Source organism: Callorhinchus milii, unplaced genomic scaffold (assembly GCF_018977255.1).
Source record: "Callorhinchus milii isolate IMCB2004 unplaced genomic scaffold, IMCB_Cmil_1.0 Scaffold20, whole genome shotgun sequence".
NCBI lineage: Eukaryota > Metazoa > Chordata > Chondrichthyes > Chimaeriformes > Callorhinchidae > Callorhinchus > Callorhinchus milii.
In genome coordinates this window covers 4,521,389-4,593,477 of record NW_024704761.1, presented here as the reverse complement: position 1 = coordinate 4,593,477, position 72,089 = coordinate 4,521,389, and positions in this window count along the sequence as shown.

The window sequence follows — 72,089 nt, the reverse complement described above, 5'->3', positions numbered from 1 at the left end:
TGTCCCGCTTCAATATCCCAGTGGATGCGGAGGATTTACAGGATTTCTTTTGCAACCGTTTCCATAAAACAAACCATACATCACCAAACTTGCCAGCGAAATGAAGGGAAGCAAAACCTTAGAAAATTGCGTAAATCTCGATCCAGGGAGTTTTTAATATGTCCCGCAGCATCCCAGGAACTCCCGCCCGCCAACTCCGAAAACATCTAAGATTTGTGTCTGACCGAAGGGGAGTTTCCAAATTTGCTCCCAATTTTCCCCGATCGTTCCCAAAGGTATTCCTGGAATATCAGCAGCCTTCAGAAACATAAAGGGCTGCTTCCAGCATCGCCCGCTGTTTAATGGTTTAAGCAATAGGACCGAGACACTCTGTAAACAGCTGGAAGTCAATGGTGAAATTTGCAGAAAAGTTATGGCCTCCCTGGTATTTATATTAGTTTTGATGGAGCGTGTTCTTGAAGCCAGGCCTTTGTCTGAGGCGGAACACTTTATTTGTTTTTGCTCATGGTCCTGGGTTGCGAGACAATATCAGACAGCGATTTGAGATGGTTTTGAAGAGGCCTTGGTTCGTCAGGTTGAAGGAACAAGGGACTTAAGCAAAAAAAATGCTTTGAATGTCGGATTAAGTCGAGGGGCAGAGTTATTTACTGTCTCGATGCGGTTCATTGCCTGTGTCCCAAGGCTCTCTTTTTTTTATATAGGTTTATGGTCTCTTGGTGAAAGCAGGCCTGGATGTATAGTGACTGTTGCTTTTAGGATTTCTTCTTTTGTTGTGTGTTTTTCTGCACGGGATTTATAGCAAAGAAGTAACACGTGGGAAGGGCATAAATGATAAAGTCATCCGCAACACAACTTCCGAAGTTTCCAGAGGGAAAGCAACGATTGTTAATAAATACCGCAATAAATTAAGGTCATCTCTACCCCTAGAATTCCGGTTATAATTATTATTATTGATGGCGATCACTGGGATATCTCCTTTATCACGATTTCACAAAGGTGTCCAGGAGGAATTCTTGGTTTCTGGTACGCGGGGAGGGAGGGGTGGTGGGGTGGTGTGGGGGGTGGGAGTAATGGGCGGAATCAGGATCACAATGAGCATTTGCCGGGTGGGGGGAAGTGGGTGACTGGAAAATAATTCTCGGACTTCCAAAAGCTGACGAGTGACCTGGCCCCAGCAGAACGGGAGCAGGTCCAGTCAACCCGACACACTGCGGCTATTGGCAACATGAGCCTGACTCTGGCTGGTTCGCTGTCTGTAGTTTTAGCAAATAAAATAATTCTTGCACACAGCAACGTCCAGAGTCTCTCTGCGCTCCACAACATCTCTCTCGAGAGAGAGAGAGAGAGAGAGAGAGAGAGACTGCGTATTTTGCAGGTGAAGGCAGCAGCCGGTTTGCACGTTGCAATGTCCAACAAACAGCCGTCAGGTGAAGGGCGGATATGATCTGAGGGATTGACTCCCCTCTTTAGCTCACGCATTCCCCTCTTGCTTATCATCCCAGCCGTCTGCAAACCTCAGGTCAGGGGAAAGTGTGCTTTAGCTTATAGATGATCATAAGGCCAAAAAGGTTACTGGAGTACAATCCCGTGGATTGGATCTGAAGGGTGTGAGATGATGGATGTGTGTGTGTGTGCGAGAGAAGGCGAGAGGTAGAGGGAGACAGAAAGATAGAGAGAGTGCATTCGACAACGGACGGAAAGCTCCGCTGTGCTCACACCATTCCCGACGGTCTTACCCTGTACTTTCAGGCCGTGAGTGTGAAATTTAAGCGGCGCTGTTGTGGACCGCAGCAAGCAAGTCCGAATTTAACAATGATTTAAACGCACAAGGACTAAAGGAATCATTTTACCTTTACGGAGTTAGGAGACATTCGTTATTTTGCGGGGTGGGGGGGGAGAGGGAATTTACAAATTGGCCAGCATTATGGAAGGGTGGGCGAGTGGAGGTGGGGGGGGGGGAGAATATCCAATTTGTCCATCGCCGTCTCCATCTGTATTTGCGTGGCTGCCGTGTTCGTCTGAAACGCGATCTAACAGGGGCTTTGGGATTCAATAAATCTGTTACCACCTTTCCCAAAATAATATATTTTCCAGCACTATTAGTGCCGAGGCACTGAGGAGGAAGTGGTGGTCGTAAATGGCAAAATAAATATTTGCACCCAGTGATTTTTATTACACGTGTATATAGTGTGTATTTGTGTGTGCGTGTGTGTATATGATGTACAGTATTTATATGTATATGTATGTGTATGTGCGCGTACAGTGAAAATACAGTCAACTTGCTCTGAATATGTGTTGCGCTGCTTTCTAATCAACTCAATCAGGCAAGTCTCTCTTTGCCTCGTTGTTGGTATAATTAATCCTCTTTATTCACCCCCTTTCCCCTCCTCCCCTCTCTCTTTCCCCCACACCCCCACCCCTTCGGAAAATAGTTTGGTGCACCGCCAATTGAAACGCAAATGGGGGAACCCTTTCTGGCAACCAGGAAGTGTGAACCAGTCAAACGATCGGAAATGTGATCTCAGTGATGTTCCCATGTGTTTTTTTTTCGGCGGTGGGGCGGTGTGTGTGTGGGGAAGACGAAAGTGACCTGCCTCTCATTGCCAAGGGCTGAACAAGGGCCACATAGGGAAGGGGTGAAACAGGGAGCGGAGAAGTGCACTCAGTGAAAGAGGGGGGGGAAAGGGAAACAATGCACTAAATTAACACTAAAATATAACAGAAAAAAAAGTTGCTTCAAACCAGGACCCTTTGACGTTCATAGCGTCATAGGGAAACAAAATGAACCGGTGTCAACAGTCAGGCGATCGATTGATCCACTGCTCTGGTGATGGACGGGGAGCAAAGCGAATGAGTTAAAGAGGGGGGTCTTTACCGTGAAGCTTCAGCCCCCAAATTTATCCTAAATCAAAAGATGTGGAAGCGGCACAGAGACAATCCCTTCCGCAAGATCCCGCTGGCACACAAAAAGAAATAATCTCTCAAACTAGAAGCTCTTTCCTCTTCGTGTGTTTTTCCTTCCCTCCTCCCCGACGCATAAATCCAGACAGGGATGGGTGAGCACCAGAAATGTCGGAGCCAAAACTCCCCGGAGTTGAAGATCTGTCACTTTGACCGGATTGATGGTGCGTGTTAATGGGTCGTGCCATCGCCCACCTCCCAGGGCCAGGAATTCAGCCACACGGGTCCCATTCCCCTGCCCGCCCGCCCGCCCGCCCACCCGCCCGCACCTTCTGAGCAAGGACGTTGCCAGGGTCTAGTGCCACTCACCTGTTTCCACTGACAGGCTGCTTCCCTTTCAGTGTTGAAGTCTGCTCATCAGGCTCATCACTCCTACAATAATAATAATAATAATAAGCCTTGCATTTGATACAGCCCCTTGTCACATCTTTGAGACGTCTCAAAGCGCTTCACAGAATATACTGTAAAGTGGACAGACTGTATTTTTGTGGGCGAAACGCGGGAGCCAATTGCGCACAGCAGTGTCCCGCTAACAGTCGTGAATCGAGCGACCCATCTGCTTAAGATGGAGGAGATAGAGCAATGAGCTAACTTGCTTGTTGTGGAAATGGGAAACTGGCCGATCGCTGAAAATTGTGACTCAGAACACTTTGTGTGAGCCAGGGCTCCACCAGGGAGCTCCAGGCTCTGGATGGAAAATGTGCGTCCGCGTGCGTGTGTGTGTGACTGTGCACGTGTGTGTATTACACACAGACGAGGAAATAAACACCTCCCCTCAAACAAACATCACAGTGACGCAACATCCTTTAAGTGAGCCCTGAGGCCGTGGGGACGTCAGAGATTTAAAAATAGCCATTTCTCCCCCACCTGTCTGGCCCGACTGTGGAAAAGCTACAGTACTCCGCCCTCCCTCTCTCCCTCTTCGTAACAAGTCCTAAGCATGAAAACCGTGTTGAATAAGAAACACTTCACAATGTCTGGTTTGTGGTGGGGGGGTGGGGGGGGGGTGGGGAGGGAGAGAGAGGTGGGGGGGGGGGGGGGGGGGGAAGGAGGGGGGAGAGGGAAAAGGAGGGGGGAAAGGGGGATGTTGTGGAAGGTGACTTTGCAAAGGTGCAGACGTTTTGGTAAACCTCACCGGAGAGGGTGCGTTTTATTTTTGTCGACCTTTTAAGAGGTGTCGGGTACAGCTCCCCTCGCACTTCCCGAGGGCAGCGCACGTCAGCACGATTTTGGCTTAAAATCCTCAACTCACCACCCCACATCCAGCCACTCGGATGGCGGGCGGGCGGGCGGGTGTAGTGGGTGGGTGGTTGCTGAGCAATTGACGTGAGCCCAGCATACAGCCAGGCACTGTTCAGCTCCACATGTCATGGATCAAAGGAGGCGCTGGCCAGAATTCAGCAGGACTGGTGGAAAATGTGGGAACAAGATTCCTGATGGAAAATGGGGCGGGGAGGGAGGAGGTGTGAGAGAGAGAGAGAGAGAGAGAAAGAGAGTGAAGAGGAGGGGGGGGTGGTTGTCAGGAATTGTGTAACCTTCCCCAAATTACAAATGAGCCGTGACTGGTTCGATAGACTTCGGATGTTTTCCAGAAGTGAGATCAGGCTCTGCCTGGGATTGCCTCAGCTACTAACGTAATAAGGTTGTAATTAAACCTCTCGCTTGTTGGGCGTTTTATTCTCTCTCTCCCCCCCCCCCCTCCACCCCTCGCCCCCGCCCCCCCACCCCCGCTGTCTAGATGTGGGGTGACAGGGTCTCAGCCCCGGGAATACAACAGGCAATTTTGTTTTAATTCTTTCACCTCCGAGTGATTAAAATTACCGCCGAATTATGTCAAGTTGATGGATGGCCCCAGCCTTTCGTTGGGCGATTATAGCGGCACAGGGCCGAATCGGTGAAAAAGATATAAATCGAGAGGATAAATCTCTATTAAAATGCAGAAAAGTAAGCGCAAGGTATAATGAGAACAATAAGCATTTGTCTCGGCATTAAGGCCACACTGTTTCACATGTGGTTCCATTTTGGTGAATATATAATCGACCCTGTTACTCTTGATTTTAACCCCTTCATGATTCGACGACACGATAATAGCAATAATCCTTCCATGTTGTTGTTGTTATTAATAATGCTAGTAATAATCCTTCTATTTGACACCGGACCTTATTGTAGAGTCTCAAAGCCCTCCACAGGATTTACTGTAAATTTACTGAATTTTTTGGTGGTGAGAGCGGCAGCCAATTTGCACGCAACAGCCATGGAGCGAATGACCAATTTTATCTAAGGGGATTGTCGTCCACGACACCGGGAGAGAGAAAATCTCACTTTTTTTTTGAATAGCGCCACGGGATCTTTAACGTCTGCCCAAACAGGGCATAGACAGGACCTGGGTTTAACATTATTAACACCTTATTGCGTCCTAAGTTATTTCAAATAAAAATACAAGCACCTGGTTCATGGTGAATGCGGAGTTTTATGTGCCCAAATGTTAGCAGCGAGGTTAAGATTTATTGACGCGAGCACTTAAACAGCTGAAAGGAATGCTACGCATTATTCATCCCAAGCTTCATATAAAAACGTCAGACCTCACAACATTTCAGTTCAATTCACTTTGCAACCAGTTCCCAACTCGCTCGCAAGTAAACGAATCATTGCCATCTATTGACCCATTTTGCCCAATCTGCCATTAAGCTGTTTCCTCTGCCTCCCCATCCCCCCCCCCACGAATACGCTGTGTGCTCCCTGAACATCCTTCGAGATGTCCTCCCGACATGGAAGGCACAGATAAATGTAGACTGCTGTCTGTTGCATTAAACCTGCATTAAGCCTGTGGAGTCCTATAGTGTATTGGTTAGAGTACTCTTCACAAGCGAGAAGACCTGGGTTCGATTCCCGAGCTGGGCGAAACGTTAGGCAAATTGCCCTACTCCACACGCGTCTGTACATCAAGCAGTAAATAGAAACCAGGTTGTTAGTCGATTGGCAGATCGCTTTTCTGGAGATGATAATCCCTTCAAAATAAATGAATAAAAATAATAATTTGTCACTTGAATGCACGACTGTTTGTGGGACACTGCTGGGCGCAATCAGCTGCCGTGTTTCGCCCACAAAGTTTACAGTCGATTCACTTTACAGTATATTCGAAGGCGTGATAAGGCGCTGTATCAAATGCAAGGATTATTATTATCATACAAGAGTGCATCACGAGCAGATGATAGCCTGTGACTATAAAATAACATAGAGCAAGAAATGCCAAATCAAAGCAAGGTAATACCGTACTGTTCCCAATATAAACCAACTTCTGCTGTAAGGCGATCTTTTTTTCTCTCTTACCCACACCACCCCCCACCCCACACCCCCCCCTCCCAACCCCAGTCCACCCGCGCAGGGCTACTGCTCAATTTACATAGGGGAAAAATAAGGTAATTGAAGAGCAATAAAAAAAAACACGTTCCACAATGTTTAAGAACAATATTCCAGTACTTTAAAATGACCTCAATAACAGTGATAACATGCTTTGTAAATTGTAATTTACTGCAATTTAGAGTAGTCTTATGTGGTTGTCGTGAGATTACATTGTGCCAGCCCTTTGCTCACTCTTTCTCTCTCTTTTTCCCTATTGATTCTTTTCTCTTTCTTTCGTTCTTCCTTCCCCTCTCATGCTCACCCTCTCTTTTGTCAACCTTCAATCCCCCGAAGAACATACGGATTCACCCCGTCCTTTTTAAGTCCGCCAAGAGGAGGCGCGGTCAATATTATTTATTAATAATGGTAATTAACAATAAATGATGATAACAGCCAACGTGCGCACAGCAATGTCTCACAAACGGCCAAGAAATTAGGACCAAATCTTAATTAACTGGATGATTGTCAGCCAAGACATGGGAGGAACTCCCTTCTCTGTTTTTTTTCCCCCCAATAGTTTCACAGGATCTTTAACGTCCACCTGAACAGGCGCAGGAGGGACTCGTCTGATAAGAAGGCAACACCCCCTGACAATGGAGCACTTTCTTCCCGTTGCCCACTGGGTTGTCAACCTGAACTGTAAGTCCAAAGCCCCGACGTGCGGCTTTTGGACCGCACGGTTCATTCTAAACCTGTCCCAAGTCTGTGTGAGCAGCTCAGGGCTTGCTTATAGCAGTGAAGCATTGCTCAAACCTGCCACAAAAGCCTGATTTGAGCATGCTGCTCAGTGACCTCCTAACACATCTCCAATTATAATCAAGGACTAATAGTTCTGTAAAGCACCATGTGCATCCGAATCGCGCTGCGTGATTTCCGAGAGGGTGATGTGTCTGAAGCAGACAGCTTCGTAGGCAAATTAAGGCTTCACAGAACAGCGAACTCCCATCGGGAAGGGACCACAGACAGATCACCAGCCGTTGATGGTGAGGTGGGAGGAAGCAAGGTTGGGAGAGGAAATTGACTCGCAGAAACCTCTCAAAACGCGTGCTTTCTGATGCCATTCACCTCATCGTTTCCTCACATCAACGCAGCGTCCTGGCTGGGGCAAATTTACGAGAGCAGTTGTGAGTGTCAGTAAAAGGCAGAGGAGACTCTCGCCAGATGCTATCAATTGCGAGCGGCTTGACAGATTTATGACCAGCCGATGGGCCCAGAGACTAATCGTGCAGATGTTCTGGGAAAGTTATGGTGGTGAAGCCTGTCGTTTGTCCACTTTTCAAACCCTTTCGGAGTTTAGATCAATAAATAGGCAATGCCGCAAGCTGACTATTAGGACGCGGTGAGCTCCATTTTTCCTGGTACAGGAGCCACCCCCACTCCCCACGTTCAAACGGATTGTCAATGGGAGAGACTGAGGGGCAAGAGTGTTGTTATTTGACCATAGACACCACCCAAGTGGGAGGTAGTTTTAAGGTGGGATTTGAAGCTGGATAGAGAGGGCGAGCGGGGTGTCGGAGGGATAGAGGCAGGGAACGCTCAGCCACTGATCGACAATCCCAGCATGCCAGTACCCAGCCGGAGCTCTTGCACTATTCCGTTAGCTGTCTGCCAAGCCCAGGCCGAGAAAAAGCAGCAGAAGATGGACTGTCTCTTTAAGAGCAGTATCTGGACGGGTGGTTGGAGATTTCAGCAGCGTTAACTGCGTTTCAAACTGAACACTGGTGTAAATTGTGTTTTCTTTTTTTTTCGAAGACAGATGCTTGTGCTATATATATATATATATTATATTTATATATGTGTTTTTTTCATTTTTATTTAAACGCCCAAAGAAATTGCCTTGCCGCCTTTTTATTACGTTATTAAATAGGAACCAGACGGCGTTATTTTTAACTGACTTTTCCAGTCACCCCTTAATGAGCTATTCTCGAGACTTGCATTCTGTAATGCTCCCAACAGACTCGGCCTCTGTTCCCCTGTTTTCTTTCTCTCCTTCTCTCCCTCCATCTCTTTCTCCCTCCCTCTTTTCTCACTTTCACTCACCACTGAGGGTCATCCTGGAGTTTTTTTTATATATACACATGGATAATACTAATAATAATCCTTGCATTTGATACAGCGCCTCATCACATCGTTGAGACGTCTCAAAGCATATTCTGCGAAGCGAATTGACTATGTATTTTGTGGGTGAAACGCGGCAGCTAATTGCTCACAGTCGTGTCCCACAAACAGTCGGAGATTGATTGACCAAATTATTATTTATTGATTTTGAAGGGATTATTATCCCCGGGAAAGCGATCTGCCAATCAACTAACAATCGAGCTCGTATTTACTGCCAGGTAAACAGAGGCGTGTGGAGTAAGGAAAGTTGCCTAAGGTTTCGTCCCGCCCGGGAATTGAACCCGGATCCTCTCGCTTGCGAGGCGAGTGCTCTAACCACTACGCCTCAGGACTCCACGAATGTAATGTAGGGAGGGAGGTCATTCTCCATTGGCTCCATTTTGAACAACAAACAATTATCACAAGGGACGCATTACAAAACACCCCGTGATAAGCTGGTAAAACTGTCGCACTGTTTGCAACTTGTTTTCAAACAGATCCGCGCAGCCCGTGCAACAGAAGCAGGGGGGAGTGAGTAATAGCCGGGGCACGGGCAGGAAATTGCTATTCTCTGTCATTTATTCTCTTCCTTATGCGAGCTGACTGGCTGTCAGAATGTTCAGAAGCGGTCATTTGTCTTTGGGCTCGGGTAAATAAACCCCCCGATACACCGGAGGGAGACTGACTCATCGCGATTCGAGGTGAGAGCAGTATCAAGCCTCGGGGGGGAGTGGGGGGAAAGAGGGGGGAATTTCCCTCTTCGGGGTTAAAATTGGGTCTAAATTGCAGGATTTCTTTAAATGGATTTCTTAATAAGGAATCTTATAATGATAATAATAATAATAATTCTTGCCTTTGGTACAGTGCCTTATCACGTCCTCGAGACGTCTCAAAGCGCTTCACAGAATATACTGTAAAGTGAATTGACTGTATGTTTTGTGGGCGAATATTGTCACAGGAACGGGAGAGTGGGGAGAAACTCCTTCCCCTTAACCCAACCTGAGCACATCTTCCCTTTGCCCCACCAGGTCACGGCACTGACACTCGCTCATTCCCCGTTGTGGTGTGTTGTTATAATAATAACAATAATAATAATAATAATCCTTGTATTTGATATAGCGCTTTATCACGTCATCGAGATGCCTCAAAGTGCTTCACACGATACACCGTAAAGTGAATTGACTGTATGTTTTGTGGGCGAAAGAATAATAATATTAATAACAATAAAAGCCCTTAAGACAACACTAAAATTGCCCTCAGCCACAGCGACACTCTGTCCGCATGAAATCGTGTCTGGTGGGAAGCCACGTGGGCTGACGTTGCTCCCTTTCTCTGCCTCTGGTGTTGATGTTGGCAGCTTTCGGAGGTTCAGCCCATTCTGTCTGGGTTATTCTGGGAACGGGTTTCCTTCCAGAGAGGACTTGGCACGCCGTGAAATGTCAACTAATTAGAAGGCAAAGGAGCCGAGCAGGGCCCTCTGTGACAAGGAGGCATTTGTGTGGTTGTGTGTGTATAATAATAATAATAATAATCCTTGCATTAGATTATAGCCCCTTATCAAGTCTTCGAGACATCTCAAAGCGCTTCACAGAATATACTGTAAAAGACTGCATATTTTGTAGGCAAATGCACATCAGTGCCCCACAGACAGTTGTGGATTGAGTGACCAAATTATTCTTCGTTATTTTTTGAAGGGATTGTTATCTCCAGGAAAGCGATCTGCCAATCGACTAACCGCCGGCTTTCTACTTGCTGCTCGGTAAACAGAGGCGAGGGGAGTGAGGAAATTTGCCTGAGGTGTCACCCCGCCCGGGAATCGAACCCGGGGCTTCTCACTCGCGAGGCGAGTGTGCTAACTACTACGCTATAGGGGGTGGGAGTTGGGGGGGAGAGGGTGCTACGTGCTTTCCGAGCAGTCGGTCCTGTGTGTGAGCTGGATTTCAGTCAATCAAGGATAGAGGTTTCAGACCAATCACTCATATTCTCGAACCTGGGTCAATACGTGTGATCAGCCTGGTTCAGGCTGTTGCACTCTCACCTCTTAAGGCAGAAGATCGTGGGTTCAAGCCCCCACATCAGGTCTTTTTGACTCACACGGTCCAGAGTTCAGCCTCTCGCTCCAGTGCAGTGTTGGGGTGGGGTGGGCGGGGTTGAGGGAGGGCAGACTAAGTTGCCGGTGCTGCCCTCATTCCGACGGGTTGTTGATTCGAATTCCTGCCCGTGCCCTGTTCAGGCGGGCGTTAAAGATCATCATTGAGGAAGAGCAGTAGGGAGTTCCTCCCGGTGTCCTGGACGCCAGTCCCTCCCGAGATAGAAATCGGTCATTTCACTCCGCGGCTGTTTACTGGGGCCGTTGCCGCGCGCAAACCGACGCCGAAATCCACAGTCGCTGCGCTTTACGGTAAATCCTGCCAAGCACTTTGAGACGTCAAATGGTTAGTAACGTTAACTCCAGCTGTAAGAGCAGGGCTGGTGGTCTCGGCCTCAAAGAATGAATATGATCTGTCACTGCTAGGCGGTGGGGGCTGGTGGGGGGAGGGCAGTGCTTTTCTGTAACAGCTGCGCCCGTTATTTAATAATACCCCCTTTTTCTCTTCCCCCACCCCAGTCGCCACCCCCTCCTCCCCCCGCCACCTCCTCCCAACCCACAGCAACAGTGCTCTCGTTTGAATTTCCAAAAGCCCGTTTTGAAGCTGTCATCAGATCTGCGATGTTCTTTGCTTCGTTTATTATTTTTGGAAACGTGTCAGTCACTCGGTCGCTCAGTCGATACGTCCAACCAGTTCGCCCGCGGCGATACTGACAGACGCAGTAAACGTCTACCCTGACGGACGTGTGTTTGGGTGGGCTACCTGCAGGGCAAGGGTCCAGTTTTAGGAGCTCGACCTACTTCATGCCCACCCCCTTCCCGCCACCCCGACGCTCTCTGGAGCTCCATCCCGCAGTTGCTCCAACACCCTACCTCCCCTCGTTCAAGGCCCGTCTAAATAGGTACTTCTCTGACCGCGCTTTCGGACATCTTTCCCCACCCCCATCCCCCAGCTTGGGGTCCTTCACATGGGGTAGATTCTCGGAGCGCTTAAAGAGAAGATAAGAGGTTCAGGGTGGTGAAGAGCGTGTTGGGCATAGGCACCAGGAAGCATTGCTTGGGGGTGAGGCAGGGGAGTTTGAAGGATGAGATCGAATGGGCCTTCGTCAAACCTGCCAACCTCTTTGGATGGTCTTGGAATGAACTGTCAAATGACACTGCCACACAGCTGACAAGTGGCGACTCCAGCAGGGTCTGAGAGGGGAACGGCGGGTGGGTGGGTGTAGGAAATAGGAAATGCGAAGGGGCAATTCATCCTGGTGGCTTTCGTTAATCATTTATACAGACCACCAGTTGCTTTACGCTAAAGAACAGCCATCTGAGAGCAGCGATCAACTGAGACTGAGGAACTCAAATGGCTTTGGGCAGCAGAGTGATTGCTTGGCGGACAGGTCCCGCACACTCTGAGCAGAACAGGTCCTAGGTCCCTGCCTCATTTAAACATGATGGAAACACTCCCTGCTTTTGAAAAGAGTGGCCCCTGATGACAATTATTCCTAATTTTCCCTCATTTGAAACCGGAGCCACCCAGAGGGCTCGGGTCTCTGGACTTTCTCAAGCCATTTCCAAGACCTCTGGTTCTAATCCCCCCACCCACCACACACACACACAGGTTTTCACTGCGGCCCTCTCTGCCTCATCAATAACCGTATCGGGGGAACGCTCGCCTTGTCGTGCGAGCAACCCCGCCAGGGTTTACCGCAGGGAACGCGAGGCGTTGAACGAAGCGGGCTTGGTTCGTAGAAGCCCGCCAGCATACCTTCAGAAGACAATGCTGCTGTGGAACGGAGACAGGGCAAGAGAGTTGAATGGGGAACCCACTTCAACCTGGACTTTATATTTACTCTGTGTATATGGGTGTGTGTGTGTGCATGTGTGTGTGCGCATGTCTTTGTGTGTGTACAGATACAGTCCGGCCCTTAATTAATTTAAATTAATTTAATTAATTTAAATTAATTTAATGTAACGCGTAGAGCTGTTGAGCGCACGATGATAAAACTGACGCGAAGGACATCTCACTTAACGAGGGCTGTAGAGGGACCAGGAGATGGAACCCTTCAAATCTGACCTGAAGACTTCCATCTTCGACCGAGCTTAGGGTCACCTCCCCCCTCTCCCCAACTGAGTCGGTGATAAGCGCTCAGATGCCACCCATGTGAAGGGCGCTGTATAAATGCAAGTTCTTTTTTTCCTGTACCATAGCGTTGGAATAGGGGGTATTAGTGACCTCTTACGATAACAGTACGTGCAGGAAAATTTCCTCCAGGAAGCCAAGTGAGAGAGATTCATTACATGAGTGATTCCGTTCATTAACCGGGTGACGTTAAATTAAATTGCCGCATTATTCAAAAGCCAAAGGTGAAAATTGATGGTGGCGTTGCTATAAAAACCCTGGCTGACGGGCAGGGTGGTCCTAGCTGGACAAGCAGCGGGAAGCTTGCCAGACACTGCTCTCGATGGCAAGCTACACGTTTATTTTTTTTAAAGCCGGTTAAACTCCAATCGTTGCCCCCCAACACATACTCTGGGGTCCCCCCCAAGCCTTGGCTCTTCCCAACCTGCTCCTAATACTCTCTGGAATCAGGTACACAGGCAGGGTGCATCCCTTGAGAGAGAGAGAGCGCGCAGATTCCATTCCCAACACGGAACCATTTCCAATCATTTGCCCGGAGTATCTCTGTGGAACGCTCAGCACTGGTTTGGATGTTTGGATACTCTTAAGCGTGGCGATGGGTTTCCGCACCTGTCGTGAACGAGGCTGACCAAAGAAAATGTACAAAAACTGTCCCAGAACTGACAGAGAAATGGCAGCACCCACGTCTTACTCCTTCCTTATTTCGCGACATAGCGTTGGGACGCACGTCAGCGAAGCCCCGATTGAGTCTATGTACTACATAGGAGAAGGAGAAAGTCGACGAGTGCGTTTTCGACCCCCCCCCCACCCTGCGTTACACCAATCGAAGCCCCCGGGAAACAGGCCCCACACACTCAGAGGAGGGCCCACCTGGGTGCCCTATTCTGTGAAGCGCTTTGGGACGTCCTCCCGACGTGAAAAGCGCTATATCAAATGCAAGGATTATTATTATTATTATTAAACATGATGGAAACTCTCGCTGGTTTTCGACGACGACAACAACTTGCATTTATGTAGCGCCCCTTCACGCGGGGTAGTCCCAGAGTCCACTCCGCCCGATGTCTGTGTGGGCTCGGTCTGGGACCCATTAGGAGAAAATTCACTGGAACCAGTATATCCACTCACAGGAACTGGAGGAGGCGGCGGCAGCTGGAATCTAATCAGAACTCATCACACAATCGCACAGTTGATGTTTCCTGGTCAGATACCCCGAGCAAACATATGCTTTACATTTGTGAGACCGACCATACAGATATTTTTCTTTTCTCCCCCCTCCCCCATTCCCAGCCCCCCCAGCCCCCCCCCCACACGCACCTCCTCCCAGTCTTATTCCCTACTCCTTTCAAGACTGTTTCCAGCCGGTGTCTCTCAGGTTTGAATAATAATATTAATAATAATATTCAACAGAATCATTTTCCGAATAATAATAATCATGATGATGATGATGATAATAAGCCTTGCACTCTATACAATGTCTTTCACATCAAGAGAACGTCTCAAAGCGCTTCACAGGATTTTGCTATGAAGTACAGTGCCTGTGTAATTTTTAAGCGACAGGGCAAGTTGCAAACAGCCATGAGGTGGATGTGTGTTTGTGTGTGTGCGCATTGTTGGGGTGGTGGGGGAGGGGGGGGCGGAGATTGACAGACAGGACACCGGGAGAAACTCCCTTCGCTCTCGAATAATGACACAGGATCTTAAACGTTCACCTGAATAAGCACAGACGAGACCTCGGTTTAATGTCTCAACCAAAGGTCAGCCTTGAGTATAAGAGTTCAAACTGCCCATGTGGGGCTTGAACCCACAACCTTCTGACTCGGAGGTGAGAGTGCTACTGGCAGAGCCAGGCTGACTCACAATCGAATGCACATCGCCCGCTAAATGCCTAAAGCAAGTGTTTTAAATGACCTCTCCCTCTCTCTTCTCCGTGCTGTTAAATCGCTATGAAACTTATTGCTGCCTTAATGTTGCGGGACCTTTCCCACTGACATTTTTTTTAATATAGATCGAACCGAATAGCGTGCTGAACATACTCTCAGGCTTCAATAAGCAGGAGCCGAGATGGAGAGTAACTTAAAAGAGAACAGTTATTTCATCACCAGCAACGGGGGTCGAAAATGCGACGTTTCAGAATGGTTTGGATTGTGCTAATTATATATATTTATTAAGCTAACGAGGATCCAGTAGGTGTTTATTTCCAGGCTGAGAGAAGTGCTGTTTAGTGCTTTTGCATTAAGATTGAAAATTAACGTTGAATGTTAAGGTACTGCATTCCCACAGCCTGAGAGCAAATCCCGGGAACCCAGGAGCCCGCGCGGGAACACAGCACGACACGTTCATTTAATAATAATAATAATAATCCTTGCATTTGATATAGCTCTTTTCACGTCGGGAGGACGTCCCAAAGCGCTTCACAGAACACACTGTAAAGTGAATTGACTGTATATTTGTGGGCGAACGCGGCAGCCAATTGCGCACAGCAATGTCCCACAAACAGTCGTAGGTTGAAAATGACCAATTTATTATTGTTCTGGTTTTTTTTGAGAGATTATTTTAACATCTCCTTTATTATTTAACATCTCCTCCGACACCAGCAACAATGCAGCGTCAGCCCCCAGCGCAGCGCAGAGCTGCGTTGGAGCATCAGCCTAGACTACGTGAGTTCAAAGTACGGAGAGCCTGAACCCGTCGACTCAGAGGCGAGTGCGCGGGCGACTGAGCCAGGCTTAAATGCTTTGACCCGGGCACGACATCTTTACATTGTTCCTTTTCAGCGTGTTTCGACTTGAGCCGTAATATGCATTTTTTTTTAGTCTTTTCTTTTCTCCTTGTATTTAATGCAAAAAACATCAGGGTGGGGGGGGGGTGGTTGGGGGTTAAGGAGGGGTTGGTGGAGAAAGTCGAACGTAATCTCTTCCATCTGCCCGAGTGTTGTGACAGAGAAGCTACTGGGGTGATTGGTTCCATAATAGAAACTCAGTCGACCCTGGTTGCCGTGACCCCGCAGAGTTGCACCAAGATATTTAAGGAACCTTAATTAAGCTGCACTAATTCGATAATAAATTAATCACTCCAGGCCCCTTTCCCCCAACATGAGAGGCGCTATTACAAATGTCAGTTGTTGTTGTTGTTGTTGCTGCTGCTAATGGGGCCCCCTGCAATAACAGTCATGTTTGGAGGGCGTCTCAAAGCGCTTCGCGGGATTCACCGTAAAGTGTAGCGACTGTGCGCACGTGTGCTTCTGTAGGCGAACGAGGCAGCCAAGTTTTGCGCGCAAACTTCCAGCGAACGCTGCAGCAAACCAACAGGGCGATTTTTATTGTTTCTAGTCATGGGGGGGGCGGGGGGGGGGGGAGGGGTTGGAATTTGTCAACTTATCTCTTTCTCTCTCTTTTAAATTTGTTCATAAAATCTGGGGGCGGGTTCGAGGGAGCGAAACGAGCTTTCCCTCAGTGCGCCGCAGAAGAACTGAACTGAGCTCCCGGCTTTTCCCAGCTGATTTCCCAGCATGAAGATGTTTCCTAGCCGTCCCGCTTGTTATCCTAATTGAGGGATATTTTGAGGTGACACTTCCCCCAGGCTTCAGCAGCCAGTGTTGGTGTGACTGACATAATGTTTGCCGAAAGCCTCAAAGCCTCGCCCTTTGGCTCTCTCTCTCTCTTTCCGCTGATTGCTGCATGCGTTATACATCTCTCTCTCTCTCAGTAATCTTCATCTGACTGGTAGCATTATCCTCCTCTAACGATTGGTACCATTCATATCCCCACAGACGCAATAAGTCCAGTCACTGGGTGCATCGCGCTTGTTTGGTGTTGTGTGAATTCTATAAGTTGACAAACAGTACCATCTACTGTCAGGCAACTGGTATTGCTGGTTACAATTCAGCAGTTGCCCCCCCCCCACCCCAAACACCCGTGCTCTTGGCTCCCCCAAACCTTGGCTCTCTCCAACCAATGCTCTCGGGAATTAGGTGAGCAGGGTGCGTCCTTCTAGGGGAGAGAGGGTACGTATTCCGTTCAAGTTTTCCACGTGGAGGTGGCATATGTGTGTGTGTGTGTATGGACCTCCGTCTGGATTAGAGACTGTTGAGCACGGTGATGTGATCGTAACTTGTACTGATCTGCAATTGCCATGCCTCTGGCTATTTTCACACATACGGCCCCGGAAACAAGCCAATCTGCCCAACTAGTCTGTGCCGATATTTATACTTTCCTCGAACCCCCACCCTTCCTATTCTTTCTGTCCCAAACCCCATCTATTCCCTTCTCCCTCATTAACCAGTTTCCTGTAATGGTTGTTTTATAATCACGGTAACGAGGGCGTTTGGAGCTAGTTAGCTAGCGATAAACTCACAACCGGACGGAGAGTGTGGCTACTGAGAGCTCAGCCCTGGTGATGAATAGCATAAAGACTTCACTTTATGAATCTTCTGAGTATTAACTGGACACGAGGGAGGGAGAGGGTTAGTAAAGTCCGCCGTTTCCCACTTTGCTTTTGAATATTTCCTTTCCTTGAGCCCCACTTCCTTTCCGAAGTGAGCGGAAGGAACTGGACAAAGGTACTTTGCAGAGGATGAGGCTAATTCAGAAGCAGGACTCTCTTCTCTCTCACTCACTCTCTCTCTCTCTCTCTTCCTGCCTTCCTCCTCCCTGATCATAGCTCACACCACCCTGGACTATCATTGCTCCAAAAAAAAATTTGTGCCCATTGAGATCTCCTGCAATTAAGCGTGTGTATGTGTGTGTGTGTATTATGTGCATCTCGGGTGCTACCATTGCCTCTGGCTGTTTTGACACATATTAAAAAAAATGCCTCGAGGTTCATTATTGCCAAGAGATGCAGTATTTTTTTTTCTCTCAGCGAGTGGAACAGTGACTGTTAAAGTAATAACAAATGGACGTGGTGTGTTATAAATTGGATTCATAAATCTTGGCTCAAAGACTGCTAGCCTCACTGGCTCCAAGTGGAGGTGTGTTGGGCTCAGCAATCGAAAATTAACATCATCAGTGTGTGTCTATGTGTGTGTGTGTGTGCGCTTATTTGTTTCTGTGCGTGCGTGTGCGTGTGTGTGTGCGTGCCATGGTTATAACTCCAGTATTACTCCATGTCTGTAGAAATGAGCATCGTTCATCAGACGCTGTATAACTTGCACTCTGTAACTGCACGGGAAGGAAGCAGAGGGTCAGAGAGCTGAGAGGCAGAGCCTTGTCAGTCAGTTTGCCCCGCTTCCTCTTATTTATACTTTATAGTTACTCAGTCCGTCCAGCGATGGGGGAACAACAAGCCACTGGTGATCGCAATCCTTTGACCTCGCGCTTTATCACGTCGTCGAGACGTCTCGAAGCGTTTTGCAGAATCTGACTGTAAAGTGCACGGCACTATTTTCTCGGTGCACGTGGCAGCTAATTTGCACATGGCAACATCCTGCGAAAGGTCCATGGAGTGAATGACCCGTTTTATCGGGGGGAGGGGATTGTCAGCCGAGACACCGGGGGGAGAGAGAGAGAGACACTTCCTTCTCTTCTTCAAGAGCGAGAGGTTGACTGAAACGAGATTTTTTTAAGGCTGGTTTTAAAAGTGGGGAAATGGTGGCGGGGTGGGGGGGTGCAGGCTGGCAAGGGTGGGGGTGGGGGTGTGTGCGGAGCCTGTTAGTGAGGTCTCTCTGATTTGTAACATATTGGAAAAACTGCAGCATACCTCGTTGATGCACGCACACAGCTACAAGATTAAGTGGAAGCAAATAGCACGTGGATAAGTGTGGTTCCAAATGCAATCCCTTAAGACGCTTATTTCCCCCCCACCCCCCCACCCAGAAGTAAACATCCGGAAAGATTCTGCGCCCTGCGTACAAAACCCACTGACCTCTGCTCTCTCATCCTCTGACCCCCTCGACTCCTGGCTCTGTCATCGGCAACATTTGTGGGTCGAAGGGCAGCGAGTAACACCATCAGTCTCACTCGCGCAGCTTCACAATATCGGTTCCTGCAGAACGTTTTTAACGAAAAACTGGAGCCATTTTTCTATCCAAAAACAACCGTTTGCGCACAGAGAGTCTTTCATTTCCCGGACTCATGCAATCTTACAGCACAGAAGGAGGCCATTCGGCCCATCGTGCCCGCACTGCTCTTTGAAAGAGCCATCCAACTAGTCCCCGCTCCCCCTCTCTCACACCACAGCCTTTGCAAACGTTTCCTTTTCAAGGACATGGCCAATAATATATTCTTGAGGCGACGCTTTCGTGTGTATTTATCGGAGGGCAATTCTGGAGAGAAATTCCATCGTGGTCACTCCACGTGACTCTCCAAAGAGCATCCAAGAATTTGGCAAATGGTCGGATTCGGCCTTGGCTTTGAAAGCGGACATCCACGACTTCTTAACAGAGAAGCTCGCGGGCAAGAAAAATAGGCGTTAAAACAAAAAAACTCCAAAAAGACTGCGGTCAAGTATTAAGAATTTGCCAAATTCTGGACACGTCTGAAATATGATACAAGCAAAGTACAGCGCACTGGGGCCAGGTGTTACAGACTTTAAGGTGCGTCTGTGTGAGTCCTGGTCCGGACGTCAAACCGCTTATTTTTAAACAGCGAGCCTCTACATTTCTGACGGGCGGGTTCGCACGTGAGCTCAGGAGCAGTTTGGGGTTGAATATTCACACCGGTTGCAGTCAAGCAGAGTACGAGGCATTTACAGACCTGTGTTGGGAACGCGAGCCTGCTTGAGGGGCGCTATATAAATGTGTGTTGTTGTTGTCAACGGCAGTCGAGCCTGTAAACCTGCCAGGAGGGGGAAGTGGAGGGGGGCGAGAGGGGAGAGGAAGAGATAGATGGATGGAAGGGAGGAGCGGCGGCGGTGGTGGGAGAGAGAGAGAGAGAGAGAGAGAGAGAATAATTCTGCCACTTTAATTTGACTTTCAAATTCTCCGCTTTCCCATGGCCCTGCCTAGCAGCGGGCTGACCCACTGTAACCGACAACACCAGCCACCGCTTGGCGATGATGTGTGTGCAGCACTGTGCAGCTGTTAATTGTAAAAGAATACTCGATGGAAACTCCCCCTCCTCCCCACGTACGTTTCCCCCCTCCGCAAATCATTGGACTTTACATTTGTGCATTGTTCGCAAGTGCCAAATTGAGTGACTGAGAGCAGCAAATCCTTGCCTGCCAATAATACAAGATATCCCCCACCTCTTTACCCACTCCCCTCCCTCCCTCCCTCCCTCCCTCCTTCAGCTCCTTTCCACCGAGCTCCGACAGCATTATTTCAATGACCACCCCCCCCCACCCTTTCCCCTCCCCCATCCCAAACCAACTTACAAACCACCTCCCGCCCCCCCCTCCGCGCCCCCCCCCCCACCCCCACCCCTCCCCGCCTTCAGTCTGACGTGATTCGAAATCAATTTCATGTTGCATTTCTCACCTAATTTACTCTGCCCGTACAATAGAGACGAGGGCATTATTGCTTGATAATGGCCATTCATTTGCCTTTGTTCGGGGCTGGGGAGGGTTGTCAGAGGAATCAGCAAAGTGGAAACGAGCAATTCAGCTTGTTCAATCAGGCTTGCTCCCCCGCTCCCAAGCCCAGCAGCACTAGTAAATCTTGCCCGACACCCTTTTGTCACGTATTTTATCCCACATGTATTTTCCGTACTGTACACAAATGAACATGCCAGCAATGAGAAGGACAGGACAGTATCAGTGTGTGTGTGTGTTGTGTTGATCTAATAATAATAATAATAATAATAGTATTCTTGCATATGATGTAGCGTCTTATCTACGTCTTCGAGACGTCTCAAAGCGCTTCACAGAATATACTGGAAAGCGAACTGTAATTGTGCGTGTGTTATCGGGCAAATAATTTGCCGGGACAGTTTAGAGGGAGCGGGGGAGAAAAAAGAGCGTCAATTTCGCTTTACAATTGAATTGTCGTCAGCTTAGTTTGCGCTCAGTTATCAGTTCCCCAGTCGTAATTACCAGGGGTACAATGAGATCATTTGTGAGATGCAAACCAGCGCAGGCGTATATATGGCAAGCTTATTTGTCTGCTGCGCATTAGAAATAATTACAGTTGGGTCCATACTGTGAGGCACCACCAGACTTTGTGTGATTTTTATCTTTTCCTGACCCAACTTTAAAGCAATTTCTTTTTTTATATATTTACCACACACGCTGTAACATTTTGCCTGGTGTTCGATCGCCCTCTGCACCGAAGAGGAAATCTTTTATTCGGGTAAACCCCAAATTTAACCCCAGTTCCCTCTACCCCCCCCCCCAACCCCCACCCCAAACTGCTCGCTATCCCGGTACACAAATTGGCACTGGCATTCGCCCACAAATGCACAGTTACTGGACTTTACAGTGAAATCCTGCGAAACGCTTTGAGACGTCCTCCCGACCTGAAAGGCACTGTGTCAAGACGAGAGAATACAAATCCCGGTCAGCAACTTGCGACTGGAATCACTTCCTCGTCGCTCGCTTTACAGAGGAAAGGAACGCTCCTCTGTACTTATGAGAGCCTAAACCCTCAATCCCCCTGCCTCGCCGCCTTCTCTTCGCCCGTCTTTGGATTGCACTGGAAGATTTTCCCACTTGGGCTGCGCTTCCAACGAATAGATCACCTCCCCTTTCTCCCGGATTTGACATCAAACTACGCCATCGTTAAGCTCTGTGAGACACTGCCCCACGTGAAGGGCACTGTATAAATGCAAGTTGTTGCTGCTGTTGTTGTTGTTGTTGCTCTCCGAGCTTGGCAGCTCTCATCGGTTTCCTCACCAGCCTCTTCTCCACAGATGCAACTCAACGGATAATATTCCTTTCACTCGGTTTCTGGCTTTAGTGTGTTTTTTTTATTATATATAATACACAAACACACACACACATCCCCTGTGTGTCTCTGCTCCCCGGCGACCTGCCAGTCACACAGATGCGCAGGATGAGAGTCTGGCCTGTGGATGAGCCGAGGCTGGAATCTGATTCCGTGGCCCTGACATCTCCCGGTTCCACCTGGTGCTGCCGAGCTTCCAAACCAGACAGCGCGAGACACGAGCCAAATGAAGGGGGAGCGAGAGCGTGCGCCCTTCCTCAATGGACCTGTGTTCAGCTCTCGTGCTGTGTTGGGTTGGCTTTTGGCTGTCATTGAAAACTGTGGCAAATTTCAGAGGCTCTTTATCTCTTTATTTATTTACGTATCTATTTATTTATCTATTTGTTTGTTTATTTATTTGGGGGCTGGGGAGAGGGCTGGTTTTGCGCTGAATCTTCACTCTGTGCCGTTTGTGCTTTCACCTTCCAGGTAGTGACGGGAATGTGGGAGGCGGGTGGGGTGTGGGGGAGAAGAAGAGGGTTTACTCAGTGGGATGTGAGACCGAGCCAGAGCAGAGAGTGACTTGGACCGACCAGGAAGCGAATCTGGCCTGGCATTCAGACATCATAGAGATCTGAAAGGTAGTGATCACGTCTCTAATGTCCCTGTCTGGCTCAATGCTGCACCCACTTTCCCAACAGTCCAGGTTCTCCCTCCCCCCTCTTCTATCTCCCTGATTTCCCCCCTCATTGTATTTATCTGTGGAGCAGTTTTATGCAAAACAATCCCAGTGATAAACATTGGATGTTGTGCAAAAGAGCTTCCCTTCAATGGCTAATGAATCCAGCTGAAACGAATGGGTGGTGGTTGGGGGAGGATAGGGCATAGGGAGTTGGGGGGGTGGTGGGGGGGGAAACCAAACTGAATTAAAGCGAAACAAAGAGCGGTGCATAGTTGGGGAGAGCAGTGGGTGTAGCGTGGACACAGAAGTGTCGCTCTCTGTTGTGTCAGACCCGATAATGAATTCTAATCACTATTGACAGAACGGGCTCAAGTTTTTTTCTCTCTCCAAAATAAAATAAAAGTTATCGCGCTAGACGCACAATGGCGCAAGACACTTTAATTTCTTTCCGATGGCTTTAAGTGGGGACTTGCTCAGAGGAATGATTGTTTTAAATTACCATAGCAGCTGCAGGCTGTTGTCATTCTGATAAAGTTCCTGTACTTTTTCTTTGCTAAAATTCTCAATTAACGCTCTTGTCAGTCACCGCTTGCTCACTTCCTGAAGGCTGAAGAATGGCCAATTCTGTCCGTGTGAAAGAACAGAACGCGCATTTCAAGCCAGCAACAATGCAGCCACCAGCGCCATTTCCATCTCAAATAAAAAAAAACAGAAGGGAAATGTTTAACCTTTACAGTACTGAGAGCCGGGCACAAACACCGTGCCTTTCGCCAAGCGATTTCGCACCAGGCTTCGGGCGGGAGGCAACAGCAACGATTCGTATTTCTGCTGCACTCTTCACGTAAGATAGCGTCTCGGAGTGCCTTCACGGGTGGGTGGGTGAACCCACAGCAAGAGAGAAGGGCAGAGGGCAGGTTTGCCGCCTTAACCTACATCCCGCACAGCCACCGCACTTGACCATAAAATCCTTCGAAGCGCTTTGAGACGTTCTGACGTGAAAGGCGCCGTATCAAATGCAATTATTATTCTGGTTATGATTGTTATTAAGTCCATCGCTGCCTATAGTTTGGTAAGGTAATGATCTTCTGACCTTGGGGTTAAGAATAGGAGCCTTTGCCTGGTAGGTGCTCATGATCAGACAGGGAGCGAAATCTGGCCTATTTTAATAAAAAAAACACAAGGACAAGGAATTAACAAGGACAAGGAATTGACTGCAGCGAGACTGAATGAGGACCCAGATTAGTTCCTTATAATAAATAATAATAATAATACTCCTTGCATTTGATATAGCGCCTAATCACGTCTTCGAGACGCCTCAAAGCGCTTGCCGGAACGTGCTGTCAAGTGAATTGACCGTACATTTAGTGGCCGAAACGCGGCAGCCAATTGCACACAGCAGCGTCCCCACAAACAGCGGTGGATTGAGTGACCGATTTATTATTTTTTATTATAATGCCACTTTGTACGTCCGCCAGGCTCCTCTGGACCTAATCATCAGCACGGTGAAGGCCTGGGGGTCAGGGTGATGGGGTGGGGGGGAGGAGCGGGGTGGGGTGGGGGAGGGGGGGGGGGTCAGGACTGGGGGTGAGGAGGAGCTCCTTGGAATTGGGTTATCGGTCATCAATCCAGACAGGTCCCGGCTCTGCTCTTCATTTGAAATTCACAAGTAATAGAGTCGTGTCACTCCCCCTCTCGCCTCTGCCTTTCACCGCGCGGAGTGAGCACACCCACTCTCAGCGGGGGCTGGATGTAGAAGTTGACAGCTGCGTTGAACCCGGTTCCCACGACCCCGGCGTGACCTTTGTAAATAGATTTGGCACTAAACCCGTTTCCATTAAGGGAGCGAGAGAGAGGAAAAAAAAAGGGCGCCAAAGTTTGTGTATGTTTGCGTACACAGAAAGCGAGCAGTGAGCAATATTCAGCCCCGTCTCGCTGAGCCCCGCAAGACCGACCACACGCAGACCGACCAATGTCCCGTTCGTGATGTTTCTTTGTCCACCGGGTTTTTTTTCTCTTAGCTTTTCGCTTTTGTTTTGTTTTTTAACGGTAAAACCCGGCTCGCCCGCCCGCCCGCCCGCTCGCTTCACCGGCGCGGCGTACGAATTCAGCGTCACGTTCGTCCCACCCAACGCACGCAGTCGCTGACACTTTGCGGCCAAATCCTGCGAAGCGCTTTGAGGCGTCGATGATGCGGAGCGCCAAGCCACCTTGTCAACTTCAAGGATTCTTATTAAAGTACTTAGTTCAGTGGGGAACCTTATTGGGGCAGAGTCGAGGGAACTTTACTTGAAGTCTAATTACAATCTAACCACACGCTGACAAACCAATCCTTGCAGGATGGCACTTGCCTGTGTTGGACTCAGCTGCCCGTTAGGGCCTTGCAGGGTTGAGCAGATGGTCCACACTCCAAGTCGGCCTTACGTTAGTGCCATTCCTCGGAGCCATTTGGCCCCAGGGAGACCCGCTTCCTCCAGGAAGCGTGTACTAATTTTATTGACCTGGAAAAGGTGACTGGACCCATTGGAGAACCCAGCTCAGAACCAAGCCAATACATCTCACTACCAAGGGTTTCTCCCCCCACCTCCCGACAAAGAGGAGGCAGGTCATTGTCGAGCGTGCCTCATCCTTTCCTTCGTTGGGGGACAAGGATCTGACCTCAAGTGGCTCAGAAACCTACCCCGTCCTGCAATCCCCTGCATAGACAGCTCCTAACGACCCCTGGCAGGGCAGGCAGCTTGGTAATTCAATGTAATTAAGAAAAATAAATTGGATGGGCTCGCTTGGGGGTGGGGGGAATGGCGTGGGTCGGGGGGAGCGAGGGAGAGGAGAGACGCTATTATATTAGCCTGGCAGTTCAGTTGTCGGGGTGATGCAATCGTCTGGTTTCATCTCAATGTTCAACACAATGAGCACTTAATGCTCGTGTGTGTTTGTTTGTGTATGTGTGTGTGGGGGGTGGGGAGTGGGGTGCGGTGGATGGTCGGGAAGAGAGAGCGGAGCTAATGTGCGATATTTCATGCGATATCTTAGTCGATTGGCAAATCGTTTTTCCGGGGGTAATAATTCCTTCCAAAAAAAATAATTGGTCACTCAATACCCGACATGTTTGTGGGACACAGCTGTGCGCAATTGGCTGCCGTATTTTGCCACAAACGTTTACTTTGCAGTATATTCTGTGAAGCGCTGTGAGACACCTCGAAGATGTGCTAAGGCGCTATCTGAAAATGCAAGGATTATTATTAATATTATATATCTGTGACTATGCAATTTCTAAAATGTGTGAATGCGCTGATGAATATTTTTCTTTCATTCTCCTCCCACTCTCTCTCTCTCTCTCTCTCTTGCTATCTTGCTCTATTCCTCACTTTTTCTCTATCTCTCTCTCTCTCTCCAATCTTTCTCTGTGAGTCTTGATCGTGTCACTATCCAGAACACTGCAATAGTAATCCCCGCATTCAGTATTCTGAGCAGTCGGGTGTCTGACACTCGGAAACCCATCACCGGTGCTTGAGAATATCCAAACCACACTGCAAGCCACACATCTGTACCCCATCGCATCGCTCTGCTCTTTTTTTCCCCCCCTTGTGTCCGTGCTGCCCCCACCGGAGCTCTCTACTCCCATTCCCCTGCTCTCTTCTCACCCGTTCCCCCACTTCCCACACAAAACCCCCACACCCCCCCCAAAAAAAAACCTTTGAATATTATTTTTTTCGTCTAACATTTAGTTATCCAGTTCCCTTTTGTGAAAAACACTGAGACATAAAACCTCGCCTGTAAAATCTGTTTAAAGCGTGTCTGGTATAAGCCAACGGGTTCAGTAAACTGTGGGGGGGGGGGAATGAATAGACGGTTAGTGACAATGAGCATCCTGTTTTCACATATTGTAATTTCATGAAGGGGCCGTTTTCCGCCCTGAAATTTATTGCCATTCGGAGATTGTCACCAGCAAAGCCTCAGCCTTACCCCAAGGGGCAAGAGAGGAATGATTGAATATTAGTAAATGGGAGCTGGACTGCATTGTGAGTCAGGTTCACATCCTGTGCGGGAGCCTTGCTTTTCAATGCCTGCACTGCCTCTGACCCCTGTATATCAGCTGTGTGGGCTGTGGCATGTGGACAATAGCTGGGAGATGGTAACTGCGGAAACTGGTGAGGGCGCTGGAGGCGGCCGAGGTCAATGCTATAAACCCACACACGACCTGAAATTCCACACCGACGCTTTTAACATCAAATATAAGACCCGGCAAAAGCTGTGACAAATTCATATATTTGGCCTTCATTGCAGCAATCACCCTGACGTCGTTGGATTGCAGGGCAGTGGCAGAGCCAGGTTTTAGAGGGTTAGAAGGGAGTGGGGGAGTTGTGGGGTGGGGGAGGGGGGGGGGGGCGTCATTGAAAAATATCATAATTTAGTCAATCAATCAATCCAAGACACTGCTGTGCGCAATTGGCTGCCGGCTTTCGCCCACAAAATACACAGCCAATCTACTTTACCATACATTCTGTAAACATACTGTATTTGCTCGCCCCCACCCCCCACCCCCCCCCCCCCCCCCCCCCCACGCTGTAAAGTGCAGCAGGGTTTGCAAGTGCAAGCTGACGGAAAAGACGACGGCGTTGTCAGGGTTAAGCTGCAAATGCCCAGGCTGGAAGTGATTTTCCAGGATTGTTCCCCCTTCCCCCATTCCGCCGCCCCCCCCCCCCCCCCCACCGCCTCCGCCCCTCCCCCGTTTCCTCTTTTCATCACTGTGTCAATATTTGATGTCAGACAGTAGCTGACCGAAGGCCAAAGGTGAGACCCCGGGGATCAAACTGGCTTCCATCTCAGAGGGGGCGTAGATCAAGTGACAATGGGGTCGGCCAGAGTTTTCCTCTTCTTTCCTCTCCGCGCACACCCCCCACCCCACCCCTCCCGCCTCCACCAGCTATCCTCTCGCATCGCCCCAGCACAAACCAGCCCTCCGCTTTCAGTCATTGAGATCATTCTGACAGAGACACAGATGACAAGAGTATCAGATGGTGCAGAGTGTTGGGGAGGGGGGAAGAAAAATGAAGCCATTCAGCACATTGTGTCTGTGCCCACTAAGTCGCCCTGTCAGGTATACCAACCCCTGCCCCCCCCCCCAACCTTTCCACCCGTCATCATATGACTTGTGTGCCAGCCTGGCTCAGTGGGTAGCACTCTCGCTCACCTCTAGTCAGAAGGTTGTCGGCTCAAATCCCAAATCGGAGACATATAATTGAAGTGCTCCGGAATCTATCCCCCGTGAAGGGAGCTACGGATGCAAGTTGTTGTCGTTGGAATCACATTGCCTAAGCCAACACCCCAATGCCGTGCTGGGGGATTGTTGCATTGTCGGAGGTGGGAAGAGAAGAAGTAAAAACTTAACAAACCATCACCGCAACCTCACTGATCCAGCGAACAGATTTGGCTCGCGAGCGAGAGAAGTCGTAAGACCGCAAAGGAGGGAGTTTGGATGGGTTGGGGGTTGGTTGTGGGGAGAGAAAAACATCCCCTCTTTCATCTCAGCTTTGCAGGATTATCCCCAATCTCCCGTTTTCCCAGGGCAGCCACTCAGAATCTTCCCGCCCTGGTCCAGTCGTTGGTTTATTGAGGGGGCACTAAATTGTTTCGCGAGTCGTAACGCAAATGAGAAATGTTGTTGTTTTTCAAGCTGGTCCGAGGGGGAGGTTGGGGGGCGGGGAGAGAACCCCACAAGACTGGACTCATCCCTGATTTTGATCTGCACCCTTTGTATGCTCCTCACCGCCATCTGGTCAGCATCTTCCCTCTGGTTCCATTTTATTTCTTTCTGGAAATGCCCATTGGTTGAACTCTTCCCAGGCAACAACAACAACAACAACAAGATTCCATTTATTGAGCGCCTTTCATGTCGGGAGGACGTCCCAAGGCGCTGTACAGTTGGGTCAGGACCCGAGCAAGGGGAGAAATGGTCAGGGTGAGGGGAGGGAAGGGAGGGAGCAAGGAGGGGGTAGAGAGTCGAGGGGGGAGCTGAAGGCACGGTCAAGGAGAAGGCAGTGTACCAATTGCCCCCAGAAGGTGAGCACGATTCCGAACGGGCTCCTTCGAGTAGGAGGTTTGCGGGAAGGGAGGGGAAGTTGGGAAAGAGTAGGGGGGAGAGGAGGATGGGAGATGACAATCTGAAGTTACTCTTTCTCAGGTGTCTTGTTCGACCCTCAACTGTCTTTTCTCCCCCATGACCCGCTCTGCCTTTCCTCACCTGCGTAACATCGCCCGACTCCGCCACTACCTCACCCCTCAAGCCGTTGAAACTCTTGTTCACGCCTTCATCACCTCCAGGCTCGACTATGCAAACCCCTGCGTGTCGGCCTTCCCAACTCCTCCCTCCACAGGCTGCAGATAATCCAGAACTCTGCAGCCCGTGTCCTCTCCCACACCAAACTCAGTGACCCCATCTCCCCCACTCTCGCCCGACTCCATTGGCTCCTTATCCTTCAGAGGATCAGTTCAAGATCCTGGTCCTCGCATTCAAAGCCCTCCATGGCCTCGGCCCACCCCACCTCTGCGACCTCCTAACCTCCTACCAACCCGCCCGTTCCCTCCGCTCATCCGGCTCTGGCCTGCTCCACGTCCCCCGACCCACCCGCCCCACCATCGATGGAAGAGCCTTCAGCCACTCTGCTCACAACCTCTGGAATCCATCCCCCAGTCACTCCGCCTCGCCCCCTCCTTAGCCTCCTTCAAGTCCCACCTCAAGACCCTTCTCTTTGATCATGCCATCGGCCACCTCCCTTCCCGTCCCTTCTCTCCCTCGAGCCCAGCTCAGGCCTGAAATGCTGTACTCTGTCCAGCGCCTTGGGACTTCCTCCCGACATGAAAGGCGCTATACAAATGTAATCTGGTTGTTGTACTTCGCTGGAAGTCTCTGTCCACTGCCAGGGTCCTAAACACAAAACCAGCCGTTGCCTGAGTCACATTACAGCTGTCTCCCCTCAACCCACCCGCCCGCCACAGTGCCTCCTGACAAATGTATCATTTATTTTGCCCAAAGGATCCCCGTCTTGAATGAGTCTTGTATCTGCGACCGCTTGCTCTGAGCCTGCCGGTTCGCGTCTCAAATGAAATGATAAAGAAGGACGCTACGATAATGCAAGTTGTGTAGGTTTTTTCGGTGCTAATGTATTTTTCACAAATCACCGTCACAGTTAACATGTTATCCCCGATATGTATGCGGACAGGTGGGGCTGATGGGGGCATGGGGTGGGGGGTGGGGGGTGGTGTTGGGGGTTAAACTCTACAGGTTGACTTGTCTCAATGAAGCAAATTCCTACTGTTTAGGGTGTGGCGCCCTCAAGTGGTACGTCAGCAACATTACACCGCACAAGGTGGGCTTCAGTCTACAACTTGATGAGGACAAGTTTGCAGGGCTATGGAGAGAGAGCGGGGGAGTGGGATTGAATTGGATTGCTCTTCTCAGGGGCCGGCACAGACAAGATAGGCCGAATGGCTTCCACCTGTGCTGTATAATTCAACAATTCTATGAACTGTCTGACTCGGAGGTGAGATTGCTACCAACCTCACTGACAGAGGCGCTGTCCTTCGGATGAGACGTTAAACCGAGGTCCCATCTGCGCCTGTTCAGGTGGACGTAAAAGATCCTGTGGGGCTCTTCTGAAAGAGAAGGGAGTTTCTCACGACCAAAGAACAAATGAGACGTGTGACCGATTCACTTGAATATTGGGGGTAAATTTTAATGCAGAGGAAAATACAAATCAGATGTGTAAACCTATGGAACAGGCTCCCGAGGGAGACGGTTGAAGCAGGAAGTGTTGATTCCTTGAAACACAGGTTACATATTTTTCTTTTGGGAAATAACATTACGGGTATAGCGCATAGGTAGTTCGGGACATATGTGCATGCGACCGTCAGGAAGGTAGAAGGCGAACTAGATGGACTTCGGTCTTTTTTTCGTCTAGCATTTATTATGTTCTTGTATTAAACCAGGAGAAAGGCTCATCGTTCTTTGAAATATCAGCGACAAAGAGGTCCCTTCACAACCTCCTGAATCACAAGCCTGGCATGGAGTTCCGTAGAGACACGCAGCACAGAAATATCGGTGTTTATATTCCGCGCAAACCCCCGCCATTCTGATTCCCATCACAGCCTGCTCTTCTGTAGCTCGTGTATGCATGAAGAACTGGTCAGGTCCACAGCATATAACAAGGGAAAGCAGAGAGAGAGAGAGAAAGAAAGAAAGGCTAGTTGGGCCAAGTCCTGCTATTTCCCTGAAATCCGACATTTGTTTGACTGAATTCGAGGTGGAGAAATGTTCAGGAAAGACCGAGGTCGTTACCGAGGTTGGCAATAGAGGGCAGCAGAGCATTTGCGTGTTGTAAAGTTGAGATGAATTGCAACACGAGCTAACGAGCTGCTCTGTATCAGTCCCATGAGTAGTTGGCCAGGACCATGTCTTTACCGTAACGTGGTCAGAAAGGGTGCTCGGAGAAAGAGAAAGAGAAAACGCACCCAATTCCAGACACACGGAAATTTCCACGTGTGGGTGGGAGTAAATATGTGAAACTCTCATTCATCTTGTTCTGTGCCAGGAGGGGAATAGGGTTGGGATTCTGGGAAGATTAGATCAAACTGTTGTTAAAATCTTACAATGTGCTATCTGCACACCCTTCGGCAAATTGCACAATTTAGAGCCTTTTTATCACAACACGGAATGCAGTCCAGACATGCGTGCCAACTTACTTAAGAAATGCCCTCCACCCTCCCCACCCCAATTTTTTTTAATCGTAAGATCTTGGAACAAACATTTTCAGAAGCTTAGAAGGTAAAGCGGAATCCTAAACGATTCGCAACTGTTTCTGTCTGTAATGGCTCTCAATTCCTTTGGCTTCTGTGAAGTTTGTTTGCTCCGCAGATGTCAAGTTCAAAGCGACGCTTTTCTAAGATGTTCATAGTTTGAGACCTTCATTGGGTCTTATTTAGATTTCTGCTGACGAAATCCTGCTGCCATATCGATCCGTCCATTCGCTCCATTCAGTGGGCTCAGGCCTGCTCTACGTTGCTCACCCGACCCACCATCGGCGTAATAAGGGCCTCAGCCTCTTTGCCCCCACCCTCTGGAACCCTGTCCCACAGTCCCTTCACCTTGCTCCCTCCCTTGCCTCCTTCAAGGCACATCTCAAGACCCTCCTCTTCAACTGGGCCTTCGGTCACCTTCCGACCCCTGCTCTCTCTGCTCTCCTTCTCTCCCAATCCCAACTCCAGGCTCGGGTCTAAATCCCTGACTGTCCGGTGCCCTTGGAATATGATACCCTCTATCCAAAGCCTCGAAACCACAATGGGATCTCCACGTTAATCTCCCAAAGCCCTGGCCGCTCATTGTGAGCCTGCGTTGATCTCTGTGTCCTTAAACCAGTCGCACTCTTGGCCTGAGCAATGCTCGTGGATTCGATGAGCCCAAGCACCTCATTGCAGATCAGCCATGTTTTACTTGGCTCATGGATCAGACTGTTCTCATTGCCCTATCTAGAGCCCTCTCTTAAAATCGTCCTCTTTTAAGAGATGCAAGGCGTGGCTCAGGTGCTTTCCAACAAGGAGACCCTACTTGATCGGCTGGAGATATTGCCGTAAGAATCAAATCCCAGGACCCTCATCCTCCCTCCCCGCCCGCCCCCCCTTTTTTGTTTTTACTTTGGCACCACTGTGGCACAGCAGTGAGGGGATACACAGAAGAGGGGGAAGTGGATGAGGCCAAAAAATAGGTTCACAAACAGGACACCAGCGATGTAGTGTTCACCTCCTGCTCTAGATGCCCAATCCATCGCTTGCTCGAGAGAAGCTTCTGTGTGAATGATAGCTGCTGTGAGCTGCCACCTTAGCCACTCAATCACAGGCACAGTTAATAATTCTTCTCCCCTCGTCTCCTGTCAAGAAACGTGAACCGGACAAATGCTTGTTAGCTCCTCGGTGTAGCGTGCCCGAGCCTCTGTGCGTCTGGGGAATTTCACAGTCGTGTCAGCTGGTTCTGTCCTGTTCAAACAGCCCTCGCCTCAACACCAACCTTTCATTGAGCCTCTTTTGCCCGGAATAGAAGCTGACAAGTGTTGGAGCTAATGTCAGCTCTGCCTTGTGTAGTCCAGTGCAGCGCTGGGGGAGCGCTGAATTGTCAGAGGTGCCGTCCTTCGGATGGGACGTTTGAACACACGTCCCTTCTGTGCCCTGTTCCGGTGGACGTTAAAGATCCCGCCACACTATCGGGAAAGAGAAGGAGTTTCTTGCAAGCCGACAATCCCCCAGAGAAAGACAGTTGTGGCTATTCGTGGGACATTGCTGTGCGCACCATTGGCTGCTTTTGTTTGCTTAAACTAAAACGATTTAACGATTTGCCTACGCGGATATATACAGGCGGATCCATTTTACAGTGCATCCTGTGAAGTGCTTTGAGACGTCTCAATGACGTGATAAGGCGCTTCATCAAATGCAAAGATTATTATTATTTTTTACGCAGTCACTGCCCTCGACAGTAGTTTGTGCAGTACTCTGAGACGTACGAATGACACGATAATGCGTTGGGTCGAACGCAAGAATTATTGTAACAAAATGACTGTACAATTGAAACCCATCTAAGTGCAGGCAGCCCACATTACTGTGATGCTTCAGCATTGAATTTTGAAGTGTAAAGTAAACGGGGGCAGTCGATTTAGACGTTTTCAAACGCATTAGCAGGCAAGAGGAGAGATTAAATGAAAGGAAGTTGATGTGAGGCAATCACTACACGGCCATGGTAAAGGTGTCCTGGTTTTGACGAGCTTGGTGACTCAAGCCTGGTGCCTCGTCACACTTTCAGCTGCTGGTGGCGAAGTTTCCAGTGTCCTTTACGTTGAAACTGTGGACCTTGAAATGATTGTTGTCTTTATTGCAGCGTGAGACGCGCTGGAATGTTAGTTCCAAACCATAATAACCCAGAACTTCAAGTTCATTCCCACTGTTAACATAATACACCAGACCTTCTGTTTGATATACTGTGCACAATACCGTTCTACCCCCTCCCTCTCTCCTCCCCACCCCCCCACCCCCATCCGGCATCAGAATCTCCCCAACTAATAATGCCCCCACCCTCCCCTCAGCATGTGATAGATTGAGGCCATTTGACCTGTTGTGTCTGTGTCGGGGGTGACCTCGACACTTCCTCTGCTCATTGCCCCGTGTGGCGATATAATACATTGCCGTGAGCAACTGGCTACCCTGTTTCGTCCCCAAAATAATACACAGTCGCTCCACTTTACAGTATATCATGTGAAGCGCTTTAGAGGGCTCAACGACGTGATAAGGCGCTGTATCAAATGCAAGGATTATTATTATTAATATCATCACTTTATGCTTCGTGTTGAAGTCCAGGTGCACTTCAATTTCAAACGCTCTGAGATGCTGCCCTGCACGAGAAGCTCTACATAAAGACGGGTTGGTTGTTGTTGTTCAATATTGCACGAAAGGGCCACCGAATCAGTTCGTCTGCAGCGATTCTATCAGCCAACTCCAAATTCCCGCCAGTCAGACTGGTTTGGCTTAACAGAGAGACTAGGGTATGGTGCTGGGAGATAAATCATCTCCAGTGCGATACTGGTGGCTTTGCAAAACTTGTTTCCCTAAAACGTTGTTGCGAGACCAACGGAAACCTGTTCAGCGTTCAGGGCTGTTATCACAAGTCGTGTCCCCTCCTTCCCCCATTGATGCAGCAATCTTTCTCGATTGAGGGGAATTGAGAGCGTGTTTGTTCGAGGCTGATAAACGGCCCCTTGAGATGCGGAATATCAATACGGCAGGAGATATTAGGCCAGGCATGAGGAATGGAGCCATCATTCCTGCCTCGTTAGGGAAGAAAGGGACACAGCAGATAAAATAAGCAGCGACACTGACTGCTCCGGCTTCCGTGAAAAAACAAGGGAGTTTCTTTTAAAATCCAAATCAAGTCACTTCATAAAGTAACTGGTTAACTTGCAACGCAGCTGCCCATTTTCCGTTCCGATTCCCGGGGAATTTCCACATCTAGGTGTAGGATACACAGAACACTCAGTTTCACTTGGATGCTCTCAAGCACAGTGATGAGTTTCAGCGTGTGTCAGACACTCGCCCGATCAAAAAAAAACATACAATAAAATTTTATACTGTATTTATATGGTGCCTTTCACATTGGATGGACTTTCCAAGGTGTTTCATGAAGAGGATTGAGTTATTTCCAGACTTATTGCTTTTGAAGTCCTGATAACTTGCTTTTAAATATATATATATATATATAATCACACGTCATATATTTTATCATATTAGATATATATATATGAAATATATAAATTCCAGTTCCAGTTAAGTGGAGCAGATGGCAATAACAGAAGCCAAATGATTGGATAAATCGGAAAATCTAAACGAGAGTTAAAAATACTTGTTTTTTTTGGTAATGTATTTTTAAAAAATTAAATCCTAAATGTGGCCTTCCACAACAGGGTCGTCTCATCATAATCTTGACATAAAAGGAGTCAGATTATTCCATCATCTCTAAGTTTAACAATGGCTGGAAGTGGAAATTAGATCATGTACTTGGGGAATGGGATTACACCATGGAAAGTGTTTTGACTGAGATATTGGAGAGGGTTTTTAAATAGCCTGTGTGTAAAATCTGCATTCCACTGTGCCAGTAAACACTGCAGGAAATATTCTCTCTGTCTTGACTTTATTTCCACTTGCTTGCTCATTTTGTATTTTGGGGGGGATTTTTTGTACAATAATAATCCTTGTATTTGCTATGGAGCCTTTCACGTCCGGAAGATGTCCCAAAATATTTGACAGGATTTTCTGTAAAGCGTAAACGACTGTATTTGTTCACAAACTTGGCAGCCTAATTGCGCACAGCAATGTGCCACAAACGACCATGGAGTGAGTGACCAATTTTTTGGGAGAATTATTGGCCAGGACACCGGGAGAAACTCACTTCTTTCGAATAGTGCCATGGGATCTTTAGCATCCACCTGAACAGGCAGGTGGGATCTCGGTTTAACGGCTCATCCAAAGGACAGCACTTCTGCAAAGCAAATTCAGAGCTGTCGGGCTTAGACGATGTGAATCCAAGTCACAATTTGGAGCTGGAACCCACAACCTTCGGCACTATTCGAAAAGGGAAGGGAGTTTGTCTCTCCCCATGTCCTGGCTGCCAATCCTCCAAATAGTAAAATTGAGTCATTCACTTCCTGGCTGTTTGAGGGACTTTGCCGTGTGCAAGTTGGTTCACCTGCAAAATACACAGTCACTCCACTTCACAGTATATCCAGCGAATATCCTTGGAATGCCTTAACAGCATGATATGGCACTGTATCAAAGGTAAAGATTACTATTATTATCATTATTATCATAAATCAAGGAATCCTGTCGAGAGTGAAAAAGAGAGAAAAAGAAAGAAATTCTACTTAGCACGGCACAGACGCGATGGGGCAAACGGCTCCCGTCCTCGCAGAAAATCTCGACGTTACTTTAGCAAACGAGTCGACCTCCAACGAATCCCTGTTAAAAAAACAGAGGGGAGAGAGGGGTAGGGTGAATAAATGTCCTGTTCGCAAAATGGTCAAGATTTGCCGGGGGCTTTGGGTCCTTAATTTTCATAACAGGAGCAGACCTTAAAACAAAAAAAGAACTTTCCAGAGCACACAATCTTTCAGCGAGGGATGGTGTTATTTCCCACAATCTGCATTCCTTTCGGGCACTGCCTGTGGCCGCTGAAAGCTTTAGACACCACTAGGGAATGGGCCAACGGAGCTGATCGCAAACATCCTTGAGGCAGAAGCAATTCCTTGCCAAAGTACACACTTCCTCGTGGGCAAAAACATTGATTGGCAGGTGGATCGAGACAGCTGCAGGCAATCTCTTGATGCTCTCGGGAACTCAACAACAACAACTTGCATTTATATAGTGCCCCTCACGCAGAGTAGCGTCCCAGAGAGCTTGACGGTGACTGAGCACGACACCGAGCCGGAAACTCGTGTTCCCCTTTGAAGACTGGGGAGGCGGGTGGGGGTTAAGATTTGAGGTGTGGGGCACGTATGTTTCAGAGAAGCCATCAAATGCGCCATCTGCCCTAAAATAATCCCTAACGGGGCAAAGATCTGTTTGGAGAATTAATGTGTTTTAACAGGATATCAATAATCTCAGACAAGGGAGCCGCAGGTACATAGGAGGCCACTCAGCCCATCAAGTCTGTTTTATTTTCAGATCATGGTAAAATCCTTTGGCTTTTCTCTGTCCTTCACTCCCCAAGTATCCACCCTTGTAATGATCACAATGGATTCCCCCAACTGAGGCCTTTAGAGAACACGATTTCGGGGTTGCAAAGAGGCAATTTCAGGACAGACACCAGGAAGTATTTCTTCCTACCCAGAGAGTGATTACTACCTGGAACAGGGTTGCTAGGCAGGGTGGTTTGAGGCAGGATGGTTGAGGCCATCACATCAAGACTCAATTAATTACAAAAAAAAAGCTTGATAACTGTGATGAGGGGATGGTAGGACGGGTATCTGGAAGGTTGAGATCAGATGGGCAGAAGGTTCTACACATGAATCCATCTTGTGCCACTGAGTGTCCGACAATTGTGGGAAGGAAATGAAGGAACTCAATGGTAAGAGAAAGCAAAGCAATTTTGCAGTCTTTGATGCAAGAGCTTCCATGTTACAGGACTTCAAGGTCAGCTAATTCGAGTTAGTCACACTCAGAACTTTACAAATGAGCTAGCGTGTGTGTGTGTGTGTGTTGGGGTGGGGGGGGGTTGGTAGAATCAATCTGGATTCTTGCTCCAATCATTAAATGGTCACCCTTGCTGGAAATAATAATAATAATTCAATAATAATAATAATAATCCTTGCATTTGGCAGCGTGCGTTATCATGTCGTCAAGATGACGCTGAGGAATTTTTTTTTGTTACTGTGAAGTGAACATTGATCTGTTGAAGGAACACAGTCACAGAGCTTAATCTTATCGCTAACACAGTGACCCCGTCAATGAAACACAATTGTGTGGGGAATTTTCAAGTGGGCATTTAGCAGGACTTGCCGCTCACTCACTCAAAATAGCTGTTGTATTTTGCAACACATATTCCTGTCCTGTTGCTTAGGGATGTTTGTTTCTTTATTGTTTACATTTCTTATAATATAAATTATATATATATGTATCGTCTCGCAAGCGAGAGAACTCGGGTTCGAAACCCGGGCAGGCCAAAACCGTAGCCAAGGTTCCTTACTCCACACGGCTCTGTTTACCAAGCGGTAAGTAGGAACCTGGTTGTTAGTCAATTGGCAGATCTCGTTCTGCGGGTAATAATCCCTTAAAAACAAAAGTTTTAAAATAATGTGGTCACTCAATCCACGACCGCTTGTGGGACACAGCTGTGCGCCATTGGCTGCCGCGTTTCGCCCACAAAATATACAGTCAATCCTCGAGCAACAAGGAGGGTGTGGGGGTGGGTGGGGGGTGGGAGAGGAGGGGGGGTGTGGAGGGACGAAGATTAGAAAAGGAATGAAGAGAAGGAAGAAGATTAGAGGAGGAAAATTGGCAAGGTGAAAAAAAATGTGTGTATGTGTGTGTTTTGAGCTTGAAGCTTTCAAGGTCTCTCACAGGCACAAGTATTTCCGAGCACTCGAATCACACCTGACTTCAATGACATTTCAACGCAGAGGTTCCCGTCCCAAAGTGCTTCCTGCGTCAGGAAACGAGCAAGGCAAAGCCACAGTGCTTTTATGGGATGCCCACCTAAAATATCTCTACGCTAATTAATAGGCTGGGTGTTTCCCATGGGTATTCCCATTGCTGTCAGGGTCATTCCATAATAATAACAATCTATACATTTGACTCAGCGCCTTTTACGTCAGGAGGACGTCTCAAGGTACTTCTCAGGATCGACTGGAAAGCGTAGTGACTGTGTGTTTTGTGGGCCAATGATCTTCTCTCGCGGTAGGGGTGGTAATGCGTATTGTTTTTTAAATAATTTTTTTTAAGAAAAAAGACGACAGAAACAAAGGTGCAAGTTCATTTTCTGTGAAATCGATGTTTTTTTTTAAACCTTGAAAACCTTTTTTTCCATATCACTATGGAAAAAAAAGGCTTTTTTCCTAGTTTTATGTGAAAAAAATATAAAGCAAAAGGGGAAAGAGAGAGAAAGAGAGAGAGAAAACGAAAGAGAAAGAGAGAGAACAAAGGAGAAACAGTGCGTCAACCAAATCTGTCTCTCCCTTTAGGAGAAGCCTTAGATAATTTGCGGGTCAGTAGACGATTCTTTCAAGAACTGGTTTGATAGGTTTTTGTTAGGAAATAATATCTCGGAATACAGTGAAAAGTTCGGGACATGACACATGCGAGCGACTGCCTGGATGGTGGAAGGCAAACTGGATGGACCTTGGTCTTCTTGAGTCTAGCAATTCTTATGTTCTTAATTCACCTCAACAGGGAGGAATACAGTGAGTTTCCCCAGAAAAAGGAAGGGGAAGGAATTTTTCTTCCCGATAGTTTTCCTGGCAGCTTTGAGTTGCAGGAATACCAGCATGCGGCGGACATTGGGAAGTGAAAGGACGTTTTTTTCCCATCCTCGAGCTTCCTCTCGGCACTTCCCATTAGCCTTGTGCTGCTCTGACATCTCTACGAGTCGCAGCTGTTGCTCTTTTGAGGCGGTGGGGGGGCGGGAGGGAGAGAGGCAACCGAGCAATGGAGGGCTTATTGTCATTTGCAGGAAGGAATTCACAGTGGCAGGAAATACTTTGTCATCTCTTTAGCAAGTGTGTCAAGGTGACTGCTTTTGCAAAACTTGTTTTCTCCCCCCAAAAAACGTGGCATCCATTCTCCTGCCCTCATTAACCCTTTCCAATTGCCCTCCCCCCCCCCCACTATCTTCCCACACACACTCATACACCTTTTTATTTCATAAAACATCAAAAGGAGGAGCGAGCCTACATATGTTGTGGTGCAAATCTCAGCCAGGACACTAGCCCGCGTGGGTTAACCCGGGTGGGACACTAACCCGACCAAATGGGTTCAACTAGATATTTCAGTCCACCTGGAGGTTTGAGGACTGCCAGTGTAATGTGCCGCGGAAACAACAGCAGCCAGCAAGTCACATTTATATAGCGCCTTTCACGTCGGGAGGACGTCCCGTACTGACGCCAACTCACTCACTAACTCACAAACGAACACTGCCATTCGGATTGCGGTAAAACCTGTTGGTGCAAAGGAGTGTCAGAGTTTGAATCGGGCGGTGGGTGGGAGAAGGTGGAACGAGCTGGAAGAATTTCTGAATGGAGTTCCAGAGCGTGATAGTTTGGGAGGAGGGGGGGGTGTGCGAGATGAAGGGTAGAATTGCTAAAAGAGGGGTAGGGTAGGGGTAGGGGTGCAAATGTGGAGCATAAAACCCGGCACTGACTAGTTGGACCTCGGTACCGTACAACCTCTATAATTCTTTGTGATTCACCGTTTCTCAGTACAGAGTCACTGTTGAAGAGTTACTTACTCACTGCGCAAATCATGATAGCACTGATGATTTGCACCAGTGCTATTGCGTGGCCGCCAGCTTAATCGTCCACATGACCATTTCTGGGTGCGTACTTCATGTTGCTCACTTGAGAGAAGCTTTAGAGATGACTTCTTAATTTCTTATTGAAAAGCAACATTCCGAAAATGGTTCCACACAAAGACCATATCTGATCTGAGTCAACAACGAAGCTGTTCACATTCGCCCGGAGTTTTAAGACGAGGGGACAATTAATCTGGCTTGACTGTCTCGCTTTGTCCTCTTTCCACCGATCTCATAAGTAAACAAGCTGCTAAATGGGCTGAACATGGCTCAAGACATTTCATTACTGCGATTGAGTTAGTAGAGACTGGAAATCAGAGTCACGAGCCCCTCGTGCACTTCGATAATTTTTCAGACGTAAAGATGGACTGTCTGAAACTCGGCAGCATGTGTTGAATCAGAGAGAACTCAAGACGACTGGAGAGTTGGGTGGGCGGGGGGTGGGGGAGTTAGGTAACTCTCTCTGTGTCCTGGCCGACAAAATTCCCCCAGATAAAATCTGTCATTCACACAGTCAGCACACTTGACGGTGACATCCTGCAAAGCGCTTTGGGACGTCGTCCCGACGGTAAACAGGCGTGTGGAGTAAGGAAATTTGCTTAAGGTTTAGCCCGGCCCGGGAATCGAACCCGGGTCCCTCTCGCTTGCAAGCCAATCGTGCTAATCACCACACTACAGGACTCCATGAAAGGTGACGCTCCAAATCTCTTAGAGGCACTGGCCAGTCTGTGTGTGTGTGTGTCAATTTTAAGGCAATTCCCTGTGAAGAGCTTTGTGTTGTTACAGGCGCTTGATCAAATGCCAGGGTTATTATAGTGTATCAGTAAATCGCATTGTTGAATAATACGTCGAGTGCTTCTGCGACGATTGATCATGTGAAATCTTTAGTAGCTGTGCGCTGATATATTTATTATTGAACAACAACAGCTCACATCTACACAGCTCTTGTCACGTCTCCACATGCTTCACGGGAGGAAACACCAAGCGGGAAGGAAAGGACTGAGAGTTTAAGGGCTTTGACCAAAGGGCTGGTTGAAGGGAGAGGTTTTTAAGAGGGTTTTGAAGGCGGAGAACGAAAGAGAGAGGAAAAGGGATGAAACACATATTGTAAAGTTTAATAACTATTTGACTAGAGAGCCAGTTAAATGCTACACCTTCAAACAGGGAAAAACATTCCAGTAATAATAACCACAAGAAACCTTGCATTGGGATAATAGTTTACTGTGCACAATTGGGCCCTGCCTACAAATATACAGTCACTCCACTTCGCTGTAAATCCTGTGAAGTGCTTTGAGACGTCGTCCTGAAATGAAAGTGGCTGTGTCAAATGCAAGGATTGTTGAGGCGCCTTAACACGCCATCGAAACTTCTCAAAGCCTATACAGGACTTTTTACTGCAAAGTTTAGTGACTGTGCATTGAGTGTGGCCTGAGTGCAACATCTCTTCGCAAACTGAATGGTGTTGCTTGACGAGGAGACTGACTCGAAGGTTTCACCTGTCTGAGCCTTTCTTTATTTTTTTTTTGCAAATTACTTCCCTTGCAATACTGTCTGCGTTGTTTCCAGCCAATGCAGGATTCACCATAGCAACATTCACTCACGACTCCATTATGGAGTCACCAAACTCTCTCGGTGAAATGAAAAGCCTTTGTACTTGCTTCTGCACTTAAGCTGTTAAACAGCAGGAGAAGACATCACTGTCAAACCACTGAATAATAATAATAATAATCCTTGCATTGACTGATGAGCGAAAGCAAAGTGCTTTAACCTCGTGAGCTCTGCGGTCGACGATTTCGATTTCTTCATCACAAGGAGCTTTTTTTTCCGACCGTTTTCGCTGAAGCGACGGACGATTCTAAATTGTTCGTCAATTTGGCTGCCATTCATTAATAATTAATACTGCAAGCCTTGGCTCTTGACAATTTACCAGTCTTGAAAAGAAAGCGTCGTTTAAAAATAATAATCCTTTGAATCCCGTCAACGGAGCTTTTTTTTTTCGAAACCAAACAAAAAACTTTTAACGTGCTCAACTTTAGAAAATTTTGAACGGGGTTTAAGGTGGAAGTGCCGTGAAGTGTTTGATATGCAGGTGGGAGGAGTAGAGCTCATTTACTGAACCACAAACCTCACCAATTTCGAGAGTCTGAAAGGCAAAGTCATTATTCTCAATTGACGCCCACTCCTGTCTCTACCTTGCTCTGAAAGCTGCTAAGTGCAAAGCAAGGGAAGAGTAAGAGAGGAGATAAACGATGTTCTGTCCCGGCCAAATTGGCCTCAGCCTAGATTGTTCACATGTCCACCTCTCAGCCTGGCCCAGTCGCTCGCCTACTGCCGCCTCTGACTCAAACGTTTGTAGGTTCAAGGAATTTTGAGCTTAAATAGTCTAGGCTGATGCTCCAATCCTGTGCTGGGGTGAGGTGGGTGAGTGCCGCATTGTCTGAGGTGCAATCTGTTGACCTTAAAGCCAAGCTCTCCTCTGCCTGCTAAGGGGGGGGGGGTTCAAACCTCCCCAGATCACCATCTTGAAGAGCCACCAAACAACTGTGACGAAGGGTGAGAGGTGATCAGAATAGCTCTCGAACGACTTGCGGAAAAAGAAAACGCACACAAATCAGCAGAGCGACCAGGACTGTGGACCACACGCAAAGCCTCCGACCACCCAGGATGATGAGGAAAAATGACGATGGATCTCTCGTTAAAGACGACATGAAGTCCTCATTCCGAGGGCTTGTTGAGTGGGTTGGCGTGGGGCCAGGTTGGAGTGGAGAACTGGCAGTGCTTGCCCCAGCAAAGAGGTGGGGGGGCTTTGTGCTTTCTCCACAGCTGTTCTATGTTTAGCTTGCTAAAAAGGTCAGCGATTTCTTTTTGCTTTTTTACGTTAGGGGTTGAGAGATCTCCATGGCACGGATTTCAATCCGAGAGGAGACGGGATTAGATGGCCGCTTATATATTTACACAGCACATGTATTTAAGCAGGGGGATGTGCAGTCAAGAATCTAGCAGAAGATTAGGATCTGATGGGGAATTGGCAGGCATTGTGTTGTTGTGTCAAAACTCCTTCTGTCTCCAAACGCATGTGGCAGACGCACACATGCATGCACTTACGACCACACATGCACACACACACACACTGAAACACACAAAAACAAACACGCAAACACGCAAACATGCATACACAAACACAGAGCGTACACACCCAGACATACGCGCTCTTGCAAGCGTGCCCACATAATAATAATTGTTGCATTTGATATAGCGCTTTATCATGTCGTTGCGAGGTCTCAAAGCGCTTCACAGGATATACTATAAAGTGGATTTACTGTGTATATTTTGGGCGAAACATGGCATTCAGTGAACGAGTGAGTGATCCATTTTTTTTTGTGTGGGAGAGAGGAGGGGGTGGGGTGGGATTGTTGGCCAGGACACCAACAGGAGAGAGAAACTCTTTTCGAATAGCGCCGCAGAATCTTTAACATCCGCCTGAACATCAGATGGGACCTCGGTTTTAACGTCTCATCTGAAGCACGGACGCACGAAATTCGCCATCAAAAAATCCTGTGAAGAAGTAGTGCAAATTAGTAGCTACTGTAATGATTTCAGTGTGTTGTGACCTTGAACTTGAGAAATGAATTGACAGCCTGCTAACTGTCATCGCAGCCAGGAGCCTGGTGAGAAGCGTTTACTGTCTTTATCTGGTGCTCCGTGAGATAATCGGGGTCCTGGCTGGTGATGTGCCACAGACAAGTTGTTGACATTATCTGAGACCGTCTCCGACACTGAGCGGAAATTCCCGAAAATGGCCAAGAGCCCTGTGTCCCTGGATGTTCAGTAACAATATTGATCTGGAGCTCCCTTTCCCCACTCAGCCGGGCTTGAATGCCGCAACAATAAGAACGTGCATTGTCTCAGTGTGGAAGGCGCTGTACCAAACGTAGTCCTGTAACTCAGTGCTCAGAGCACTCGCCTCGCAAGCGAGAGGACCTGGGTTCGGATCCCAGCCAGAGGGACACATGGTCCTTGCTCCACACGTCTCTGTTTACCAAGCAGTAAGTAGGAACCCGGTTGTTAGTAATAATACCGTCACAAAACAAATAATAATTTGGTCACTCAATCCACGACTCTTTACAGGACATGGCTGTGCGCAATTGGCTGCTACGGTTCGTCCACCAAATATGCAGTCACTCCACTTTACAATATATTCTGTGAAGCGCTTTGCGACCTCTCACTGACGTGGTAAACGCTATATCAAATGCAAGTGGTATTATTACTCTGTAGTGCCCTTCACACAGTTAGTGTTAAGCACTTAGTGCAGTGCACAAGGTTTGGGAAATACAGCTTGAGATGTGTTCATTTTCGTTTTAACATGGGGGTCATTTTGTGTCAGAGCAATATTCTGCAGTGGATTGGATTTTGTACTGTATTATGCAACAAGGAAATAGGATTAGAGAAGAAAGTTCCTTGGTAATGCAATGATGTCTGGATAAATCCTTCTCAGAAGTCATTAGTGCTGCTTTATGGAGGCTTTGTGAAATTGGCACGATACGAGATCGGTACTTACTGTCTAACTTTCTCTTCAGCAATAACAGCCATCTGATCGTTCCAAGTCAGTCAGGCAAGTGTCCCACATCCTGTCACATTTTCACACATGGTCAAACAAGCATACACATTCCACACAGACACACAAACATATACACACAGGGACACCCACACCAGCACACACACGCAAACATACATACACACACACATACACATAAACACAAAAACTCAGGCACAGGAGTGTGTACCTAGAGAGATGGTACGCACCTGCCTGAATGCTGGAACTCACCAGAAGCCATGTTTGAATCAGAAAGCGTCAATGCATTGAAGAGGAATCTCAACGTACGAATAAAAGAGAAGGAAGAAGGAGCGAGATTACGGCGGGTGGGGGGAAGAGAGGAAAAGGCCAGGTGCGAGGGGAATTCCAATGGGTGGATGCTGACGTTGTGCACAAACACCGGTACGGATGCACCAGCTCAGGCATGCCTGACAGCAGAGTACATGGCTTTTACCTGCTGGGACTTGCTTCAACCTAGAACCACCTGCAATTAGTTGGTTCGGAAGTGAGCAAAGTTACTGGAAATCGCTGGAATGGTACATTTCCGGTTCCCAGAAGAAATTGGCACACCGTACCGAACCAGACGGGCAACAACCATGAAATAAATTTCCCAGGAACTCTTGCGTCAGCCGCACCTTTACCGTAACGCAGAGTTCGGTGTCACCTCCAAACGTAACTTGATCATGTGAAAGGGTGCTATACGAATGCAAGTTGTTGTTGTGGTGATGGTGCGTAAGCAGAAGGTGCAGCGTGAAAAGGTTTCCCTGCTTCAAACCGAGTTCCATTCGCGCGCTCTGTTCGAATGAATCCATTCCAAAACAAAATATCGAGGGCGACTTTGACTTTGGTCTTTTAAAAAAAAACTATTTCTATCTAAGCAAACTGAGCCGCTTCAGTCTCTGTGAGGCTCAGAGGCAAAGCGGTTTACGTTAGAATTCCTGTCCTTTTTCCAAGGAGAAAAGCAGATTTTTGCCTGTTTTTTGCTCCTTTTATAACTCGGACACAAGAATTAGGAGACTGGTCCTGTGGGACATTGTTGTGGACAGTTGGGCTGCTGTGTTAGCCAACAAACACACACACACAGTCACTCCGCTTCACAGTATATCCTGTGAAGCGCTTAGGGATGTGGAAGGCGCGATACCAAATGCAAGGTTTAGTATTGCTTCGAGGGAGTTAAAAGACATAGAGAATTTGGGGGAAAGGCCGGAAAAAATTGAAAATCTTGCTTGCGAAATGGTTTTATGTAAGTTCTTCAATTAGATTATTTTTCATGCCAAGCTTTTAGATCCTTAAGCGATAAATTAATCTTGACTTTTGAATCACCAAGATAACCCAATACTATTTCCCCACCACTAGGGGTGGCTGCTGACTTCAGAAATACCAGACTGTGCTGATACCCACCACACTAATAATAATAATAATAATAATAATAATAATAATAATCATCCTTGCATTTGATACAATGTCTTATCATTGTCATTGAGACGTCTCAAAGCCCTTCGCAGGATACACTGTAAATTGTAGTGACTGTATATTTTGTGGGCGAAATGCGGAAGCCAGTTGAGCACACCAAGTGTCCCACAAACAACCATGTAGTCAGGACACTGGGAGAAACTCCCTCCTCTTTTCGAATAGGATCTTTAATATCCACCTGATCAGGTAGACGGCATCTCAGAGTTGCGGCTCATCCAAAGAGACAGTGGGATTATGAAGAGAGATTTGTCACTTTTATTTGCAATCGTAACATAATCCTCGGTTTCGATATAGCATCTATAAAGGTGCAATGTACAGTATGTCTCAGAGCGCACCTCAGGGAATTGCTTCAAAGTGTAGTGACTATTTTGTAGGCGAATGGGACGGCCAATTTGTACACAGTGACGTCTTACAAAAAGCTAGGAAGTGAATGACCAATTTTGATCTGTGGGGAGTTTGTTGGACAGGTAATAGGAGAGAGAAACTCTCTTCTCTTTTTGCGCTGTGCTGTGGGATCGTATAACGGCAGCCAGAGGAGATATCGGTTTAATAGCTCATCCCAGATCCTCAGACAATACACCCCTGGCCTGAACTGACCTGGCTGGATCTGTTTGGATTATGAGTTCAAGTCCCAAGGTGGAGATACAGCTAAGGATTTATGTTTGATCTCAAATCCCGAGATTGTGTGAATAAAATACAGCTGTTACAGTGAACAATGAATTTATTTGCCCGTTGACCAATGACGAGATTGAAAGCCCGTCTCCCTGTTGGAACCCGCTTAAATGCATCACCTCCAGCATCTTTCTTTTTTATTCTCCTCTCGTTCCCAATTTATTTCACCGTGTCAACTTTCCGCCACCAGATAAGAAACCGATAAACTTGGGGTTTTAATCCGGGCTGAAGCAAAAGGGAAAGCAGCGAGTGACGCACATCTTAAACCCTCCGTTACATGACTTAAATAAAGCGTGTCGTATGATAAGAATGTTGATGTTATTATTCTGTAATCAGCGGCCGGCTGTTGGAAGGGGAATCAGATCAAGAGGCTTTGGGAGCTGTTCAGGATAACGCTGATGATTGTTTTACTTGGAGGAGTTTGGTGACAAAGGGACATGTTTTCTGCACTGTTAGAAGGAATTTCTCAGTGGGGTTGTTAGGGTTTGGCATTCACTCGCGACAATGGCTAAGAAGCCTGGATCCAAAGCATGAATAAACAGTCCTTGCATTTTATACAAGGCCTTGCACATCACACGACGCTTCACAGGATGTACAGCGAGGTGGAGTGACTGAGTAATTTGTAGGCGAACCATTGCCCGCACAGCAACACCCCACAAACAGCGAACAAGACGGTTTTTGCTGTGCGCAATTGGCTGCCGCGTTTCGCCCACAAATATACGGTCAATTCACTTTACAGTCTATTCTGTGAAGCGCTTTGAGAAGACGTGAAAAGCACTATATCAAATGCAAGGATTATTATATTGATTTGGGGGGATTGTTGGCACCTGGAGGAACTCGAGCCATGTGATCTATAACGTGCATCTCAACAGGCCCAGATAGCAGAACAGCGCTATGCACATAAACCCCAACAGCACTGCAACTGAAACGACAGCCTTTGCTTTCAGTATGTGAGTGAGATATGAGCGAGGCTTGAACCCACAGCCTTCTGACCCAGGGACGAAAGTGCTACCAACTGAGCCAAGGAGCTGACAGCTACTGGTCAGAGAAATACAAGTGTGTGATTTAACTCTTCCCCCACTTTTGCTCGCTCTCTATATTTACCACGGTCACTTAAATAACAGTTGTGACTGAAAACTGGTGCATATATAGATCCCGAAGGATGGTTTGGGCCGGCAGCTGGTGCTAGTCAGCAAATTTAGGTTAAGAGATGGAAAGTGCGGCTATATCTGGGATTCTCACCGGGAAGGTACTGGAATACCTTCCTTTAAAACGAGAAGAGGAGAGGTTATCTATAGCTGGGCGCTCAAAGAATTTTCCACACGAAAGTCTGCCCTCGGCTCAGAATTCTATTCCGAGATAATCGCAGGCGGAAAGGAAGGAAATCTTCTCTGAAGGGTCCTGCTCTGAAGTGGCTGTGAATCAAGGCAGATCATGGGGCTGAGTCCAGACTGGTATAATATAGGTAATAGCAGACCCAAGCTGCTCGCAGTCTGCACTGCTGAGTAACATTACTTGCATTGGATGTAGCGCCTTGTCAGTCACATCATTGAGACGTCGCGAAGACATGATAAGGCTCTATATCAAATGCAAGGATTATTATATTATCTTGAAGCGCTTCACAGGATATACTGGAAAGTAGATTGACTGTATTCTGTAGGCAAAACGCGGCAACCAGTTTGCACACAGCAATGTGCCATAAATAGCCACGGATTGAGGCAAATGGGACCTCGGTTTAACATCTCATCCAAAGGACGGAGTACATTCGCTTAGTTATATTCTGGGGGAAAAGGTGCCACTTCATAATAGATATTGGAGGTGAAAAATTACAAACATTGTTTACAGCACAGAAACAATACAATCTAATTTACATTTGTATATAAAAGGAAAACAGGCCATTCGGCCCAACTAGTCCATGAACAGAGAAACTGACTGGCTAGTGGAGTATGTAACAAAATAATAATCCTTGCATTTGATATAGTGCCTTATGACGTCGTTGAGACATCTCAAAGAGCTTCACAGAATATACTGTAAAGTGGAGCGACTGTGTATTTTGTGGGCCAAACTTTATGTGAAAGCTTATTTATACTCCACACGAGTCTCCACCCCTCCTAATCCCCTCTAATCACTTCCTCTTCACATATGAATCAAGTTTGTTATAAAGTGCGTTGGCAGTTTCTTGCTTCAACAGGGCCTTCTGGCAATGTCTACCACATTCTCGGCAAGTAAAGAGATTCTGCCCTTTGTAACTTATTCGAAAGTAGTTATTCACAACCTACTGCCCCACCCTCCCTCCCCCCTCCATCCGTGAAAGAGCCTTGAGAAGATGCTGTTAGCCTTGGCGATGAAAAGTCCCACATTAACTGACTGCATCACGTCAGCATGTTTGGAAAACACACACAAAAAAAAATCACAACAGAAACTGGGAGCTGAGGGCAACTCATGAAGCTCAGAGAGGGTACAGTACAAAATTACATTTGTACAGCGTCTTTCACGTCAGGAGAACGTCCCAAAGATTTGGACCGAAGATGGTGGTCAGGATCGGGGAGGGCAGGAAGGATAGGGGAGGGTGGCCGAAGGCCGGGTCGAAGAGGAGGGTTTTGAGACACGCCTTGAAGGAAGAAGCGAGGCAAAGGGAATGTGGGGTGGAGTTCTTTTGGGTGGGGCAGAAAACCAATGCTGAACTCAATCATCCTAGCAGTCACTTGACATGTCGTGGCCCGAGATATTAATTCCTAACAGAAATCTATCTAATTTATTGCATTACTGAAAGGGCAATTAATGACTGGAACAGGTCGCCAGGAAGGATGGTTGAGGCCAGGACGCTGGGACTCGTTTAAAAAGCAGCTGCGAAGGGAGGACGAGCAAGCGGATGGGTGTTCAGGAGGGACAAGATCAGTTGGGGCCAAAGAGGTCTTCTTCATCCAGACATCAGTGAGCGGTTCAAGGACTGAAATGCTTTGTTACCCGAACGTTTGTTGAGTCTCATAAGTTGCTAAGAGCTGCAGTGAGACACTGAGTAATCAGTTCGCATGGGGTCAGCACTAGCTGTGTTTGGGGTTGGCAGTGACTCAGCTGATGGTCTGTTAACACTAGCTACGCTGTTCATCAGCAATGTGGCCGAGGAGCTCTCATTCTCGAGGTTATGTGTTTGCATCCGTGTTCAGTACAGTTCCTTCCTTCCATGGTTGTTTGTGTCCTTCCACACCAAGCTGGACAGCATCCAGCGGCACATCAAGAAGCCAGTGATGAAATGTCTTGTAATGGCTTGTGTTCATTCTCTCTTCTCTCAGGGAACATAACGACTGAGTTACTCCACTCAGCACCTCACGTGTGAACGATTCTCCAGCCTTTGCGTGGCACCACACCCCAGTCAGTGAAAACGTTACTCGCAATCAGTCAATCTCCTGAGGCTGGTAGCATTCGGCCCATTGTGTCCGTGCTGGTGTTTGCTCCCTTTTTCTGGAGCTCTCTACTCTAATCCCATTCCTCTGCTCTTTCCCCCCATTGTGTCCATGCTGGTTCTCTTTCCCCCCTTGTATAAGACCAGCAGGAGAAACACAACAAAATAAGGTATTGTGAAATAATATAAAGATCGAATATCTTAAAGCACTTCCAAAACAGTTACACAGTACAAAATACACAGTCACTACATTTTACGTTCTACAATCAGACCACACACATCCCTCCGTAGGGCAATAATTGGACACAAATATTGGTGGTTTGGGCAAAACAGAGGGTCGAGTCCATTTAATACAATGTGGTACATAAGCAGGAAAAGTGTGGGGTCAAGATTTTCCTCCAGAGAAAAGATAACCTGTAATGTTCATATCGCAGCTTGCGACGCCCGCAGTAAAACTCACATAAGTCTGATCTGTATAAATTGTATAATCGCAAGTCCCCGTTCAAACGTATATATTCTACGCAAGTTTGACATAACTGATACTTTGCAAAAGTCATATTAAACGTATGGTCCCAACTGATACGGCTTATGTGAGGTTTACTAGATTTCCAACAAGCTTGTTCCCTATTAGCCCTGATGGTTCATGTACTGACATTGAGCGTAGGCTTGCTCTTTTGGACGCATTGCATCTGTGTGTTCTTGGGGCTCAGCACACATCGAGGCGTAGCTTTGGAAGCGTACTGCCTTTTTGAAAATGATATATGTGTGGATATTTAACCGATCAACCTTTACAGCGTGAGAGGGGTCATTGCTCTGGCTCTTAACGCGCTAAGCACAGCTGTTTCTCTGAAATGCTTTGAGCTGTCTAATGCAAGGGAGCCCAAGACAGTGTCTGTAAAGTTACTCTTCGCACAAACTGGCTTGTTTCACCTCCTCCATCAACGTTACCATCACCTGTGTGATGGACTCTGCCCAAAATAAGCCTGTGTCGAATTTCTTTATGAAATCAAAAACAATGATGACTATCCGTACATTGGGTCATTCACCTTTCAGGGGTCCCAAAACGAGAACACGCCCTCACAACTAGCGTGAACCCCCTCCCTCTCCTTGGCCAGTGGCCATTTCATGCTCTTGTTAATGATCCTGGAGTTCGAAGTGCCAGTTGAACACCTATTGGAGCTGGTTTGTGAGTGGCCCAAATCCCCATGGGAGACCTCTGCTCCTTTGCTGCACAGAGCTGAGCTGATCTTGCAGCCAAGCCTGTAAGGCAAGAGGTCGGGTTTGAACACGCAGCCCTCTGCCTCCCATCCATCATTAGAAGGCTTTCTCATGCCTTGCCAAGTACGAGTAAACTGTCACACAAGCTCCATTCATCCGCTCGTTCCCCAACCAGTCCCTCAGTCTCTTGCACTGGCCGGGCGGTCTGTGTCTCTTTTGCCTGCAAACCGTAGAAATTTACAGCGCGGAAAGAAGGCCATTCAGCTCATCGCACCAAACGTTGTAGCTCTCTATGTTGCAACCACTCCAGGCACTTACAGTCGCCTGCCTTTCCACTTTGCGTGCGCGTTAGTGTGCGAAGAGTAGAATTACGTAAGCAGTAATAGACCCGTCCTCTATAAATCCCAATGATTTATGGAGGGCAAGTGTCATTTCTAGCTCGCTGAAGCTGTTTCAAATCACTTATGTACGTTGCATTGGACATCTTAAAGACCAGAGCCAGATTCTTTTTTTTCCCCTTGCGTTAAGATGTACCGTATTATATACAACGTGGGTACAGAAAGCCTTTGATTCATCTACCAAACCAAATCACACGCACATAACCATTCATAAAACATCGAACGTATGCACTGTTTGGGACAATGTGTTTATAGAATCAGAGTTACTTTGCCCACAATGACGGTGAAAACATTGGGAGTTGACACAACAAGCCCCCCAAAAAATTAATGCCGTTGATTAATGGAAAAGGCATTTAATCATAACACAAAATAAAACAAAACAATAGAAAAAGAACTTCTGGCAGCTTCACACGAAAGGGATTATTTGCGCCATTGGAGCATCTCTGTTCAATTTTACAACTGTCAGAAGATGAAAGACAGTTTAATCGCTGCTGGGATTGAAGCCTCTCTTTGTTCCACACACTTTCTTCTGCGTTCAAACACTTTGAACCTTGGCCTGCAGTTAAAACAAAACAACTACAAAAACTTTGTCTCGCGGCGGAGTGTCGGAGCGAAACAAAATGGATCGATCGACTCAGTTTTCCAAACGAATTCCCTCCAGCTGTTATGCCAGGCCTTCGCAAAGTAGAGAATTATTTGAGGTTAAAAAAAAGGGGTTTGATGAGAGTGGTGGCGTTAACTGCGGTGTTAACAGGACTAAAAGTCCGCATTGCTGACCAGTGACTTCAGTGAACGTGCGTTCTGCAGGCAAACACTGTTTTCTCTTAACGTTCTTTCTGCAATAGACTGCTTTCCATTAACCTTGACCTTCTTCCTGGCTCTGCCAAAACATTTTCCCACTCTTTGGGCAACGTAACTTCTCGTAAGATTGCTTACAAGGGTCAGACGTAATGTCATATTTTTGGGCGCCCTTTACAGTGAACTGACAAATGTGAACACAAAACCGATTTAACTGAAGTTCAGGAGGAAAATTTTGCAAACGCCCAAGAGCTTCAGAATAACTGGTCAAAGGCCCACTCTGGACACAATCGGATCCAGATCTTGAGTTAATAATAATCCTTGCATTTGATACAGCGTCTTTCACATCAGGAGAGGGGGTCTCAAAGCGCTTCACGGGAAATGCTGTAAAGTGTAATGATGTAATGCTGTAAAGTGTAAAGTGTAATTCTTTTTTGTGGGTGAATGCATCAATTTACTCCCAAGTTCCACAAATAGCCGTGAAGAGAGTAGCAAATTTTATTGGGGTGGGCGAGGGACGGGGGGGGGATTATTGGCCAAGACACCAGAAGACATTCCCTTCTCTTTTAGAAGAGTGTCATAGGATCTTTTACATCTACCTGAACAGGCAAATGGGACCTCGCCTTCACGTCTCATCTGAAGGATGACACCTCCGATAATGCAGTGCTCCCCCCCAGCACAGGACTTTAATGTCAGCCGAGCCAGTGAGCTCAAAGCCTACGATGTAGTATGGTTTGTCACCCACAGCCCTCTGTTCTGTGTAACTGCTCAGGGCCCTGCCTTACTGTGGCTGGACTCTGTGAGCGAGGCAATGAGGGTGAGAGTAAAGAGGAGACGAAACGTGGGAAAAGGTCTCTTACAAGACACGTTGCCATGGCAACACCCCAGGTTTTGACGACTCCGGGTAATGTCACAAGCGCGGAAACCTTTAACCTCCATCAGTGTGAGGACGAGGGCTAAAGTGTTCAATAATTGAACGCTATTTTATACGAAGGATAGCTTTTAAGACACTTCTCACCTGGAGTGCCACCACACTTACTTTCCAATCTGCGCAGTGCTGTTTCTTTGACAGGTGACGGGTTTTAGGTTCTTCAGACAGGATGAGAACCATCGTGAGCATTGCCCAAAGTGACGGCAGTTTCTTAAGTACGTTCTCCAGTTTTGTTTGTCAGGGAGAAGCACTGTATAAAACGCTCTGCGACTGGTATCTCAAGTATTATTATTATTATTACCTCGCCCACCCTTTCTGGGGTTATTACAAAGATACACGGGTGTCGTCGTTAGCACTCTCGCCTCTCAGTCAGAAGGTCACGTGGGCAAGCCCCACGTCAGGGGATTTTGAACTCGCAGTCTAAGGTGAACACTCTGATGTAATGCTGGAGGTGCGCTCTGCGTTGTTGGAGGCGGGTGAGACGTTAAACCGAGGTCCCGTCTGCGCCTGTTCAGGCCAACGTCGAACAGCGAGCGTTTTAAACGTCGTGCGCGCGTGGGCTGAGTGGGAGGATTCAGTTAGAGGAAGGAGGGGAAGGCAGGGAGGGATCAGGCATCGAGCCTGGAGAGGAAACACTGTTAGATAAATGAAGTGTTGGGAAAGAGAGTCTGTGGTCTGTGGTCACAGCCGTTTTGTTTCACACTAATGTGAGGCAGCACCAGTCCCAAGAATTTGCTGTGTGATGACTAAACTTGCCCACTGTGCGGTCCAGATGGGAACAGGAACTTGGGTTTTGGCACTTTCCCTGCGATCACGACTCATGTTTCCAGAGCTGCTCTATCATCTGTAATCTCTTCCATGTCCGTCACTATAGTAATAATAATAATAATCATCATCATCATATTTGATCACTGCATTTGTTTCAGTGTCTTTCACGTCACAAGGACATGCCAAAGCACTTCACGGGGTTTTACTGCACTGCGGCAGGCAAACCTCTCAAAAGCGCTTCACAGGACGTTTAACGCAAGGTGTAGTGACTGTGTATTTTGTAGGCAAACACAGCAGTCTAAATATCTCCTTGAGGGTTTCTTTTTGTTTAAAACAAACTTTTATGTTGCAACGTTATGTGTGGGACGTTAATGTAATAGGATTTTACACAAGACATGTGTGCGTACAGCTTCAGTCACCGCGACATAAGGCCAGATCTTCGAGGCAGGGCAGAGGAGAGCAATGAGGGTGAACCGCGGTGTTAAGAGGAATGAGCTGTGAGCAACAATCAGACAAGCGAGAGGTCTTTAGTCCTGTGAGACAACTCAGAGGGGACCTCATACAGGCGTATAGGATTTTAAATGGGATTCAAACAATAAACCCAGAGCAAGACTTTAGGATGTACCAGTACAGTAGAACAGAGGACATCTTGATGTCACACAGTAACAGGCAGGCAACAAGCCACCATCGATGGGAACCTGTTTCCCATTGCTGCACTGACTCTGTTGTGTTTGTGTCTGGGATTTCACTCCTTAGCTGCACGTTTGCCCACATCAGTAGCAACCCAGCTGCCCGCCTGGCTCAGTCAGTAGCAGACTCGCTTCTGAGTCAAGTGGTTGTGGGCTCAAGCCCCCTGCCCACAGCAGGACTTAGAGCTCACAGTCTAGGCTGACACGCTAAACCGAGGTCCTGCCTGTCTGTGCCTGTTCAGGTGGACGTGGATGACCCAATGGGACTATTAGAAAAGAGAACAGAATTTCTCTCTCCTGGTGTCCTGGCCAACAATCCACCCCCACCCATCCGGCCCCCGACTCCGTCCGGATAAAGTCAATCCTTTCACTTCATGGCTGTTTGTAGGATGTCACTAGGTGCAAATCGGTTGCAGCGTTTCACTGACACGATACACAGTCACTGCACTTTACAGTAAATCCTGTGAAGTGCTTTGAGGTGTCTCGCGGCATGATATCAAATGCAAGGATTGCAAAAGCAAACCCTGACACCAACGAACCCACGAACACCAGCATTGTAGCGCCACAAGCAGCCGGGATCTAAATGCGTCCGTCGTATCACTGCCACCAGAGCGCTTGAAAACCCCGGCTTTGCACGCTCTCACCCCATTAAAATTGCCGCGCTCTTGTCTCGTGGGTTTTGAAGGTCTTCAGTGAGTTTTATGCCAAACCTGCCCTCCTCGATTTCCAGCCTGGGCAGAAAGCTACTTTACATTTTATTAACAAATTGCAGCAATGAGTAATAGCTGACTGGCCCCAGATGCTTCATTAATGTAATGCTGTTTGGGCTTCTATTACTTTTGCCCTTTAGACTCAACGGAGAGAAATGACTGGCATTTCAAATGGAACGTTGTTTATGAATAAGAGCGATGCAAGCTGCAGCAGTCCATCAGTTCCTCCTGTGTCAGACCCCCATTCCCTCTGTTTCCCTTTGACTTCTCGTTCCCTGGCCAAATATAGCTTCTATTTTTACTCAAATTGAAAGCTTGTGAGGCCGGCGCACACATTACATGGGTTTTGGCATTGAACAAGAGCCCAAATATTGTTTTTGAAAAGGCTTTGTATTTATCTCAGCGAGAGCATATCCTTTGTCTTACGCTACCTCACTGCACTTGGTTGGCCTCTCTTTACCCCAGTCGTGTTCTCTTGGCTCCGGTACCTACCACCGGCTAAAAACCTCCGCTCATCAGCTGGTGAATTTGAGAGCATTTTCCTCGCAAAGTACTTTTTTTTGGGGGGGGGGGAGGGGAGGTGTTGAGACTGTCTGCGGCTGTGTCGAATCCAAGGATCTTGCCACGTTCGACAAGCCGATCGCAAGCAGTTTCTTTTAATGGGAGCAAAGCGCCACCCAAACGAACATAAGAAGTCCAAGGTCCATCCTGTTCGCCTACAACCACCTGGGCAGACGCTTGACACATCGTGTCCCAAACTACGTACTGCATCTCCAGAGATTATTTTCGAACAGAAATCTATCTAATCTGTTCCTGAAACAGACCACACTTTCTGCTTCCTAGGGAGCCTTTTCCATAGGTTTCCTACTCGCTCCCTGAAGTAGCGTTTCCGCAGATTCGTTAATAATAATAATAATAATAATCCTTGCATTTGATATAGCGCTTTTCACGTCGGGAGGACGTCCCAAAGCGCCTCACAGAACACACTGTAAAGTGAATTGATTGTGTATTTGTGGGCGAACGCAGCAGCCAATTGCGCACAGCAATGTCCCCACAAACAGTCGTAGATTGAAAATGACCAATTTATTATTGTTTTGGGGTTTTGGAGGGATTATTATTAGGTGTGTGGAGTAAGGAAACTTGCCCAAGGTTTCGCCCTCTGCCTGGAATTGAACTCAGGTCTCTCACTTCCGAATTTACCGCCCCCACTCCTTCAATCGCAGGCCGTGTCCTCAGAGAGGCTAAGCGTGCAATTCACTCCTCTTAAAACAACGTTCGCTTCTCTACTGCTGATCAAGTGATTGACTATTAATCCACACTGTTTCCAAGCAACAAGTGAAGAATCGAGAGTGAGCGAACACCTGGGAAATTCAGACGTTTGTCCAAGAAAGAGTGGGATTGCAGTACCACATGATAGCGATTTAAACTCACCCCCTGCCCTCCCTCCATACTTCAGTATGAATTGATTTATTAAGTATCTGATTTCTCAGCTCCAGTGCCTAGCCAGAATTATCACGTGGGCCTGAGATGGCCTCTCAGTCTAAACTGTATTGTAATTGCAGGGTGGTGGGGATTCACATGTGACCCAGGTCCTCTGGTTCTGCCCTAGAAGTGTCCGTGTCGGTGTCTGCCTGTGAATCGTGCCTCCCCCCCCCCACCCACACACAGACACGCACTCACACACGCACACATACACAAGGAGACAGATGAGTTCAAGGTTATAGTTACCTTCCGGGTTGTAGTTTTACCTTCAAACTCATCAAACCAGCCGTCGACAGGACTGACAGAGTGATGGAGAAATGGTCTGACCAGGGACTTAGCATGATGCAAGTCTTGGGATATTTAGGCACAAGATCAGTTCAGATGAAGAAGGCCCTTAGGCCCATCTGATCTCATCATTCCAGAATACCCAGCCTATCGTACTCCCATCACAACATCAAGCTGCTTTTTAGAATAGGTTCTGGCTTCAACCATCCTTCCTGGCGACCTCTGCGAGTTTTGCGTTGGGAGTACATCTCAAAGCGCTTCGTGGATGCAGTAATAATAATAATCCTTGCGTTTGATTCTGTAAAGTGTGGTGCACTGTACTGTATGTACGGTAAAGTGCGGCGACTGTGTGTTTTGTCGGGCAAGTCGGTGCGTGAGATATGCTGGAAAGAGACCTTCACTTCTCTACCCCCCCACCCCACCCACCCCCATTATCAAAGGAGCTGCGTGACTTCTGGTTTGTGGACAGTGACTGTCCACCAGTTAGCGTAGGACACAGGCTATTCCCGGGATTCTTGTGCGGTTAAAAAACACACACAGCCGACATTCCAGCCGGAACCCTAACCCGGTCTTCACCTACGTCTCGGCCAGTTCTCTTCTGTTGCGAAACCTCGTTATAGATTTCATGACTGCGCCTCATCTCCAACTACCGACCTTGGCAAAGGGAAGATTCCCTTGAGGGTTTCGGCAGGTGGGGAGGCTGTGTGTAGGACAGGGAAACGGGCAAGCACATGGGCTTAGTTAGCTTCGGGGAGGAGGTGGGTGTGGTGGGGGGGGGGTGGGTGGGGAAAGGAAAATACATTGTCCATAGTTAAACCGAGAGCTTCTTGAATAGGATTCTTGCAGGAGCAGAGCGGCTGGGGTGATGCAGAAACAAGCTGACATTAAAGAGAAGGCCAGAAGGAAATCTGCCAGCTCAGTTGTTGGAAAATTCTTTAGAAAGTTTGGCTTTGATGAGCAAAGCCTTTTTTTTTCCCTTCTCTTCTTTTTTTTCGTCTCATTTCTACACACAAAAAAATCACCCAAATGAACTTTTTCACGTGCCAAAAACATGAACTTCACGCAGAGGAAAGAAAAAAAACACGTCTTAAATAGATCGACCGACCGAAGGTGGGGAGGGAGGGTGAGGTGAGAGGTGGGGGGGGAAAGAGAGATGCACTTTTAACACAGAGAAGAGCTGTAGAATTATCGCAAAGCATCATTCTCGATGTGGAGGACAGGCAGTGCCGGAAGGATTTCAGATACAATAAGCACTACTGTACTCAGAGTGGCCACTGATGCATCAAGACAGTTCCTTTGCTTTTCGGGCTCTGAGATGTACTTTTCGCTTAGTCTCCGCTGAGTATAATTTTCCGAGCCTGGGTCAGCCTCTCGGAGTTTCCATATCATCTGCTTTTTAAACCGTTCCCTTAGGAACAGAGATGGATGCGGTCAGTCATGTTGTAAAACACAGATTGGATAATTTTCTTTTGGGAAATAACATGGGATATAATGCATAGGTAGTTTGGGACATATGTGCATGTGACTGCCAGGGAGGTGGAAGGCCAACTAGTTGGGTCTTGGTCTGTTTTATTGTCTAGTATTTCTTATGTTCTTAGCATGTTGCAAGTCTTAGGATGTTTAGGCAGAGGATCAGTTCAGATGAAGAAGGCCCTCAGGCCTATCTGATCTCATCATTCCAGAATACCCAGTCTACTGTACTCACTATCATTATCTCACTCCAACATCTTCACCCTCGCTCTGTGAATATTCTGTTCTGATCAACTCAAGTGTCGGCTAGACTCGCTCGGTCGCACTTACACTTGCCTCTGAGTCAGAAGGTTGTGGGTTCAAGCCCCCAAGTTGGGACTTTGAACCACCCAGTCTAGACTGACGCTCCAATTGCAGTACTTGGGGGTGGGGTGGGGTGAGGGTGGGGCCTGCTGCTTTGTCGAAGCTGGGACATTAAAATCAAGATGGAAGTTTAATGGCCTTTTCAGGTGGGCGTTAAAGATCCCACGGCGCTACTCAAAAAGAAAAGAGAGTTTCTCACAGTGTCCTGACCAAAAATCACCCGACATAAAATTGAGTCAGTCACTTCATGCCTGTCTGTGGGACCTTGCTACGTGTGAATTGGCTGCGGCATCTTTCCTCCCCTACAAAATGCACAGTCACTACACTTTACAGTGAATTCTGTGAAGCGCTTTGTGACATCTTGCTGATGCGAAAGGCTGGATATCAAATGCAAAGATATTAATATTATTAAGTATTATTTTTATTATTATTATTGTTCCTGGTGCTCATTTCCCAGATCCTGCACTTCCCCGGGCTGGCCAGCGAGTGTCACCCAAAGCCTGGACTGGTCAAAAATGGGAACATTCAGGTACATCCAAAGAGTAGCTAAATTCTGAAGTTTAATTCTGTTTTGGGGGTTAAGAATTTTCATCGTTTGACGTGAAAAGGTTTAATCTGCGATATTTCTGAACTGGCTTCCTTACAAAATAATCATTCCATAATGATTCTAACGTGACATACAGCACCTACAGTTATTAACGTCCGAGTCGCGCTTCACACGGTTTCTGGAAAGCGTAGCGACTGTGATTACTGCAACTTTGACCCCACGCAACTACACAATAATCCATTTGATATCACGTCAAATGTCGCAAAAGGCTTTACGGGGCACTGTTGAAAATTCTGTGACTCTAAATTGGCGGCAGCCAGTTTGCTCACAGCAAGATCCCACAAGCAGCCGCAAAGCGAATGATCACTGAGGTGGGATTGTTGGCCCCTTTCTCCCCTCACACACAGTTAACTGCAGTGGGAGAATGAATTCCAACACAGATATAATCATTGGAGTGGCTGTACTGTTCTGTACTGGCTTGAGTTCAATTCCAAAGCATAAAGTGGGCCAACAAGAGTTCAATGAGGGCAAATGGCAAGATTTATAATAATAATAATAATCCTTGCATTTGATATAGCGCCTTATCACATCATCGAGACGTCTCAAACCGTTTCACAGAATATACCGTGAAGTGGATTGACTGTGTATTTTGTGGGCGAAACCTGGCAGCCAATTGCGCTTTACAGTTTAAATTTTTTTAAATGTTTGCTTCCTAGTTCAGGGATACAGAGCATTTCATCAGACCATTTAAGAATGCAGCCAGGACGGGAAGCCCTACGAAGTGAGAATGAATGGAAGGCTTTGGAAAAAACAAATAAGCTGCAGAAAGGATGTCCTTTGCCAGTTTTGGTTGCGAAGTACCGCTTAAATGTTTGACTGTGAAAACATTGCTGCGATAGATATGTACACATCCCTGCCCTTTGATAGGGGAGAAACACTAGGCCCAGCCTTGATCTGCAAGGAAATATTGCAGCTCATACACTTAGCATTGCAAGGTTACTGGGAGAAAAGTCAAGAGAAAATAGAATTATCAAGGTACAAGTGGAAATAGGAGAGAAATTACCCCCCCCCACCCCCATTTTGGTGATTACTCCCAACTTCTGAAACTTACAGGGTCAGAATTTATTGGTTTCCTTGACATCATTATTTTCCTCAGCTAATCGGATCTTCAGTATTCTGGTGATGACAGACAGACCAGTCCAGCCCGGCTCATCGGCAGGACTTGGAGATTCAGGCCAGTTGCTGGGATTCTTACCACCAGGTCCTGTTAACCCTGCAAGCCAAAGCCTTAACAGGTAGCATGGTCCTAGCTTGGCAAGCAGTGGGAAACTTGCCAGTCAGTGCTTTCAATGGCAAGTTATGTGGTTTTAACTGGTTAGACTCCAGCAGTCACCACACACTCTGGGATCTCCAATCCTTGGCTCTTGCTGACCTGCGCCTAATTCTCTCCAGAATTAGGTAAACAGGGTGCGTCCCTCAGGAGGGAGGGAGAGAATGCACATTCCATTCCGGAGACAGAAACAGTTTTTGTGAAACTCTGTCTGGTTTGGATCCTCTTAAGCACGGAGATGGGTTTCTCCAGGATTAACCAAGAAACAGGAACACCTACCTTGCCATAATTGCGACAAGGAATGCTTTGAGGAAAACTTGCAAAGCTTGAACTTGTTTCTCAATTAACTCTAACCCCAAGCACTTGCCTTTGCGGTAGTTGCAGGTTTCTCCCAGATGAAAGGCAATAGAAGGCAGAGCAATGTGGGAAAGTGAAAGGCCCAGGATGGAGCAGAGGGAGAATATAAGTGGCAGTCGCCCGAGGCAAAACACATGGGTTCAGCTCAATGCATTCTCTCCCATCCCCACCCCCACACGCCCTCTCCCAGTCAGCAGTCATTTGAAACCTGCGATACAACACATGGCAAAGGCAATTTACATTGATATAGCACCTTTCACCTCGGGAAGATGTCTCAACTCTGGCAAATGACTGCTGGACTCCAGCAAGTGCAGAGGCTTTGATCAGAAAGGGGACTTTGCAGTATTAGGGGCTGGCTTGAGGCACTTGCGCTTAGTGAAATGAACCCCACGACACCCGATTTCATAATCAAGAAACATCGTAAAATCGCGGAGAAGCAGAAGAGATAGGAGTTGTGCTTAAAACAAAGTTTTTCTCAATAAAGCCCCATCCCACAAAACATACAGTCAATTCACTTTACAGTAGATTCTGTGCAGCTCCTTGAGATGTCTCAAAGATGTGATAAGGCACAATATCAAATGCAAGGATTATTATTTTTATCCCCACCTCCTCACTTCTCAAACTACCGCTCCATCTCCAACCTCCCTTTCCTCTCCAAGGTCCTGGAATGAGTTGTTGCTTCCCAGCTTCGCTCCTTCCTCTCCCGCCACTCCCTTCATGAACCCCTCTAACTGGGTTTCCGTGCCACCCCACAGCACAAAAACAGCCCTGGTCAAAGTGACAAATGATATTCTGTCCATCTGCGACCAGGGCTCCCTCTGCTTCCTCGCCCTCCTTGACCTCTCTGCTGCCCTTGACACTGTCGACCACTCTATCCTCATCCACCACCTCTCCTCTCACCTCAACTTTCACGGCTCTCTCCTTGACTAATTCAGATTGTACCTCTCACACAGCCTCTACTTCATCTCCATGAACAACTTCTCCTTTAGCCCCCACAACATCTCGTGCAGCGTTTCTCAGGGCTTGGTTCCCTCCTTTTCAATATCTGTATGCTCCCTCTTGGTGACATCATCCACAGACATGGGGTCAACTTCCACGTGTAAGTGAATGACACCCAACTCTACCTCTCTGCTTCCACCCTCGACTCCAGGACCCACTGCTGTTCTGTCAGAATGTCTGTCAGACATCAAGTCCTGGATGAGAACTAATTTTCTTCAGTTGAACGTCAACAAGACCGAGGCTCCCCTGATTGGCTCCCGTCAACGCCTTCACACCTCAGGCGCTGATAGCATCACCATCCATGGTTGCACACTCCACCTTACTAAGCCAGTCCGGAACCTTGGCATCTTGTTTGACCCTCAACTATCCTTTCTGCCCCACATCTGTGTCATGACCTGCTCTGTCTTCCCCCACCTTCGCAACATCACCCAGCTCCGCCATTGTCTCACACCGCAGGCCGCCAAAACCCTCCTGCACGCATTCATTACATCAAGGCTTGACTATGCAAACTCCTTGCTTGTCGGCCTCCCCAACTCCTCCCTCCATAGACTGCAGATAATCCTTCAGAACTCTGCAGCCCATGTCCTCTCCCGCACCAGGCTCTGTGACCTTATCACCCCCATCCTCGCCCAACTCCACTGGCTTCTGATCACACAGAAGATACAGTTCAAGATCCTGGTCCTCACCTTCAAAGCCCTCCCCCTACCTCTGCAACCTCCTAACACCCTACCATCCTGCCCGCTCCCTCCTCTCAGCGGGCTCCAGCCTGCTTCACGCCTCCCGCCTTGCTTGCCCCACCATTGGGGGGCCTTCTGCCTGCTCTGCCCCCACCCTCTGGAACTCCATCCCGCAGTCCCTCCACCTCGCCCCCTCCCTTGCCTCCTTCAAGACCCATCTCAAGACCCTCCTCTTCGACCATACTTTCGATCTCGCTGCTTCTCCCCCCTGCCCTCCACCCTCCCCGATCTCAACCCCCAGTTCAGGTCCAAAACTCTGACTGTCCAGCGCCTTGGGACATCCTCCCAAGGCGCTATACAAATGTAATTTTGTCGTTGTTCAACAGAATGAGATACTGAATAGGGGGGAATTTATATATCACTTACTCCAACACAGTAAGAAAAAACACATATGGGAAATTTTGCAAGACGTTTGCTCTCAAGATGCTGCTATCTACACAGGCCAAACGGAGTTGATAACTTTGCTTTAAGCATGCTTCAGGAACTTATCCACAGGAAATCTTTGATGTTGGAACTAGGTTTACGGGTCAGGCTTATCATGCGCATATAGTAGAGTCTGAAGGCATTTGGTAACCCTCCACCTGGGAACCTGATGGAGAGGATTGATACTGCACTGGTCAATTAAGATATCTGTCTCTCCACGGCCACCTGGTTTTCTGCATATTTTTCACGTTCATAAACAATCTCTCGCCCAGATAAAATTCGCCTTTCACATCATGGCTGTTTGCAGGACATTGTGTGTGTGCAAAACTGGCTACTGCGTTCACCTACAAAAATAGTCACTGCACTCCACAGTGATTCCTGTGAAGCTTTTTGAGACATCTCGACGACGCGATAAGGTGCTGTATCAAACAAAAGGTTTATTATTTATTACGTCAGAGTGGAGAAGAGTGAAAGCTGAGTCTTGTGATTGACACAGAAGGTTAAAGTGTACCTTCTTTGCAGGGGCCATTTCATTGCTGTTCTCCAAAGGCTTCAGTTGGTTATTTTGTGGAAAGACTTACAACTTACAGCATTTGTTACCGATAATGTTTTCAGAACTGTCGAGCGCTCCGAGATGTCCTCCCGACGTGCAAGGCGCGATGGAAGTATAAATTGTGCTGTCTTGGACAGTGATGGACTGCAAGCCAGTAGCAGCCTTGCAAATATCAGCCTCGCTCACCGAGTGCCAAATTGTGTCTCACTGTTATCACATTCTTGATCTTTAGGGAAGGAGTGAACGGAAATAGCCAAGTTATTTTCCAGTGTTTATTTAGGTGAGCGATGAAAACTCAGGAGAGTGAATCATCTGTCAGTTATTTGCCTGGTGTCAGTAATGAGCACTGTTATTCCCTGTCACTCCCCCCTCCGCAAACAGTAGGTTGGTGTGCACAAATCCGCTCAAGGGATTGGATGCTTTTCAGTGCTGATATCCCGCGGAACATTCGTAGCCAAGATTCCTCACAATAACCTGCGTGCCAAATCAACAATGGATGTTGTTTGCTGTAAGGGCGTTGGGAGGCAGGGTAATTTCTTTTAAAGAACTTGGGCAGTGAAAGCCAGTCGACCTCTGCCACTCTACGGCCACCTGGGAAAACAAGAATATTTAAAGGGTTTAGGGAAAGGACAGCGGAATAGATTGGAGAATGTATCGCCAGTGAGTAAGTGCAATGGAAGAGGATTAGAGTAGATATCTCCAGTGCGAGTTGGCAGAGAATAGGATTAGAGCGTAACCCCAGTGGGGAAAGACACAATGTGCCTCCTTCTGCCCTGCTAACATTCCACGCCTCTGTGATAATGTTTAAATCCACTTCGATACCTTCCGATATACAAAGCATTTCTAATAATAATGATAATAATAATCCTTGTATTTTGATATAGTGCCTCATCACGTCTCAAAGCGCTTCACGGAATACACTGTAAAGTGTAGCGACTGTATACTTTGTGGGCGAAAGGCGGCAGACAATTGCGCACAGGCAGCGTCCCACAACCAGTCGTGGATTGAGGGACCAAATATATATTTTTTTGGCCTAGATTAGCAGTCAGACCTGACCAATGCAAACAAACATGAAAGCAATTAAGTAAGCCACTTTCGGAAGTTTTGAAGTCCCAGCCATGATATTAACGGCAAGAACTGTTAAACCAGATTGCGTTGATTGGAGTCAGGATGAGGGAAGCGAACAATCGAATCTAAATTGAATCTCCAGAAAACACACACACCGTGAACAAGCAAGTAGTCCATCAGTATTTGTTGGGACATGTGTAAACTGATAGGCAGCTGGCCAGAGGGTGTTGGTGTAAATCCATTGCTGGAGGGACAAGCGGTTTTTATCTTGGCCTTGTTCAATGCAGCCCACTCCACCGTGGCTGTCATTCTATCCAGCAAGATATTTCTAATACACATGGTCGCCCTTCCAAGCATCCATGTCCCACATTTTGCGAGCTTTCACTCTGCACCCGGTTTTGAATCCAGTCCATACTCCACGTTACGTGGTGAAGTTGTGCAGTCTCTTAATGCGTGTTCAAACTCGTCAAACTTGTGATCGAATCACTTGTGCCAGCAGCATCAATTCTGCAGCTTTATGTTATCGTTGTTGCCTTAAACTAAGATAGAACAAAGACCCAAGCACAGTGGGTGACTCAGCTGTTGTAAATAAGGGCAAGTACTTAATTGTTAGGTGCCTTGTTTTGATATGGTTTGCGAGAGTATTATATAGTCTGAGTACCAGGAGCATCAAGAAACATTAAGCGATCTTTTTTTCATGGCTCTAGGAAAGACTCCCTGACCTCTCTTCACCTCTGAGGTGCACATCCGACCTAAACACTATTTGTATGGTACAGTTTGGATTCGAGACTTTTTAACCAAGAATTGCTTCAGAATTCCCATTGAGCCCTCAGATGTGGATCATGTTGGAGCGGAGTTCCCGTAGGTCGGAATGATGTGTTTCTGATCGTTGGGAACCGTTTCCCCACCACCCCTTCCCCTCTCCCGAGCCGCCCCTCCTGAATCTACTCAGGAATCCCGTTAAGAAATGCCGCAAATTATATCCCGGTGTTTCAGTCTTTCAGTCGTCTCCCCAAGGAATAAGCAGCTCCATTTATCACCGATGCTAACCAGTTTCCACTCAACAAGAGTATTCAAGTCTTCCAGATAAAAAGTTAAATGTGGTGTGTGTCCTTCAGTGTCAAACTTAGGAACACCAAGATATAACATTTCACCATGTAGTACCTTGCCAATTGGACTGGGTTTATTTCAACGGGGAACAGCTGTTGTTTTTCCATATATTTCTGCAATTAGTGTTTGGGTTTCACCTGTCCGCACATGTCCAGCAACAGTTATTGGTCGAGAAAATGACTTCTACCTCTTCTCAGCTTTGCCCCAAAATCGGTCTTAATCTCGGGGCAAATAGCTCAGTGCAGTGGTGTGCGCATAAGCAAACACCTTGCCCTCAGAGCCCATGTTTATCGCTAGCACCGTGCGTGTGGGATCTGCTTACCTTCTGCACTTAACACCTCAAAGATAGTACTGTGGCGAAAGGCCAGCGCGTGATTGTATGTCCGTGTTACTAAGTATTTGGAATTGGAAACGGACCAGCACTGGGATGAAGTGGCTGAAAGGAGACAAACTATTTCTCAATGATAAATCGAGCTGTGTGATTGTCAAGGGAAGCGCTTGTGTTGTAATGGCTAGCTAAAGAACGGGAGCTTTTAACCCTTAGACTGTTTGTTGGTGGCCGCTGTGCGCAATTGGCTGCTGCATTTCGGCCACAAAATATTCAGTCACTCCACTTCACAGTAGTTTCTGTGAAGCGCTTTGAGACATTGCAACGAAGTGATAAGGCGCTATATCAAATACAAAGATTATTATTATTAGAATATTCCGTCGCCAGATCCAGGGAAAATCCAGGCTCCCCGTGCCACCTATTTTTTGTTAACTATTGAGTCACACAACTTTCCACCTCAGTGGTGAGATGCTTTTACATTCACCTCCAGTAACTGAGCTCCAGGTTGCAACAGGGTATCAAAGGGAAAGGCTCCGCTTTTCAACAAGGATTTTGAGTAAAATAAGGAGATCGCAAGGGGTTTGCATGAAAAAGACCCTTCACCTCATGTGTTCTCTTCCACAATACCAACCGTACCGTTCTTCCATCACAGCATCCCATGTTGGCACCACTAACGTTAAACGTCCCATTCAAAATACGGCATCTCGGTCAATGCAGCGCTCCCTCCCTTACACTGCACTGCAGAGGCTGTTGAAACCGTGAGTTCAAGACCCAATGCAGGGCTTGAACCAACAACCTTGTAACCCAGAGGCGAGAGTGACACCAACTGAGCCAGGCTGACACCTCGACAGGTTTGCAATGACAACAGATTTGGCTTCCCCGTTGCTGCTTCAGATAAGACACCATAGGGTCGGGCAGGGGAATTGAACCCTGGTGGCATCAGCAAATCATAACTCATTCTACTTTTTATATCTTTGTTAAAGTGATTTATAAATAGTGTGAACAGAAGAATGATCCCTTTGGGTTCGCCTCCTGATCCTCGCTGTTCAATCAAAATTACTACCCTGGATTAAGACAGAGTTTGGGTTTAAGAGTTTAAGGCTGTGACCCATGCTTTGAATTTTGTTGGCACCGTGTAAACACTAGGATATAAATACACCGCCAGATGTGAGCGGGTTGACAACCTTTACCCAATATGTCCTGCATTATATAGTGCTCTTCAAGCACCCATTCAAGTGAGCGATGATCAACAGTGTGCACTAACATGGGCAATGTCACGTACTGCCTCGTCTTATCAACACGGTTCCATTTACACCCCCCTACAGAAACGGCACTGGAAAATCGTATCATAAATAATAATATAATAATAATCCTTGCATTTGATATTGCGCCTTTCAAGCCATCTAGACGTCCCGAAGTGCTTCATAAGGTAGACCGGAAAGTGGATTGACTGTATATTTTGTGAGCGAAATGTGGGCAGTCAGTTGCGTACAGCAGTGTCCCACAAACAGCCATGGAGTGACTGACAAATTTTATTAGGAGGCTTGTCGGCCATAACACCGGGAAAAGCTCCCTTCCCAAAGGACGGCACCTCTAACAGTGTAAAATAGGAAGAGCGCAAACTTCACCTGGTCAGATGAACAACTCATTTTGCCTCAGTTCAAAGTAACTGTGTCCCCTGGGACGCCAGCTCAGTTCAGCTCCAAGGAGACCCCGCTTACTGCCACCCTCCCCTCCCCCCCCCCCACCCCCCCATTCCCCAAGCATAACCCATAACGATAGCTCAAGCACAACTTGCAGCTGGACTATAAATGGAGTCCATTAAAATGTCACGGACTATCTGAACGCAGTGCCATAGACCTCAGACAGATGGAAATATAGTTAGCAATAAAGAGAATCTTGTCAGAGTTAAGCGTAATTTCCCACCGTTAACATTTCTCAAATACTAGGAGGCTTTGCATAAGATGTTGGCTGTCGTATGGAACTAGCTGATAAACTTATTTTAAACGTGGGTTAAGTTTCCTCTGGACTCCTTCAAGTCTCTGCCAAATGTCTTTCAATCTTCTAAACTGTTATGAAGACAATTCGTAGCCGAGACCACAGCCACCAGCCAGTTTTTTTTTAAACAATTTCTTATCTGGCCTCCATCCACTGTGATATTTACAGCGATGGGGTGTCTGGCTCAGTCAATAGCGTTCTCGCCTTTAGGAAAGGAGGTTGTGGGATCAAGCTCCACATCATCGCTTTGAGCTCACAGTCTAACACTCCAATGCGGCTTTGTCTGAGGTGCTGTCCTTCAGATGAGACGTTAAAGCCAAAGTCCCAGCTGCCTGCTCAGGTGGACGTTAAAGATCCTTTGACAATATTGAACAAGGGAACGGAGTTTCTCCCTGTGTCCTGCCTGACAGTTCCCCCACCCAAGAAAAAATTGGATCATTCATTTCATGGCTGTTTGTAGGGCGTTGCTGTGCGCAAATTGGCTTCTACATTTGCCTACAAATAAATACACAGGCTCCACTCTTTACAGTAAATCCCGCGAAGCGCTTTGAGACGTTTCGACGATGTGATGTGGAGCCACATCAAATGCAAGGGTTATTATGGCATTACAAACAGGCACTGAGTCGAGGGGAGCAAAGCATGTTATAGAGGTGGGGGAACACTGATGTCAGTAACAGTAGCAGCTAAAGGCAGAGAGGAAAATCTCCTCCTCCCCATCCAAACGGATCACAACAGCAACATAAGTAGCACTTGACATACATATAACAGAGACTTAGAACGCTGTTTATTAAACATGCATATGAAGCATTCTCCTAATAAAGAGGTTGACAACATCCAGGGGAAAAACTCAGTTGTAAGGGTGAAAGCCATTTTTTTAAGCATCTGATCTTATGGGTCATTTGTCTGTGACCATTTGTACGTCATTCTCTCTCCTCTTCTCCCTCCCCTGCATTCTGCCCCCACTCCACTGCCCCCATTCCATAATTATAAATGAAAACATCAAGGTTTTCATGTAATAGAAACAAAATACTCAGTGGGATAGCAGTCAATTACGGAAAAACAAACCACTTGCGTTGTGGCTTGATGCCACTCGGTTGTTTATTGTCTGTGAATCGCCACTTTCTGATACTCGCTCTTAACCAGAGTCCCCTAGTCTGAACGTTGCAGCCAATTCAGTTCTATTGCCTGGAGCTTTGGGTGGGCTGTGGGGGGGGAGGAGGAGGGGTGGAGGAGAGCGAGGGATGGAGAGGGGGAGAAAGGGGGAAGGGAATTTTGACGTAGCTCAACCAAACCACGGGATGGAGAGTTCTCAGGCAAGAAAGATGCCTGCTGGGGAAAGGAAAGGATTGGCAATAGTTCAACATGTCAAATTAACAAGGGAGGTTCAAGCAAGCTTTATCTTTCCACTGACAGAAATGCTTAAACTGTGTCGTGTGCCCTCTTGGGCTGGTCCCTTGACTGGCATTGAGCGCTCTGGCTTGCCGCGGTTGGGTGTGAATGGTCTGGCCGAAGGCCACACAGAAATGCTCAAATTTGTGGGAACATGTTTTTTTTACACAATACAACTCCAGAAGGTTTTAATACTGTATTGCAGACTGCCAAGAGTCAGAAGTAACACTTTATTATTGCCTTAACACACGGTTCAACACATGGGGTAGCCACCTTTTTGCCAAGGTCAAAAGGCAACGGACGGACAGTGTGGAAGGGGGGGTGGGGAGGGGGGGGCCGGGAGGGGGGGGGGAACCAGACTCGGAGGGAGCGGAGGAAGAGGATGGTGGTGGGAGTAGTTGTAGCTTGCGTTCTGTGCATTCCGTTTACTGGCAATTTGAAAACTCTTGGAAAACTTGGCTCAAAGCCCAGGGCTGTATACACCCAAGTTCCCAGGCTCCAGATCTAGGCCACTGGCTTTACTTTATGACAATAATAATCCTTGCATTTGATATAGGGCTTTATCACGTCTTCGAGACTTCTCAAAGGGCTTCACAGAATATACTGTAAAGTGAATTGACTATATTTTGTGGGCAAAACACGGCAGCCAATTGCACACAGCAGCGTCCCACAAACAGTCGTGGATTGAAGTGACCAATTGATTTTTTTTTGAAGGAATTATTACCCACGGAAAAGCGATCCACCAATCGACTAATACCGGGTTCCTACTTACTGCTAGGTAAACAGGCGTAGGGAGTAAGGACACTTGCCCAACATTTCGCCCTGTCAGGAATTGAACCCAGGTCTCTCGCTTGCGAGGCGAATGCTGTAACCTCTGAGCTACAGGACTCCACCCGTATACTAGCTATACCTGCTGATCAGATTGCCAGAGAGACCACATTTTTGAACCCAGAAGCAGACAACTTGCCACTCATAGCCAGGAGTACTTGATGCAAAGATCAGTTGACTGTCTTGTCAGTTCCATCCATTAGCCAAACTCCTTCTCTCTGTCGTGAATTGAGTGATCCAATTTTTTTTTGAAGGAATTATTTCCATGCTAAAGGGAGGGAGGGAGTACATGGGTTTTGCCAGCTGGAAGTACTCAATAGGTGCAGGCAGACCTGTGATGCATCAGCCAAACAGCCCTGTAGCAGAATTGAGAAACTCACCAATTTATTAAATGATCAACATGGATATGTTGGCAGGAGGCTTTGTCTGAAGAGTGAACAGTTCTAAAAGCTATCAATCAAAAAAACAGCTACCAAAAAGCTGTAGAGCACCTTACATAGCAATCTTAAAAATGATCCCTACAGGCACAATAATAATAATCCTATATTTTTTGCATTTGATATAGCGCTCGTTGCATTGTTGGAGGTGCCTTCATACGACACCCTAATTCCTAAGGGTTTTGAAGTTGGCATGGCAGGGAGTCCTGTATTGGGTGTATTGGGTAAAGCACTCACTTCACAAGTGAAAGGTGCTGGGTTTGAGTCCCAGACTGGAAACCCCAGGCACGCACCTCTGTTTACCTAGCAGTAAGTCCGAACTCGGTTGTTAGTCGACTGGTACATTACTTTTTGGGAGCATTAATAATAATGTGGTCACTCAATCCATTACTGTTTGTGGGACACTGTTGGGCACAATTGGCTGCCGCATTTCACCTACAAAATACACACAGTCAATTCACTTTACAGTATATTCTGTGAAGTGTTTTGAGACATCTCAATGGTGCGATAAGGCGCTACATCAAATGCAAGGATTATTAGTAGTAGTAAAATAGTAAAAAGTAAAAAATAGTAAAAAGTAGAATTCAAAAAGGAACTCAGGGCTAACAAGTCCTCAGTGAAGGATGGCATTATCCCAGAGTTCTGAAGGAGACCGAGGAAGGCAATGTGAAGGGCAAAGGCTATTGTCACAAAGGAATCGTTGACCGCAGTTTCATGTCTCGCAATTGGCTGACACCCGAGCCCACCAACCTCTAATCAGTTTTCCACCAGCTGGCTGGGTGGGTGGGATGCCTTTTGCATTCTCAGTGTTTGACCCTCATGGAGAAGGGAAGCGAAAACAATCTGGTGGTGTAAACAGCGTCGGAAACCGCATGGCTTGCTGAAATCGATCTTCTTTATTTATAAGGAGTTTGAACGGGCCGGGCACACTGTACTCCCCGTCGTATCAGCACCGCACGGCATCGACACACACACACAC